The following is a 72089-nucleotide window of genomic DNA, read 5'->3' as shown; positions in this document are numbered from 1 at the left end:
CTATTTTGTCAGCAGCTCTCTTAATGGCTCCCCCTATTCCATCAGCAGCACCCTTGCCGTGACCAGCCTCAAAAAAAGACCATGATCCATACTTATAACCATTATTTGCTATATGCTCATTCAAAAGGAAGAAACTTTTCTTCTGTCGATATTGTGTGGTAGGGCCATCAAAAAAAAAGTGGATAATTTCAACTTCGGGGAAAATTCTCTTAAGCTCATTGAATATTGGCTGAAGGTGAGCCCAAATTGCTGCAGGACCATGGTCGCAACATTCGGAAATTGTGCAGAACGAAATTGGTTCATGCTGGTTTCTTAGATATAAAGCGCCAGTATGCAGAGTTGCCTGCTTTCTCGATCCTCCGAAATGAAATGCCTGCACTTCTGTAGCATGTTTGCACACGTAATTTTCAGAAATAAAGTTTAATAAAGCAAATGATTTGATAACATTGCAAACATTTATCAATTCAGTAAATACAATGTGATAATAAAAAACAAAGAAGATAAGAGAAAAAATGAAAACTGTAACAAATATGCACTTTCAAAAAGTAAGAACTTACATTTATTCCCTTTCCCCCCCCCCCCCCCACCCTTAAAAAATTCTTCCTAAAACATCAACTAAAATTTAAACAAAACAAACCCAAAAAATGAACCATATTTCAAATCTTGAAACATGTCAAGTCTGTTACCAAGATTGTCATGTCTGTTACTCTATATAGTAACAGACATGACCAGTAACAGACATGACATTTCAAAGTACAAAAATTAAGGAAACTAAATAATTCCATAAAAACATGAAAATAAATTTTAATTAAAATTAAAAGCCTAAAAACCTAAATTAATCAGTTGAATAAATTTATAAATAAATATATTTTATACAAAATATTAAGGTAACAGACATGACATGCAATAAAAATACTTAACACAAAAAGGCTTCAGCTTCTTCAATCAAACATCAAACATTCAAGATGGCTGCTTGCATTTCTTTCTTAGAACATGTTTCAATGGTATACAAGTGTTGTCATTTTAAAATTTCAATCTTGTTGCTTAAAATGTTGAAAATATTGTATGGTAACAGACATGACTTAATGTCTGGACAGCTGTATTTAATTGGTAAAAATCATCTATTCTTCTTAAAAGGTTATTAAAACCTTCTTTATAACATAATTAAAAGTATATTTCACAATAAAAAAATATGTCAGAATAAAAATTTTAATTTTTGGAAAGTAATGCAGCAAAAAACATTTTGAGTTTTATGATTTGGACAGCTGAATTTTTGTTTCCTCTCAACTTCTTTATTAGAAAAAAAAAATAAAAAATCAGATGAATTATTTTAATTTTATTGTTTCTCCACTGGAAATTGCCTGCTAAAAAGCATGGTAAAAAGAAAAATCATTTAAACTTTATAACATCTTGTAAAAAAAAATGTGTTTCACATGGACAACAAATGGCACCGAATTTTGAAAATGACCCATATATTTGATTTATCATGTGCAGTTGAAATGCTGATATTTCAGAAGAACTGTGCTGTAGTAGTAAAAAAAAAAAAAAAAAAAAAAAAAAAAATACTACTTAGAATATTTATGTTAAACTTATATCTGCCATAACTTTTTAATCTTAAACAAAATTGATTAGGTTATTTAAAATTCAAGACTTATTCTTGTATTGGGAAATCTTGAACAGGGCACCTAGCTTAAACTGTAGGATAATCTGTTGGAAAATGGGACAAAAATTAGTATAATATGGATCTGGAAATTTCCTTTTTGCTTATAGGTCACAACAGTAGTATTAGTGTGCTTTTAAAAGATTCAAGAACAAAACAATACATAAAATGGGATTCATAAGTGACTTATAATTGAAATCTCACCTTATAATAAATCCATCAAAGAAAAGTGCAGAATATTTAAAATAAAATGTTAAAAAAAAAAAAATTGGGCAAACGGTTTATAATTTACCTACCAGATAACAGAATGTTGTGCAATTTTTTATGAACAACAAATACAATAGGATATCCACAACTTTCCTGCTCTTGGAGAGAGGAGATTTACTGCCTGGGATTTCAAGGTGCATATATTTGAAATGAATGAAACTTATCCTGACTAAACAGTTGTACCATACTATTTACTTGCAATGCAGCAGAAGTCTTATTTACTTATATAGAGTAATTTTGAATGTTGTATGATTGCTTTCATTCTGTATTTTCTTTTAATTATTGTATTTTCACACTAATTAAGTGGCTCATTACAAATTAGTATAATATATATTATACTGTTGGAATTCTTAAATTTGAAAAGCCATATGCACATCATGTGCATGAAAATATTGTAATAGCTAGAGGTTTATTCTATCCTGCATAAAAGTGTTGTAATGTCATTTAATAGCTGCTATGGTGATTATTGATAATTCTCATCATCATTTTTGCCCTTTGATGTTGATGCAACTAAATATATTTCTATTTCAGGTGGTGCTTTTGTACTTGAAGAATTGCTGATATACTTTGAATATTGTGCACTGGCTTGTAATAATTTGCATCAGAAGATTTTTACCACACGCTGCTGGATATAACATTCTTTATTGACAATTAATAGATACTTTTGGGTAATATTTAAAAACAATGATTCTGATTAAAATTTATTGTGCAAATCATTATAATGCAAAATAAGTATTTAAATCAATATTTCATGGCTAAAAGTTTTTCAAAAAGTAGATTTTTTAGTTGAGAATGCTAAATGCCTTTCTCCAGAGGAAGGTAAATTTTATAGGCAGAGAGTAAAAAATATGAAAAAGTGTTTTGTACCATGTTTAGAAAGATATATTTTCTGCATTTTTCTTTCATTATGATGTAAAATCATATCTGCCTATGATGAAAGTCTTATTCTCCTATTCATCGATTTATTATATAATATTTGTTGAATTAGTTCAGAATTTTTAAAATACTTTTGGAATGATTTTTTCAAATTTTTTTTTTACAATAAATATCAATGCACTAGAAACATGCAACAACATCTTTCAATAAATTTCTAATAATTCTTTTGATTGATTTGAAGATCTTTGACCTTTTTAATCACATATTTTTAATCGCATATTATTGTTTAGGTAATATAAAGTTTATTTTTCTTTTTAATGATTCTTGCAAGTAAATTGTATTAAGTATATTTTACCTTAATTTTCTAAATTCTTTTTTCTTGATCTTGCCATGTTTTATACATTACACATAATTTGTATTACTTACACTTAGTCAAATGATATTGATTTTTATTCTAAGGTATATTGAAATAGTTATCTTCAGATATTTTCTTATTCCGCATGCATATAGTATTTATTTTTTTACTTTAATAACAATAATTCTTTTTATACATTCTTTATCTGAGAAAATATCTCATCAGGTTAGATGAGTCAAATAAATAGTTTGAGGAAGTACTGAAGTGTGTCATTGTAACAAATAATTTCAGTCCAAATGGTGCCTATGAACTAGAGGTTTATTGTGATTGTAATCTGTTGATTTTGCTGTTCATGTAATAGGAAGTTTTCCTGTCTGGAGTTGCAAAATATATTTTTGTGCTGTTTGTATTATATTTTACCTGAATTAAACTTGCATTGAATGGCTATTCAATTGTTGTTTCAATTCATAATACATCATTGAAAATCCTAATCTTGCATTCTATATGTATGTTAAGTTCACAATGTGCATTGAATTGTAATAACTAAAATTTTATTCTACTTGTCTAAAAGTATCATAATGTAGTTTATTCAGTAGCTGTTAAGGTGGCTCTTGATATTTCTCGTAATAATTTTGTCCTTTGTTGTTGATGGCACTGTATATATTATGATACTTTTCTATTTCAAATACTACTTTTGGATTTGACTTGAGAAAATTCAGGCATGTTTAGAACATTGAAGAGTGGTCAGTAATAAATTAAATTTTACATGGAAATATTAAATAAGTTACTTATATTAAATGTAATGTGCCTCCCTATTCTTGCTTTAAAAGACAATTAATTGACTGTACAATCTTACTAGACATATCTTTTTGTTATATTATGAAATATTTTTGTACACAATTAAAATATTTTGTGAATGCAATTGTATTTCTAATTTTCACATTTAAATATAGTTTTTTTAAGAAGTTTCCATCAGTATTCATTCTCAAATTCAGCTTTGAAACTATTAATGTTAATTTAAATGTTATGTCATTCTTGAAATGAATTCCAAAATTTAAGATAATACTGAGGTTTTATTTCTTTTTTTACTGTTGTTGCATTTGCTAATTTTATTTCGAGCATTTCTTTTGAATTGACAGGAAGTTTACTCTTACTGAAAATGCACAGTATAATGTATGATATGTGTGTATTTAAACTGACTAGCCAGTCTCATCATATTATTTGCCTACTTTGTGGAAATTGTTTTAATTAGATTTGGAAAGAGATTTCAGAAATTTCCAAAATTTTAAATGTGAAACAAAATTCAAATTCAAAAAAAAAAGTGTGTGTTTATTCTAATTTATCTTTTTATCATTACATCATAATACTCATTCCATGACGCTTTACTAACTTTTTGAATTCATGTTACATCACTTAAAATCTTTTTAACTTGAAAACTATATGCACATCAAGTATATTGTGTGCATGAAAGTTTTATATCAGCTAGAATTCATTTTCACTCTGCATAGAATGCTGTATATTTATAGCTGTTGTGGAGGCCTTTTGATATTTCTCATTATTATTCAGTTTCTTGATGCTAATGGAATTAAATATATTATTTTCATAGCAGGTGATGCTTTTGGACATAATTCAAAGACTTTTCGGTGAAAATTAAGCAGTGGTAAGAAATAAATTAAATTTTGCTTTATTATGAAAGATGATAGCTTGCATTAAGTGTGCTATGGCTCCATGTACTTTAAAAGCCTAATATTGTTTTGAAATTCTTATTAGGCGTAAAAGTTTTGTTGCAAAACTATGAAATGATTGTGATCACATTTAAAACGCGATTCCCTTAAGAAGGCTTGCATCATTGATCATTGTAACATTCAGCTTCTTGCGTATTTTAGGATTAATACTCATGAACATCTCTATTATGTTTGAGAATGATGGCAAAATTACAATACATACAAATTAAATTTACTATGTCAGGAGATTTTAGAACTAGTAGATGGTGCTGCATACAATTTTTTGTATTATTTAGTAAATGTTAATTCTCCATAATATTCAAAGCAGCTGTTCCAATATGTGCAGAAATGTGTTGTGTAAATATTCATGATGTAAAGTACTGAAATAAAAAAATAAAAATAAGAATTATGTCTAAAAATATTTGAAAGAGTTATTTTCTAATAGGGAATGGTAAATATCTTTCTCTAGATAATTAAAATTAAGTTTTTTTAAGCATGGAGTTAAAAATAAGAAAATGCAAGATCTATAAGAAATGCAACAAATCAACAATCTGTACAAAGATACATCAGTAATTGAGTATTTTCTTTTATGAATATATAAAATCATTTCTGCTGATTATGAAAATTATATTTTGTTATTCTTTGAATAGTTCTGTGATAATTATTGGAAAGAATTTTAGTTTTTTTGGGATGTTACTAAATTTTACTCGTAACTGTTTTTGTGTTTTTATTGAAATATTTAATAAATTTGTTATTTCAAATATTTCTTTTTAATGGTTTGATACATCTCTTCTCTTTGACTGCATATTTTTAGTGTTAGTTAAGCAGTATAAAATTTACTTTTGTTATGCATCATTTTTTGATGTAAATTGCTTTAAATACTTCTGTCTCCAATAATTTTTATATTTCATTTTCCTTATAATAATTTGTTCTTTGATATTGATGGTTATGTTTCTATTTCAGATAGTTACTTTTTGATTTCACTTGAGAATATTCTGATATATTGTGTATATTGACGAGTGGTAAGTTTTAAATTATGTTTTGTCTGAAATATTAAAAATGGTAGCTTGTGTTTTATTTACTGTGTATCCATATTCTTTTAAAGCCCAAATATTATACGTAAATTCTTTCTAGTCATATGCTTCTTGGTTGCAAAATTATAAAAAAAATTTTAAACACAATTAAATCTAAACTTTTCATATTTAAATACAATTTTGTGCAATTTAAATAAGTGATCTTTGTCACATTCTGCTCTGAATATATTAATACTATAATGTATATAAATATTAATTTGTCATTATTGTTTATTAGAGAATGAATGTCAGATTTAAAATATGGGTTAGGTAAATATAATGTTCTGAATGTTTTAGAAATGCCACACATGGATGGATGCAATTTCTTTCCTAGTGGTTTATATGTGATTCTCCATTTAACTCGTAAACACCTTATCCAGGATGGATCGATATTTAATTTGCAAATTATTATAATATAAAAGAAAGTAATGAAATTCAAACTTTGTATTTAACAGTATTATAGAATATGCTATGCAGTGGAAAATTTTGCATGTCTTAATTTAATAGACAATGTTTTAAAAACTGATAATGAATGTTGGTGGGATTTGAGTACAGACTTATCTGAAACTATTCTTTCAAATAATTGTTGCTATATACAGCTGGTAGTATGTGTTGAAATTTATTGTGAAGATGCTAATAAGTTGAGTATTCAAATTAATGTTTTATATCTAACAGTTCATTGAAAAGTGTTTTTGAAAATGTTAACTGCCTTTCTCTAGTTAAATTAAAAGTAAATTTTAGAGGCAAAATGTAGAAATTAGGAAAACGCTTCCTCTCTACCATTTTCACAAGAATTGGGCAATATTTGAATACTTTGATTAATGTGTAAAATAATTTCTGCTGAAATTAAAATTTTGCTCTTGTGCTTAGTCTTGAAAATTGCATAAATTTAAAAATTATTTTTAAGCTCCTTAAACATGCTTAAGTTTGAAAAAGAGTCCTTGTGAAGTGCTTAATTTTCTTAAAATGTAGGAAATTTCTGGCTTCTGTTTCCCCCATACATTGGATACAATAAATTGAAAGCATCATTGTAAGGCTTTGTTCATTAGATGTATCAAGGAGGGGGTAAAAATTTTGAGAATGAAACCACAGAATTTTTCTCCAGTTTTCCCTCTTTCTTCAGCATTGTTTATTGAAACATTAGAATGATTATCTCAAAGAGGCAATATGAAATATGCACCTTTGTTCTTGCAATTCAAAAAATACAAAATTCAATTTTTAGTGTTTTAGATAGCAAAGAATTTATTTCTGCTCGATAAATTTATGTTTAACCTTTTATGTGTTGTTAAAGAATAGGCAGATTGGTTCAATGAATGGGAAGTGGAATATAGATTAGCAAAATTAATTTTATTCATTGCAAATATGTGGTGAAAGCTACTCTAAAAATACTTGGAATGGAGCCTCTTTAATACATTCACATTCAATCATCGTTCTGGTTAAAAAATTGTTTTAAAGTAATCCATTAAAGCTGTTTCATTGTGGACATTTATACATTAGTGGATTGCCTAATATCCAGTATGCTGAAATTTTAACTTGGAAGTCATAAGTTTTCAGTGATTGTGATTTCTTGTGCAGTCTTTTTTTATGTGCCATCCTTTTGTTAGTTATAATTTGTTGGATCCCTCTTGCCAAATTTTAATTTTTAAAACATTTCTAGATTAGATCTTAAATTAAAATTGAAAACTGTTTTTCAAAGCTTTTACTTCTCAGAATTCAGATTCCATCACTTTTTTTAACGATTTTTGCTTATTCTCTTTTTGTAACTCTTACAGACTTTTCGGTTTTTCCATTCGCAGTGAAATCTGTATATCGATTTTGGTAAAAGTTAGGAACATGAAATTTTTCATTAAGTTGCTTCTTGGACAATACAGATCCTCTAAGAATGATTTCTGAAAATTTTTATTAGAAGTATGGTTATAAATAAAAACAGAAATTTAAACATTTTCCCACCATAATATCAAAGCATATTTTTGCAATGCAGCATCCTAGGGATGAAAAAGAAGGTGACTTTTCAATGATATCAATTTTATTTCAATGTATTTTGTATTTAATTATAGTAATTTTTTGGAAAATTAAGTTTGTACCCTGTTTGTAACAATTGTTTTAAATGTAATGAAATTCAAAAGATTGCTAATATTGATTAAAATATTGCTAAATCAGATCATTCAGCCTTGTGATTTTACTGCTGTCAGCGTCGTGATAAACACACCTTTTGTTAATTTTAAAATAATTTAATCTAACTTAATTAAGAAATTCATTGAATAAGATTCTTTACTTGATGAGTTATTAAATTTTCAGGTCAGTGTGATATATTAACAGGTATTGCCTTTAACAGTTGATACATTTTAAAAATATATCAACTGTTTTTTCTTTTTTATTTTCATTTAATTACTAACTGCAAAAATGTCATTTTTTTTTACTTTGTGGATTTGTTTGTGTTATTTATAAAAACATGGAATTGTTAATTCATTTTCATTTTGAAAAATATGTGATCATGTTATTGGTAACTTTTTAAAAACATACGAAAAAAAATTATTTTTAATTTTGCATATCGATTGAAAAGCATTTTTTATTAAGTTTATGAAATGTGATTTTCAAAAAAGCTGTGTACTGAACTTCAGAAATAAACATTAAGATAATTTTTTTATGTCCTGTCCCTTTCTCAATGCTGCTCTTCTTTTCTGTTAAAAAAAAAAAAAAAAACCTTGATCTAGGAAAAGTCAATTAGAACATGGTATTGTTCTATCAATTTTCTGGCAGTTTTGCAATTCTTTTTATAATAGCCATCCTGAAATGCATTAGCTCATTGCTTCCTAAGGCTGCTAATAAAATGTTCTAGACTGCGAAATATGGCCAGTTGGGGCAGGAGCAAATTTGCATTTTCTGTCTGAGCCATGTTGCATTTTACTTGTTGCTGCATTTCTTAAAAAAATCAATATTTATTTCTGAAATAATGTATCCATCCTAATTATTTGATAATTTATTAATTTTAATTATTGTTGGAAAAGATGACAATTTTTAATGGAAGTGTTCTGAAAGCTAAATATTTTGGTAGTGATAGTTTTTATAAAAACAAAAAAATAAAAATAAAAAACATCATTTGTTTTGCATTACAAGATGCTGTGCAAATACAGAAATAAATGTTAAATTTTTTAAAAACTCATTTAAAGTTAATTAAAAAAAAATTTCAATAAAAAGTATGTGTTATTATAAAATGAGACGAACTTTTCTTAGAATATACACTCACTGATTTACATATGCATGCATATAAAAAGGTGTGTAATTTTTGCAGCAATTTGTCACTGCAGGATCGGATTATTCTATTCATTGAAATGTTGTCATAACTGTTGGAATGAATTCTACACTTTCATATAGTACTGAATTTTATTAATGTTTATGCTGTCACATTTTATTCTTTTGGATTATTTGGAAAATTTCTTTTCTTTTAATGACATAAATTGAATATTGATTATGTATTATAAAGTTTTATTTTCCTTTTGAAACATTCTTAGAAACATAATGCTTTAAAGATATTTAACCTCTATGTTTTAATACTTTTTAAATATTATGCTCCTTTTCATCTTATTTTACACTTTTCTTTGTAGTTTAATTTTTGTAGATAAAAATTGGTAGTGTCTACTAATTATTTTTATGATCTTGAAGTTAAAATTCTTCATCTTGAATGCATTCCCTTCCCTTTTGATGCCAGAAAATTCTTAATATTTATTTCATGATGAGAGGATGAATAAAAATTTAACCTTTTCATCTTGTGTTGACTTTAAAATAAAAAAATTACTCTATGCTATTATCTTTATAAGGATGTTTTGGCGCACTACAAGTCTTCTTTTTCCCCACATCCTTCAGTGATTTAGTTTCTGATTTTTTATGATGGTTGAGAATAGTATCTGTATGCAAACTCTTCCTCTCAGAAAAAAACTCATTCAATTACATAGGGGAAATATATTGTTTCAGGAAGTAATGAAATATACAGATAATTTGATTCCTGTAGGTGTCTAGTAAAGTATTTTTATGATAGAATACACACAACTGTGCTGTTCATGGGACAGAGAGTATATGTCAGGAATTACAAGAAATATGCATGAATTTTGTATATTTGAACAGAATATAACATGCTGATACTGGCAAAAAAAATATATTGCTCTATATTATTCGCTCTAATTGCTCTAATTATAGTCATGTTAATTACATTTGGAAAGCAATTTTTAAGTTTCAGAACATTTTAAGTGTAGTAGAATTGATTTTATTCTTACTTTCTTATTTCATTATTGCGTTTTATCCCTCATTTAAGGGCTCATTACTAATTATTATAATTCATATTAAATGTTTGAAAGTCTTTTTAATCTGAATTACCATATGCACATCTAGTATGCCGTGCCAATAGAAATTATTTCAGCTCTTCTAAGGTGTCACTTAATATTTCTCAGTGTTATTTTGTCCTTTGATATTAATGCACTAAATATATTGTGTTATGTTTTTATTTTAGATTATGCTTTTGCTTTTCAATGGAGAAATTTCTGACATGCTTGAGTATTGACCATTTAAAACAGAACATTAAACAGTAAAAAAAAAAAAAAAAAAAAACTGAATTTTACTTGAATAATTAAAATATTCACTTGCATTAAATGTTTTGCCTTCAAGGTCTTTTAAAGCTCATTTATTATATATAAATTCTTATTCGGGGATTAATATCTTGATTATAAAATTATAACATATTTTTGAACACAGTTAAAATATTTTTTTCACAATTCGCATTTTTTTTTTTAACATAATTGGATTTCTACCTTTCACACTAAAGCACAATTGCATATATAAAAAAAAAAGTTGGTATTAATGATCAGTATCAGATTTTACTTTGGAAATATGAATGGATTTATATTTATGAAAATCTTTTAAATGTGAGAATGAATTTTGTGACAGTTAAAATACTGATTCTATAATTTTCTTTTTTCCCTTAGAATATTCATAAATACATACTGCTGGATATAATATAGTTAATTTAAAAATATAGATATTTTTAAAAAATGTTCAAGAATATCAATTCTAGTTTGAGTTGAAATTTGTTGTGCAAATACCCATGATATAAAATGTGAATTTAAATTATTTTATGCCAGAAAGTTCATTAAAAATTCTTTTATTTTAATGGAGAATGCTAAATTTCCTTTTCTACTTAAATTAAAAGTAATAGGTTGAGTTATAAAAATAGGAAATAGCTTACTCTTTCTGTACCATGTTCATATAAATATATTTGTACACCTTTCTTTTGGTCGAATGAAAAATCATTTCTGGGGATGATGAAGATCGTAATGTGCTATTCTTTGGAATGTTGTGTCTTAATTGGTAGAATGTATTTTAAACTTTAGAGTTGATACTGAATCTCACTCATTAATTTATTTTGACTTCAATATTTAATAAATTTTTTTAAATAGTTTTGCTTGGCGATTTAAATTTTTCTTGAATCAATCTTAATAGTAGATTGTATTAAATTTGCTTTAACTACATATATGTTATGATAATTAATACATTTTGTTCTTTATTCCTTCATATGTTGAATACTGCATTAATTATTTCACTTACTCTCACTTCAAATGAAAATGTTGGATTTTATTATAAAATATCTGAAAATAGTAATTTTCTAAATTTTATGTTTTATTTCTTTTTTTTATTTAACATCCACTTAATATTAATTGACTAGTTGTTCGAATGACTTTCTTTTCTTTAGTTTTTGGAATGTAACAGGATTAGTTTCATTCCACTTTTTATTAATCACTCATTACCAATTATTCTAATTCATATTACATCTTTGAATGTCTTATTAACCTAGAAAACCATATTCACATCTTTGTGCATGTTATGTTTATGTCATCAGAAGACTAGAAATTTTAAACACTGCTGGATATAATATTTATCAGTTTTAGTTAATTCTCTATAAAGTTCTTAAACAACTATTTCAATATGTGTTGGCATTCATTTTGCAAATATTCGTAATGAAAAAGTAATTATTAAATTGATAATAATGTATGTGTCTAAAAATTTTTAAAAAGTGTTATTTCTTAGTGGAAGATGTTTTATGTCTTTCTCTAGTTAAATTATTAGTAATTTTTTGAGGCAGATAATTGATAATAAGAAAGAGCAACCTCTCTAACATCTTCACAAGGATAGAGCTTATCATAATTGTTGGAATCAATTCTAAACCTTTAAGATGTTCTTAAATTTTGGGTCCCCCCCCCCCTTTATATTACAATATTATAAATTTATTTCAAAAGGTTTTGAGGAATGATTAGAAAATTTTTCTTCTTAATGACTAATTTTATATATTGATTATATATAATGTAAAGTTTAGTTTTTCTTGCATCTTTCTTATAAGTAAATTGCATTAAATGTATTCACCTGTGTCTTTTAATAATTGTTCTTCTAATATTGTATAATATGCATATTATTTCACTTACCTTCATTTCAAATGAGATTGTGAAATTTTATTCTAACATATATTAAAATAGTTATCTTAAGAAATTTTTAATAATTTCTATTCTTTTTATTAAACATGTGCTTAGTATTTTTTTTTTTAAATTAAATAATAATATTATCTGTTCAATGTATTTTAATGAAATGCAAGCTATGCATTGTATTTGAACATTATTAGTAGTAAATTATTTTGGTATTTTTAATGCAAGTAATTTTTATATGAAAGTTTGTAAACTTCTTATTTTTCCAGTTGTATTATAAAAGAACTTAATTTATTGTGGACTACAAAAGTGAATACTGTGTATAGTTAAAGGGTTCAAAAATAAAAGTAATGCAATAAACATTACTAAAAAATGTCAATATTTTCCCATTCCAAATATCGTTTTTTTTGGGGGGGGGGGAGAGGACTAAATAAATTACTGATAGTGACAGAAATCAGAGAATCAATCTGGTTTCTGGGTATGTAGCATTGAAATCTCAATGCAACTGTAGCAGTTATTAAATCTATACAATAAATCAGTTTAATCCTAATAAGTGATTATTATGTAAATTGGAAGGTAAATCAAACCAGAAATCGCATTACATTTGTGTCAAATGTATATTAAAATTTGAAAATATTAATGAATGAAAAGAAAGAAATGTCAGGAAATCAAAGTGATCATTAGTAGAGATGCACTAAAATAGTAATCGTAAGTTATAACTGATCATGATGTAACATTTAATTTAGTAAAATGAAGATAAATCATTCATTTCATTAAATGAAATTTAATTGTTTTTAATCTCAAAATTAATTTTCAAAAATCACTTATATAGTGTTGTGTAGCATCAGTAAAACTCATTTAGAACTATATTTTTTCTAGATGTTCTTTTTTTTTTTTTTTTCCCTGTTGATAATAATAATCATAAAAAATGCAGAATTTTCTTTGGTCTAGAAACCTAGAATTATGTGACTGAAATTTCTTTGTGGTTGTGTGATGTTTCATCTCTTGAAGAGTGCTTATGTGTTGAGTACTGAGACCATTGTAAAATATTTTCATTCAGTTTAGAGAACTACTGGTAGTGTGAGGAAGATAATCTTTTCATTGACTTGACTCTTCTTATTTCACCTTTTACTTATCAGGGCAAGAAAAAAAAGTTTTTAAAAATCGTCTCTACAAAGATAAATTTGTATTTCCAGAAATGGCATAAATTTGTTTTCAAATGGCTTCAGCTTATTGTTGCTTTTTTTACTTGTGTTACTTTTTTATAGAGAATTTATTTATTGTATTTTAACATTATAATTAGTAAATTATTTTGGTATTTTTAATGCAAATACTTTTTATATAAATGTTTTAAAACTTTCTTACAGTATGCCAGGGAAAATATGAATTTAGTATTATGGACTACTAAAGTGAATATTTTTACAATAGTTAAGGAATTCAAAAATAAAAGTAATGCAATAAAGATTACTACAAAATGTCCTTAGCATTTCTTCATTCCAAATATTGCTTGCTTTTGGAGGAAGAGTGGAATAAATAAATTACTGATAGTAACATAAATAAGAGAAAATTAGAATCTGGTTTATTTGTGTCTTTACTTTAAAAGAAAATTTCTTTGAAAAGGAAATATTTGAACTCGATTGTAGAACTTATCCTTTCTGTGAGCAAAGTAAGTGAACCAATTTTACTTTGTTGACAAAATTTAATGTGTTGCTGAGTGTTATTGATGAAAAAACTAAACATTTGTAAGAATTTAATATTAAATGGAACATAAATCTTTGGTTGTTTTATTAATAAAACATGCAGGTTTGTATGTTTCAGATGTGTTAACTTAGATCCTTAACTTTCATTTTTCTTTCAAGGAATTGATGTCTTAGTAAAATGGTAGTATTTTTTTTTTCTTAGTACATATAAATAAATATAAGAACTGTAGCATGACAAAATATTTTTATGAATACATTGAAAGTGTTTTTTCATAAGAAACTTGCAAATTAAAAAATATTGCTTCTATATTTGTGAAAAATATTCAACAATTATTGGCAATATACTGTATTTATATTGTATAAATCTTGCTGAACTTGTGAATTTCATTGTTGCATATAATTCTAAAATCAAAATTCTTATATTAGTAATTGTTCTTACACACCTTTTAAGACTTCTGAGTAGATATATTTTTAAAAATTTGATTATTAACTCTCAAAAGTTATAGGAATAATTGTCTTCCTTAATTGTAGGAATACTGAAATCATGATTTACACATGATTATTAATTTATCTATGTCATGTTAATAGTATTCTTGGATTCTACACTAGGATAAAATACTCTAATAATGTTGTCTTTTATATTAAGGTTAGTGTGGGTGAGGCCGACATGCAAGAGATGATCGATCTAGGGAATGAGATGGTTCCAACTAACGATGCGAGGTTGTTGCCTGTTTATAAAAGTTTCTTCAGTGAGGAATGGAAATCCTTCACAAGGAAACAAGATGGACTGCTATGGTGTTTGTGGAAGATGGATGGAATCCCCTATCTGATTGAATTTGCTATGAAAATTTATTTCATATACGATCGATATATGTGCCAGATGGACGCATGGACCAGATTAGGGGAACTCACCATAGAGTCCATCTACTCTTCCCCAGGGCCAGAAAGTTGTTTGGGAGATTGCCCGATATGTACTGAGCCTCTGCATAGGAAAATAACGACTTCATGCGGGCACAACTTTCATGGGGAATGTCTAGAAATGTGGATGAAAGAAAACATTTCTTGTCCACTGTGCCGAAAGAACCTCTGCGGTTATGCTTGGAATTGTTTATGAATGTCCTCTGAAAGTCCTCCATGGAGAAAAAGAATCAAAAGAGTGAAGATGAACCTTTTATGTGATTTGTGGGAGGGAGGATACAGAAATCAGTTGTTTGTTAATTGCTTGTTTTTCTTCTAATGTGCCACTCAGCTGAGCTCAATTCAGGAATTTTTATGCTTTCAAAAACTATTCATTGTAGAGCCATATTGCTGCCTATCCTACGTTTTGATTTCAAAAAAAATTAAATTAAAATTTGTTTTCATCTACATGGCTGGCAGTTTTCATTAATTAGATGTTTTAATACTTTAATTTAAAGTAAATTTAGCAATGTGTGTTAATATGAATGCATTTACATGTATAAATAGCAAATTTGATTTGTTTTTGTTTGCTACTATAGATTAAATAAGTTGAGCATAAACCAGAAAATACCCATGCCTAAAATAATTTCTGGAAAAAAGTTATCAATGGTAAATTTTTTAGTCTTGCATAATATGGATTATTTGCATTTCCATTCAGTTATCAGGTTGACCTGTAAAAGAAAAACTCCGAATCTTTAGGATCTATATTAAAGAGAGGATGGGTGATTTTTAAAATTTGATGTTAAAATAACTGCTTTACAGAACCAGGGGGTGAAAATTCTTCAGGCAAACACCTTGTATATTGTAATAATAATTACTAGCTTCTCTTTCTTATGGAAATAAGATATGATTTTGATTTGAGGCCTATTATAAACAATACAAGCAGATGATTAAAATGTATGTTGCCACACAATGTCTATCAGTTATTTTCGCTTTCAAATTCTCATTCTGGAAAAGAATATCAAAAGGTCTTGAAGAAACTCTGCTTTTAGGAACGTCAGAGGTCTATTCATGTAGATCTAAATATTGCCTCCTTCCAACAGTTATGGGAGATACTCCTGTTTTATTTGATTGCAACATAGTAAAGAATGCACTAATCAAAACAAATGAAATGGCATTTAAAAGAAAACCTAGCTATAAGTGCAGTAGATATTATCAGGGATCCTTAGAATGATAGAAATCATAATTCTTCCAATTTAAAGAAATAATTGATTTGGACACAAAATAATAATGATGGTTTCTTTCAATATGTTTACAGCATTTTCTGGACTGAATAATAAAAATCTACAAGCAGATATTTTTTACTTTCCAGAAATTCCTTAAAGAGTCAATATCAGACATAGATATGGAAAGTTTTTTTTTTTTTTTTTGCACGGTTATGTTTCACATTAGTTATTTAGAATCTTTCAGGTTATAACAAAGCAGAAAACAATAAAGAAATGGTGCAAAGTATGCTGAAAAATTGTATTTCAATATAAGCATAAAGGTTCATTTTCTACAAAGTAATTTGAATACATCTTCTTAAAATCTGGGACATATCAGTAATATACAAAAAGGGAAGTTCCATTAGGATACCATAGTAATGAACCTAAAGCATCAAAGTAAATTTACTGCTTTATTTTATTTGTTCATTCATTCATTTTGTTAAAAAAAAAAATTTCTAACTTATATATAATATTAATTTGTATACTGATTGAATTTTTGATTTATATATTGATTATTTTTCACAATAAAGACTGTTTGTGGCAATGATTTAATTATATAATTTTTTTCCCCAACTAAAACAGTTTCGATGTGATTTGAGTGCCACATATATAGAGAAAATGAATTAACAAGAAATTTCATTTGCACTTTAGCATAAAAATTGCAGCTAATTTTGTAAAAACAATTCTAGTATCAGAATCACTCTTAATAGAAAAATACAATAATCAACAGAAAAACACAAAAATGTTTTTATCAAGTTTAAATCATTTAATATATAAAAATCTATCAGCAAATTATATATGATCATGTGCATAATAAATTTTACTGATACTAAACATAAATAATATTTGAACAAAAGGGGAAAAAAAAGTAAAATATGAAGAAAGTATTGACAAAAAAAATGTATTTCATTAAAAAATTAAAGCAGGAAATCAGTGGCACATATACAAAATTTCACAGTTTCAATAACAGAACAATATTTAGAATGCTTCTTTGACACCAGTTTAACATGAATGAACTAACAAACTAAAATCAATCATGCTCTTAAATAAATCAAGTTATTTTTTTAATAAATAGTAAAATGTGCAAAGAAACATCAAAAGTCACAACAATAAAATTTACAATAATTTCTAACTGGCAACAAACGCATACAAAAAATAATCTCTAAGTGAGCAAACCGAGCAACCTCTGCATTTCATTTTCTATTAACTTCAGAAATCTTAGTCAATAAGGAAGAAATAAGCAAATGAGAGAAAGAATTTAGATATTATTATTGTATATTAAAGTAAGCACCTTGCTTTAAAAATTGTGCATCTTATAAAACTTAAACATATATTGTTAATAATTACTATTTAATAAATGAACTAACAGATAATTCCTATAAAAGGCAATGATGAGAAATAAGAACTATTTTTATATCAGATTAAAAAAGAAATCACTATAAAAATATGAATACATTTTAGTTATGAGGTGAAGATTTTATCTAATTTACTTTACTTTGCTATGATTGATTCTAGAAATTTATATAACCTAGAAAATACTAAATAGATAACAGAATTTGAAAGTTTGTATGAAAAAAATTATGTGAAATAAATAATTATAATTTACTAATAACAAATATAAAAATAGTTTTGAAAATTTTATACTATTTAATATCAAAAAATCAAACCAACTAATTAAAGATACATCATAAAATACTTCATGAATTTTTCCTTTATACAAAATACACAAATACAGATCATATAAATATATCTTTTTGCATATACATAAATAATTAAAATGAATTTTAATTTAAAATCCAAAACCTATCATCTGTATTAATAAATATGCTAAAATTAAATTTAAAAGGCTTACCTTCTAAAAGAATGTTTTTTCAATGATGTACAAACATTCTTCCTTTCACAAAGAGAAACCTATAAAGAATGCAATCTGTTAAAAATTATTGATATATTATGCGTGTAATAATATATATTTCCATTACGGTTTAAATAATTTATTCTGCGTTTATTAAGCTTTAAATCTGGACAAAAAAAAATTTTTAACTTAACTAGGAACGAAAGTTAGCTTAAAGAAATGGAAGGAAAAAAAACTCCTTTATTTTTATTTACTATTATTTAATTTATATAATCAAGAACAGAATTTAAATTACAGAGACTGAAGGTAGTTCTGAAGAAAATGAAATATTTTATGATCTGATTGAAGAGGTAGGACATTAAAAATCATTCATTTCTAATTGTAATTTTGTATGGTCTCGATCATAACATACTGACATAGAATTCAAAATGGCCTTTAACAAAATTAGAAAACAAAACTAAAACAATAAATACCCAACCAGAAATATGCTATCTAAATTTTCATAATGAACTTACAGACACAAAGAACTGGATATTGTTTGTACAGCGTTGAATTTTGACAATTTGAGGCCACAGGCGCTATATTATTCTGAGACCTCCTAGGTAAATTGCCTGATGATTAGAAAGTAACATGACTAAACTTATTTGCACTTTTAAATTCATATTTATTCTTCTTTTAGTTAAGTAATATATACATATATATAATTAATAAAGTTGCTACCATTTATCTTCATTATCTGTTTTGATAATATAAAATGATAATGTGACAATGATTTATTTCTGTCTTTGTACATTTACATTACATTAGTTTAAACATTACAGTTTCCAAACATTCAAATTTTGAAACTGAAAATTTATTCTTGACAAATATATCAGCGTTATTATTATTATTTTTTTTAATATTTTGAGGACTTGTATTCCTAATTTTTTTTCATTAACTATAAGGAGTATTATTATAAATCAAGAAATGTCGAGGGAAAATATTCCTATTTATATTCTATTCAAACTGGAATAAACAGTGCCTATGTTCTTTGTCTCATGAACTGAATTGTATTTTTCCATTCAATTGCATATCTGTATTTTAATTTTTTTTTTTTTGTAAAAAGGTTTATTAAAATAATTAGATTATTATTATCTTACTATAATGAATTAATACTGAAGTTTAAAATTAAGCTAATAAACTTATCAAAATAATGATTTAAAATTACTTAAAGAACTAACTCAATTATTTAAAAATTGATGACCTAAAAATTTTCCATTAAGCATTTTTAAGTAAAAAAACATTAGAATAAATCGCAATCACAAATATTTTATTGGCACCAAAATAATAAAAAGATGCCAAAACTTTTTAACACCATCTAAATACTGTTTAATTATATGATCGGATAAATTAAAAATAAAATGTAATAGAATTATAAACAAATTATATTTTATATTTATACCATGCACAATCTCATGTTGTAACGTACCTCAATTTGTTTTATACATATTCTTTTAAACTATTTTGGAAATCAAATTTTTTCATTCATTGGCCATGATAGCCAGAAAATTCAGGCATTCTTGCATTTTCGCCAAATTATAAAAGATTTTAAGCAGCTTTAGTTTCGTGAAACTGCTTGCATTACTGACCTTTAAGCAGCTTTAGTTTCGTGAAACTGCTTGCATTACTGACCTTTAAGCATCTGTAAATTTCAACACAGCCATTGCATTCGGGAAAGTTCATTGCACTATATCATCATTTCCTGAAAGTAAGTTAAATCGCATTATTGTATTCCCAACAATAGTTCTTAGCGTATCCCTTTTACAGAGCGACACCTTTGCGAAGCACGTCGTTCAATGCTATCGCATTCGTAATAACATTTAACGAGAAAAACAAAATTACAAACATTCGATTCGTAACAATAAGAACTTAACATACGGGCTCACTTCAATCTGGAAAGTCAAATGACGTGTAAAGTGCATCTGCATAAATCATTTGCTTCTTGCTGCCGTAAGCAAATAACAAGACACTGCGATTTTACATAGCCCCACAAACAGTTTCTTTCAGAAACATTTTAAACCGATGCCTTTATCTTATTTTAACAATATTGCATACAGCGCCATTTCTTTCCCTGATGGTCGTTTTTGAATATTATTATTATTATTTTTGGTGGAAATTTCCCATGTCATTCTTTAAACTATTACAAAGTTTGATAACATCTGGTCCAGTAGTTTTCCTTTTATGAACATTTCAAAGATGAACTTTAATTATAATCATCCTGTACTTTTGTTCAATTCTGAAATATTAAAAGTTATTCATATAAACAAAATAGGCAAATTTTAAACTACCACTTTTAAATAAAAGAAGCATTGTATATAAAATTTATCACTGCAAATTGTTGGTATACGCTCCATTGCGTTGTAGACGGAAATTAAAATATTCAATACAACGGCTGAAATAGCCGTTTATTTAAATAATGAAATATCTGGAACGCTCTGGTTTCCAATATCGTTTACATACTTATCAGGGGTGAGTGAATTTATCCTTCTCCATCGCAAACCGTACATTTCGGAGGTTTGAGCGTTTTTGAGGGAGAAGTGTCATCATTTATATGTTGAGCATAGTGTGCCGGATATATATATATAAACACACACGCGCATTTATATTTTACTTGTACCTTAATTTCCTCTCAAGTATTATCCTTCGGGACACTATTAATAACAACATTAGTTGGCTTTTCTGCTTGGAAGGAGATCCCATGGTTTCTTTATCTAAATATTTGGTCAATTTGCGGAGATCTTCTGTTGTCTGGAAGAAGTGGAAACATTTGCTTAATGGTTTGGCCTAGCATTTTATATGAGGGTTTTCGTTAAGTAGTTGGAGTATAGTTTTGTATTTATTGGTTCGCTTAAGAACGACTGGGGGATTTTTTTAAACCATTAATTTCTTCTATTTTTTTTTTTCCCCTGGTTCATTTTTTTTTTTTTTTTCATTAAAGATGCTTTCTTATGAGGGTTTTTTTTTTGTTGTTGTTGTTTGTTTCTTTTAATGTTCTTCGTTAACTGAGAGTGATCGTAACATTTTGTTTTTGAAATCTCTTTCGTTGTCAGGTTCAGTAACTGAATTTTTCCCTAAGAAGATAGCTAAGTCATATTCTAAATTGAGCATCTGTTTATAGGTTTATTTTTCCATTTTTCATCTGATACTGGATGGAGCTCTAGTTTATATATTCAGTGACACTGATTGTTACCCTACAAAATTAAAACTGTTCCTTCCTTTGATGCTTTCATTACAGTGCTTTGTGGAAATCTAAAATTTTATCAGGATATCCGACATTTTATTTCTATTTACATTTAAAATCGCTATAAATTATTGAAATCTTCAAAATAATATATATATATATATATATTTTAAATTCTCCAAACTAAAATATTTTGTCGAAAAAAGATTTTTTTCGGCGTAACTCTAGATAGAGGGCGCTACAAGCATATATTACAATACGCCGACATTGGTATGATTTATTGATAAGAGAATAACGAAACATAATTTCTTTATTTATCGAATAATGGAATAGAAATAAAGAATTCTAGTTCCAATTTCTCAGTAAGACATCATCATCTCTTGATTTGAGAGATGCAGTATTAGAACTATACCACGATCTCACTAGTCAGCAACAAACCATTGTGTATACAAACAGCTATAAATTCCAAATCTGCGCCAGTCCTCGTAAAGTACAGTTTTTATTTAATATTCTTTTTTGCAATTTAATTTGTTTATTAGTTAGCAATTTAATTTCAGTGGGGAGAATCTTAATTTTATCACTGTGCTGATCAGTATGGAAGCTGACAACTGCAAACGAGATCGAAGCGCCACATTTACAATTAGAAAAAATAAGCAGCAATGATTTGTTCCTATTCAAAACAGTTAAGTGCGTTTTGAAAGAAAGAATCCATAGAAAAAGTTTTAAATTTATTTTATGTTTATTCATATTTTATATGTGATGCAAAGTAAACAAGCATATTATCAGTGACGGATTTTGATAATTTGAGGTCACAGGCGCTAAATTATTCAGAGGCCTCCTTCTAGGTAAATTGCATGGTGATTAGAAAATAACGTGAACTAAACTTATTTGCGCTTTTAAATTAATCTTTAAGCTTATTTTAATTATGTATATATATGTGTGTGTGTGGCGGATAGTTATGAGCGAGGATAGAACCGGGAACCTTGTGGTTCGCAGCCGAGTAACAAGACCACATTACAAAAGGAATTGCCCGTGTTTCGTAGCTGTTAACTGGCTTATAAGCTTTTCACCACAGTACTCTCCCTCCAGTGAGTCGAACGATTTGGCTGTTGAGTGGTGATGTATTAGCTATTGATTCTAATGCGCCTGTATCCATTTGAGGATTTGTGTAGCGCGAAGCGTTATGGCGAGCGTCTGTGGTGGTTGCTGTTGCGCCAAATGAGTCTGACGGTTTTGTGTTGCCGCGTCAAGTGAGTCTGACGACTTTGGGTTGCTGTGGGTAGATGACGCCACAGCTCCACACACATCTAAAATAATATGAATATTAAATTGACAATTTTTATTTCTGTCTTTGAGTATTTACATTACATTAGGATGAACATTACAGTTTTCAGACATTCAATTTTTGGAACTGAAAAATTATTCTTGATAAATATATCAGTTTTTTTAAAAATGTTTTGAGGACTTATATCCCCAATTTTTTTCATTAATTATAACGTGTTTCATTATAAACCGAGAACTGCCGAGGGAAAATATTTCTATTTATATTCTATTCAAACTGGAATAAACAGTATCGATGTTCTTTGTCTCATGAACTGAATGGCATTTTTCATTCATGAATGGTCTTCTTTACTGTACTGTGAAACACAAAACACTGAAGTGCAAGACTCTGAAAATAAAAATCTTAGTACTCTCGGGATTCATAACATTGGCCAAAGTCCATAATTGTTGGGAAAAGGGGGGGGGGACTATTATCAGAGAATATGCAAGGAGGTTGTGAGAAGACCACTCTTACTGGTTTGAAAGTTGGAGATCACTACCAATACATGGATCATATAACTGTACTAAATATATTTTATCAAACCTTCTGAGAACGGCAGATGCAATTTGAGAACATATAAAAGCATAAAGACAGATGGAGATAGTTCTTGACTTTTACTGAACAGCTTGCATGTCAGCATAATTCCAGTAGGTCAGCTTTGTCATCTGTGGCTAATGTCGTATTTTTTAACAAATAAGGTAGTTTAATTTGCTACCAAGTTCCTAAATCAATTAATAGAGGTGACAATGATTTCATCACATACAGAAACATTTAAAAAGAGCTTTTCTGCCGGTTTTAACATTTATAAGTTATTTGCAAGTTTTATCAACACTTTTGCTTTCAGCTATTTAAACAAATATTTTTGGTAGTCAATATAAGTGATTTAAACAGTCCATACCATCAAAAATAAATAAAAAACACTTAATTTGCTTAAATCAGCATATAATTCCAATTCAAAATTATATTTATATTTCAATTTTGTTAAATTTTGGTTTAAAAACATAACGTGTCAAAGGTATACCAAAAATCTAGATAAGAATGGAGCAACTTTGCCAATTTAGAATTTTTTTTTTTACTTAAATACTTTATAACTTTTCCCATATGTCCCCCCCCCTTACCTTTTCTGATTTTTTTTATCTGAAATATTTCTGATACCATGTTGCATTAGGACCAAATTGAGGAGCTACAGGCATCAAAATTATGATAATATTATGTTGTAATTAGCTGTCTGTAAACTTTGTTACTTTTATAAATGATAAACATTTCTGCACCATACTTTTTTCATTTTATTAATGGCAAATTTCAATTCAACTCCCGATTGATAAAAACCAAATTACTTACATGCTTAAATTCAATATGAAAGAGATTAAAATTGGGTGTTTTTAAAAGTAAATCAGAAAAAAAGTCAAAATTTTGCACCCTAGTGAAAACAAAAGATTAATAAAGAAGTACATATTTGGGTTTTTCTCAACAGAGTAGATTATTGAATTTAGAGCTATGATATCCAAAAATATATTTTGGATCATGGGAAATGTGTACCAATAACAAAAATACATTACCATACACAATTAATAGTTTCAAATTCTTTCAGCAAAATTTCCTACATGAAACAGTACCTTTTCAAACAGCATGAGTTAATTTGTTTCAAGGGGGGAAAATGAAGTTCTTGCATAAGTCTTAAGTTATCCAAAACTAAGCTGCCGAAGAAAAAAAAAGCAACTTTATATAATGTTCTGTTTTCAAGTTTTACTAAAGTTCCAGGATATATAATGATAGTGTGAGCAACGCAGTTTTGTTTTTCGTTTTTTAATTCCAAATCATTAAGCATACCACATTATATATTGTTCCGGCAGGAAACCTTCACATTATCATTATAAATATAGCAACAACATCAAGCACAACGAAGAGATTCATAATATTATAGCAAAACCTTGATATTAAGGTTGTTTGAAACATTACAATTTTTACTTGGTTATTGAAAAGTGTAAGAAAGCATAGTTACTAACATAAATTTGATCACTGTAACTAACTGTAGCCTTATGGTCATATAATGAAAATGTTTAAAATAAATGTTAGCTAGAGAAGGTATATCTAGATGAAACGTACAGACATTTGTCATAAAAATGATTCTGGAACAGTCATAAGATGATATTTTGATAACAGCAACTGAATAATTTTAATTCCCAAAATTTTTAATACCAAATTATTAGGAGTTTCAAATATAATAAATAGTCTCAGTATTATAATTTTAAATACAACTAACCAATATTGTATACTTCAGTATTAATAGACTTTAGTGAAGAAAGCTTTAGAAACATGGATTGCACCTCATTTTAAAACGAAACAGAAAATGACCAGGAGCATCGGGAACATGTCAAACATTTCAGCAAAATTTTTGAGAATTTCTAAAATGAAAGGTAAGAGATTAATCAATACTGTACAATATAGAAAATCAATGGCCACTGTTGAAAGATGAAAAAAAAAAAAAAAAAAAAAAAAAAAACATATTTTAGCAGAAACAATAAAAAAGGTTGCACTTCAGGCAGAAGAGAACAAAACTTACAACAAACAAGCAGTGTTTTATGGCACAAAACTGAGGAACTCCCCGTTCCAGATCATACAATATATTCTTTATATTATCAGTAAAAGCTTCAACTAGTGCAGAGGTTATTTCCACATGATTTCGATTCTTCACAATGGCTTTCATTTCAGTGTTTTGCTCGCTTTGAAGCTCATACAGAATGGAGTGGAATATCCTCTGAAGAGATGAAGAGGACTTTCATTTGGGCGATTCGATGAATACTCACAACCGTCGAATTTGGTAAATCCGAGTTCAATTTTACAGATTCCACTTTGCAGTACCAAAAGTAAATGTATGGTGTAGGCTTATTGCGCCATTTATTCTTGGCTCAAATTTCTTTTAGGAGTGAATTGCTAGGGGTCGAGTAACACGCTTGATCACCAGGCAGCTATATGCATTGTTGTTACAGAATAAAATTGTTCCAACATGCAAGTCAAAGCTTTTCACTGACAATTTTTATGCAAAATGGTGTTTTTCCACACATTAACATTTGCTTTAAGGACGTTCTCAAAAATCGCTTCACAGAACCTATCATCGGGCTCATGTTTCTTGATCTGTGGATTTTTCTATCCATAGTCCATGTAACTTTTTGCTTTGAAATCATTTGAAAAGTCATGATAAACGAGGAACTTTACCTGATCTTAAACACAGCAGTTCAGAATATGTCCATAATATTTATCAAAGCCTACTGCGGTTTATTTATCAAAGCCTACTGCAGTTATCTGTGAAACATGCTGTCTTACTATTCCAGATGGAGCTGAAAATGATGGCCGTAATATTGTAACTTTGTTGTAATAAATTTGAAATCTATAGTAAATGCATGCTAAATGCGCAATTCATTAAAAAGCGGTCTCTGGCTACGAAATTATGAACTAATTTTTCTATTCGCTTAAATAAATTTAAATTAATCCATTATGTTCTATACAAAATTTCATGACTTTCTGAACAATAATTTTTTCTATAGACAACTTTAAAATAGGGTCACTTAAGTATCGACACCCTGTATTTAGTTTCGCACATTCCTTCTCGTGAAATAAACTCTCAAAACATATGAATTTTAAGTAATTGAAAAGAAAATTAATTATTTTGAGAAATTAAATGTATTGCGCTATCACTTTTAGAATTTTTTACTTGAATAATAAATTAATATTAATTCACCTTTATTTAACTTAAATCTTTTAAATAATTTTACTTTTGTTTCATTTACATACAAAAGAAATCATTTGTGAAGTTAATTAATTATTATTCTTATTTAATATTATTTATAATCACTATTATTCTTAAATCTAAAATACTACTTCATTGGTTTATAGAAACATTCTGAAAAATATTCTCACCGGGATTCAAACTAGTTATTGAAACCTGAGAAAATCAGTATCGATTTTGTCAATGTGTAAAGTTACAGTAAAGAAGTTCTAATCATTTTGACAAAGTTTTAATTATTGAATGTTTAGAATGCCTTCCTGTTCTGATTATTAAAATGGACATGAATAGTTCAATAAAATATCTTGAGAATCTCCATCAAAGGGCTATTAGGCTATTATTTCATTTGCGAAGAGGTCATTAATTTCCATTCATGTCGTTGGATGTCACCGCAATCGTTCTCATGAAACCTATGCATTTTTTTCCCACATATTTTTTTCGTGTTTTGACTCATGGAGTGTCAGTATTAGATTTTGATCTGTTTGTATTAATCTCATATATTTATGAAACACTTTTTTTTAAAATTTTTATTTGAAAAACTTCTTGTAATTATTAATTAATCTAAACGTCATTTGATAAAATGTATGATAGATAAATTAATTTTGCTTGTTTGCATTTGTTTTTGATGAATTTCGTAATATTAATATTGTATTGAATTATATCTAATTAAATATAGTGATTTCTAATTTCAATATTTTCCATCAACTACCTGTATTTTAATATGAAGATTATAATTAAAAAGTAAATATATTCACCTCTATTCATTTGACCGAATGTGGTTTGAAGTCCTTACTTTTAAACTGATTAATTTCAAATTCCCATTCTACCTCACTGCACCTATTTCCAACTTCCTCTCTAATCAGAAATTTCAAATTTACAACAAACATTCTTCATAGTTGGTGAAATTCAAGCCGGCACCGCAGGTAAGCGCCCTTAGCCCGCTTCTCTACTGTATCTTCAACGCTGACTTTCCTAAGCTTGACCATAATATGAATTGTCTGCTTACTGATGATACAGCAATTCTCATTCAAGGCATAAACCCAAAATATGTCGTTCACGAATTACAAGGTGAATTGCACAAAATTGAATACTGGTACACACGTTGGCGAGTCTCCATCAATACTGAAAAGACTCACACTATCCTGTTCCGAAAAGGTAAATCCAAGAAAATTATCGAGCAACTCTCCTTCTTCGATGGTGATCTAAAATGGAATACTTAAATCAAGCACCTCGACCTCCTTCATGACTCCAAATTAACCTTCAAAAATTATGTTAATTTCAATTCTGAAAAATTCTGGGCTAAAGTTCACGAAATAATTTCTCTAATTGGTCGACATGCCCCGTTTTCTCTCAATAACAAAATCAGATTATACAAGCAAGTAATACGACCTATTCTAACTTATGCAACTGAATTTGGGGATTTACAGCTGAAGCGCACAGAAACCGAATTCAAAATTCTATGTTCGTAATGATGTCATTCATAATGATCACAAGATTGAGGATTTTGAGACTTACATTTCCAAAATATCTAGAAACTTCTTTTTGAAAATCACAGATCAAGCCAATCCTACAATTGCATTGCAAAATTACTACGCGCACTGTAATAGTAAATAGAAATTTCCTTGTGCTATTACTAAATGGGCACTGTCACTCAAACCACCTTAACATCCTTGTCTTTCAACTAGCATTTTTCATTAACCTTCCTACTTAATCATTTCACCCCATCACAACTACATATTTATGCATATTCCCATATACTCATTCGATCTCATGACCAAAGCTGAATCGTTTTAAGCACATTTTCCCAGGTTTCTCAAATCAGGTTTCACAATTACGCTCGTACTGAGAAGTGCACTTGCCCTGACACTCAATAAAACAAACTGATTTCAGTCAGTCAGTCTGGTTATTCAATACTGGCGTGGATGGTTCGTCATCGTCCTAACATTTTCCCTGAGGTTTAATCCTAGCCTTAGTTTTGCTTTCGCAAGTGCCCAAAAGCCTCTATAAATCAATTTTTAGCAATTCTTCCTAACGTTTATCAATCAATTTATCATTTTTATAGTAAATCTTTTCATGCTCATATTTTATTTAAAAAATTGTCTATTTTAATTTCTTATTTTCATTTTAGTCATTCGACTGTAAATTATTTTCTGCTTTCCATATTGTACATGTTTTTCTGCACTCAACGGAATTTCACTCATCTCATGTCAAAACTTTTCCGCGAATGCAGGTGAAGGCTCCGGTCGGTGGCCAATGAACTGCAATAAACCTCTATAACGTTGGTTGGTAGTTTTTCAAAACAGATTTCTTCATTACTACAACCAGTAAGAGTTTGGATTACTGTATCCAGCTTCGAGAAGCAGCGGGACTAATAAACAGATGGCGATTATTCTCTAATATTAATGTATGTGTGATGATTACTCTGTGGAAGCATGAAGTTGTTCGTATGATTGCAGTTGCGTGACCATACACACAAGAGATGTTAAAAAGGGGCATGTTCGAAGTACTTAACCTTTTTAACTCATTCTCTTCTTTCTCGAAAAATATGAGAGGATTTTGTTAGAGTATCGTTTTGAGAGCAAGGTGTTTGATTTTATCTATGTTAATTGCAATTTTCCGCAAGGTACATCATTTTTTTATACTGGGGAGTTGATTTTAGAGGATCTTGGTGAAGAATTCAATAATATCTAGTATGGGTGTAGCAAGGACTTCCAAGACAAAATAAGAAAATTTAGTCGAATTGAAGATTTAGTTAGTTTAATTGAAAATTGTATTTCAGTTTTCATGAAAAGGTGAAAAATTTCGAGTATGTTACAATTTGAAAAATATTGCTAAGAAAAAAGAAATAAATCTATAAATACTCACGTAAATGTGAAAAATAATACTGTATTTAAAATACTAGTACAAAAAATAATTTTATTGGTTTTGATAAATACTATTGATTCTTAATGAAAGGAGTTATCCTAATATTTCATAAAATTAACACAGTTGTTTTAAATTAGAAAATGTATCTTCAGAATTCTCTATCATATTTAATAAAGCACTATAATGATGTTATATGCATGTTGCTGTACACACTTCACTCATTTAGTTTATAACGCAAGAGGTTATTAGAGAAAATTCATCATTTTTGCAGTTAAGACTTCAATACATTAAAAATTATCGATTAAAGAATACTTGCTTAAATTACAATTTAAAACAAGTATTAAGTGATTAAAATATATTTTATGTTATATCAGCTCGTATTTATAAAATGATTTAGAATTTTATTATATCGCAGTAAGATAATCATTTCATTTTTTCACACGGTATATTTTTCACCCCCGGAAAGGTTGATTCCTTATATTAACAGAAAATCGTGGTTATTTTAATAAGAAAAAGCTTGTAATTTCGGTTCCAAATAAATAAATAACCTAAGAAAATACATTTCAGAAATATTTTGTTCATTTGAACATATAACAAAGTTAAGCACTTAAAAAGATATATATTATTGAATAATTAAAGCAAAGATTACAGATAATATTAATCTGATTCTATTGAAGGCAGTAAGGCAATTGCATCAGACAACGATGATTTTGTGAAGCCAATTACAATATTTCTGTTAAATAGAATCAAACAGAAAGGAATTTGCAATAACAGATTGAAACAACATTCAAAATAATACTTTGTTGTAGTTTTTTTTTTTCTTTTTTTTTAATTTGAAAGATTTTTGTTTGGATTTTTCAGATTAGGGAATATTAATCCAGCTCTCGGAATATGGTATTAAAAGTGTACATTTTTATAACTTTAATATAAAAGATTTAATAACCATATATTTTTTCTTTCCTAGATAAATCCTTAATAAATTAAAATTTAATTTGCGATGTAGTGATAGTATAAAATTCTTACCTCATCCTAAAAGTTAATATTTGAAATAACAAGTTGAGTGGCAAAGGGACCTTTATTTGATATTAATAAACAGAAGCTGATATATATAAATAAAGATACTGTATATCGATAAAAGTACTTCAATCTTAGAAGAGACAAAAGGAGAGAAAAAATAAATTTGAGTTGCAACAAGTAAAATTCTAACCACGCATAGTGGTGCTATTTTCTAGAATTAAATTATTTCCTAGAATTAATTTTTATTTTATAATTAGGACAGATTACTACACGAATTTTTTTCCAGATGTACGGAAATACTGAAATTTCATGAAATTGCTGAAAAATTTTGTGAGATGAGTTACTGTATTGTTAGTGCCTTATTCTAAATTCATCCATGCCTTTTTTCTTTTTTTTTAAGGATTGAAAATAGCTTAGAGGAAGAATTTTATTTAGCTTCAAGAAATAGTTGCTTATATTTCTGTTAACTTTGTGTGCTTGGTGATTTTGGTAAAGCTCTAGACTGGATTTGGAAGGTTTTGGAAAAAGCATTCTATATTGTGCGTAAATGCATTAGTCTTTTTGATCAGAGCGTATTTATTGCCGTTTGTGTCCAGGAAAGGTGGATTGGGGAAAGTTTTTTATTTATTTCGTCGAAACATTTAACATTTGGGTAATATCTTTGACTTTGTCCTTCTAGAGCAGGTATTACCGCTTCTTCGATGTCTTTAAGGTTTCGAAAAAGAAATTTATGACGCAACTAAATTCATGTATGGCTTCATCTATGTCCTCGATTGCACTTATTTTGGAGCTTCAGAGATGCTGTTGTATATAAGTTTCCAGTAATCCTTCGCGTTTATGAGTTTTGCTGTTTTAGTGATGGGGTGGGCAAAATTAGTGTTGAGATTGATTTCAAATACCTCTAAATTCTGGTTTTCTGAAAAATCATTCCATGAAGTAGCACCGCCCGAAAATAAAATTTTCATTTTTCTAAGCCCGAATACGTTGCAAAAAGGTTGGATGATGCAAGAAGAACTAGTTTATTATTCACGATATAGTTATGAATAAGCGTGTGATTAGCATTGACATGGCCAGAGTTCCAAGCTGGATGTTTAGCATTGAAATCCACCGTAACAAAGATTCCAAGAGTGATGTTAAATATTCTGTCATATACTTGCAGATTGATTTTTCCTCGTGGAGAGGAGGAGCAATAAACATTTGACTATAATAAATGAGAAGTTATCTGGTAGATCTATTGCAACAGTGTTCCCGAAAGTGAAACTGTCTGCAGAAGAGAGATGATTAAAGCAGTTATTACGAATTACTGTGTCTAAGAAGTAGGTGGCGCTGTGTGTATTAACTTCTGTTTGTACATATTACATACTCTTTCTCGTACCTTGCTGACTTCTGTAAATATTTCCTGCAATAAATATGTGTGTTTGAGAGCTCTGTAGTTTATCGTTTGAATAACAATGATTACTCATTGTTTCTCTTAAAAATGAGTAACATGATATGCAGGTCACAGGGAGTGAACCCCCTACAGCAGTTCTTGATTAATGCTTCTGTACCTCTACCTGTGTAAAATACACTGAACAGTTGGACATTTTAACTCTATCCTCCAGATTAAGATGAGTTTCTTGAATCACTGGCTATGAGATCTGATACTCCACAGAGTACATGAAGTTCTTTTTGTAGTTGAAAGCATGCAGGTTGTTGCTATTTTTTGAATGAGCTTTGTGGGTAGTATTTGGACGTAACATTGAAGATAAATGAATAAACAAGAAAATCATCATTTAAGAAATTTCGTTTGAATATTCGAACGTTTGGAAGTACTTGCATTGAAATCCTGTTATTCGTTATTTTGCTGGAACGGTGGTCGAGTTTTTATCAGAGGTGCATATATTTGCAGAGGAGGTCTGCATTTAGTGGTTTCTAATTCCTGATAGGACGGGCGGTTTCTAAACTGAAAAAATATTGCAAACTGTCATTTTGAATGAAATAAACTTCATTTTTATAAGTAATGAATTAGTGATTTTTAATGTTATGTAAAACTATCGATCATTTACTTTCATTCCAAATCCTAATCAAATTTGTTGTCGCCGTTATCGATAATATATTAGGAACCAGCGAGAAGCGCAAGTTAGCAAGTGACTTCTTGTACTTCTTAAAAAGAGCCCGCTACAGTCAGAAGCGGGCTCCTGTAGAGGCGGTAATTTGATGTAATGTAGCCTTAGGCTTGATGAATGCCAGGGACTTTATAAGATAGTAAGTTTTGAAAATGAGAACTAATAAAAATATAATTTTAAATAAAATAGAGGTAATAACATTAACTTGATTTTAACTTAACATTATAAAATTATCAGTTATAATACTTGGTCATAAATATGAATCATTTATATTCATTTGATCATATTTGTTATTGTCATTTTCTAATTCGATCATATTTCTATGAGCATATGATCTTTCAATGGATTTCGTAGTTTCTACATTTCCATTACAAATTAGGGTAGTTTATGCAGAACTTTCTTCTCCAGTGGAAGCTTGAATTGTAACTTTTGAAGTCGAAGTCTATTACCAGAATTTCTTCGTAGAAAAGAAAACATATCTACTTGTGACTTTCCGAAATTTAGTTTTTCATTTTCGCTTTGTTTTCTTCTTCTTTTTTCGCGCCCAGAAGGATATTTCATTGCTATGGACATGATCTAGCAATATTGAGCATTTTACAGAGTGAATTTTCATAATACTGTGTGCAATCTACCTTAGTAAGTGATGTAAATGACAGTAAATATACATACCTTAGGTTTATAATATATTACACATTTGCACTAGACTGTAATATATCTGTAAACTTCATTACCTCCAAACCGTCGATTTTTCCGGTTTAAGTTCTTCCTCTCTTCTGCCATTTCGTTCTTATTGTCCAGAATATTATTTTAGTTCTTGGACATGTTGGTGCCCCTCAAACTCGGGCCCCTGGTGCATAGCATTCGCCACATGCCCCTGATGGCCGGCCCTGCTTGTTACACACACAGCAGAATTTTCCGCCACAGAAAATTTACCATGGTCGCCGTATTTACAAGCAGTGCATTGAAATAAATTAGAACTCGCATATTAGACGAAAAAATCATCGCACGTTGAATTTGTCGTTGGTGGACATTGTGTAGACGTCGACTGCCACTGGAGCCAACGGTAGTTTAATTACAAGTTTACATGACCAAATGTAAGCTTAAACACATCGCAACTTTTTTTCACAGCGAATTTTACCTTTTCGTGTAAACAATTTTTTTTTTTTTTTTTTTTTTATCAACAGGTTTTTGTCTATCATGAATATGGGTGAACTAAATATCGGTAATGAAATTTTTTCCATACTTTTTCATATAAACTTACCAGAAGAAAAAAGGGAGTAAAAAAAATATAATTTTGAGAGTCTAGAAATGACAATAGTAATACTCTTTACTGCCAAAGAATTTTTTATTTAATTTTCAGTTCTTTTTATTTCTGAGCTGGCTATTATTAACAAACGGGTTTTTTGTAAAAATATAACATTATCGAAAAATTAGTAACAATATTACGTGTTTTTTTTTCAAAAGGTTTCATTATGTTTTTAATTTAATTCTAATAAAACAAAAATATTTTACAAGTAAATAAGAATCATGGAAAGAAAAACGTTTTTTCTCTGAATACTTTTTTTCAAATAAGGAAGTGTCATATTTTACAGTTATTTGTCGCTGATATCATGGCGATCAGAATGTTTTTATATTTTAAACATATGTCTTGAAACCATGTCTGTCACACGATTGTCAAATGTGTTCCAGCATACGGCCTTAGCAAATTTTTATGTAATCCAAATACTGCATTACTAACAAAAAAGTATGGAACTTTTGGACTTTCTATGCTTGACAAGCACTTCTCATCGTTTTCATTTTTTGAACGACATTCTATTGATTGAGTTTACCTAAAACTCGACGAGTCAGTCTTTTCCATAGCTGCCAATATGCACAAAAATAGGACGGTATTTATTGTCGGCCTTATCCATTAGCACAATTGAATGGTAATATTAATTATATAATTAATATAATATTAATTTTAAATTGTATATTTATGTGTATAAAACGTATCTAAGATTCTATTCATATTTGCATGTTTTTATGGAAATGCGTCGGTAATTACAGTTACCTTCAAAACTTTATAATATTAACGTACGAAAATAATTGTAAATAAAACATTCATTTTGCTACTCTTAATTTATTACTCCAACTTATAGATTTCTAAAGTTATTTTCTTATCTTAGTGGTCTTGCCAGCATTTCTTCAGGCTGAATGCAATTCCTCATTTCGGTAATTACATAGTTCTGGCAATGTAATCATGAAGAAACATGGATACATAAGAATCTGATACTTCAATCTCATAAAGGAAAAATAAATTTATATATTAAAATACATATATCTCAGTTGCATAGTTCAAATGAATTTTTTTATTTTTTTTCCCACCCTTTTGTATCGGTAGAAGTAATCTGGGAGATTTTTGCACCCTTTAAATGTGACTGTATGCGGTTTCAATACAGTTAGCTCATTTATGAACGAAATTTCCTTCTCCTTTATTTGACATTTTCTAGAATCATGCTTTTCAGCGCAGTATAAAAAACGAACTTAAGTTGACCTCCTGAACTGTGGTGGATACAGGAAATACTACCCACATAATTTTTGAGTAGTAAAATACAACAATTTTTTTTGGCGAGTAAAGAATTTAAGAATTAGAAAGTATTTCCCATGCTGTTAAGTTGCAAAGACACTTTTTAAAAAGTTTTCCTTCGTATTGCATAATTCTATTAACTCCACAGGCAATTAATTTTAATGTATAAGATTAATTTTATTCTGTATCTTTCAGAATACTTTGAAGATGAAAGAATTAATTAATTCTTTAGGCTTAAAATGCTATTAATAATTATTCGATACAAGTAATAATTAATTGGCATGTGCTCTTATTCAAGACACAAAAAATAAAAATATTTGGAAGAATGCGAATTTGATGTATCAAAATATTTAAGAAATTTTTTTCTGAGTTTTCAACATTTACAATAATTTAAAGACCTATATTTGGACGTGCTAAGTTCAAATAAATTTACTCAAAAAAATATTGCATGATTGTATTGAAAAAAAGAATATCCTTTTACAAAATTATAGAATTACATAGATACTCACATTGTAAAAATTTATATAAAATAAAATATATATTATATATCATGGAAATATATGATAACGCGTATTGAAAATGCGCTATTAAATATGATAATGGATATTGAAAACTTGCGTCTTGTAAAAATTCATTGAAAACATTACTTCAAAACATATTACATGTAGGATGCGAACGATTTATCAAACTGTGATTTCATTCATTACAACATTGTTAAAAAAATCAATTCAGACTATCTTCAGCAGGATCGTAAAAGTTAAACAGAAATGTCAGGTACATAGAGTACTAAATTATAGACATATTTATGCCAAATTGCTTTTCGAGCATTTCTTTTAGGTTATTTAGAAATTTTCTTTTCTGTTAATGATATATTTTCAAATCTGTTTATGTAATATAAAGTTTTAGTATGCTTTTGAATCATTCTTTTCTTTTAAGTACATTATTTTAAATATATTTTTCCTCTTTTCTAATACTTATTAATTATTGTGCATAATTTCTCCACATTTTGTATGCTACACTTAATATATTTTCCTGACATTTTCTAATAAATCTTAAGTATTATTCTTCATTCCTTCATTTTATGTATACAACATGTAAATTATTTTAGTTGCACTCACTTGAAATGATATTGTTGAATTTTATTCTATATTAAAATATTTAAATTGTAAAAGTTCTGATGGTTTTGTTTTTTATGTTTAAAATGTGTGGAAAAATATTAGAAACTGATGCTGTTAACTGATCATTTGATTCCATGTAAGGTCTGTGAACTACAGTCTTATCATGATAAAACTTTCAGGACTTTGCTACTCATTTTAACTTGGAAGTCGTAAGTTTTCAGTGATTATGATTTCTTGTGCAGTCTTTTTTTATATGCCATCCTTTTGATAGTTATAATTTGTTGGATATCTCTTGCCAAATTGTAAATTTAATTAAATTTTTTTTTCTAGATTAGATCTTAAATTAAAATAAAAACTGTTTTCTAAGGCTTTTATTCTTCAGAGTTCAGATTCTATCATTTTTAAAACTATTTTTGATATTTCTCTTTTTGTAACTCATACAGATTTTTAGTTCAATTGTTTAGCAGTTAAATCTGTAACAATTTTGGTAAAAGTTAAGAATATGAAATTTGGTATTAAGTTGCTACTTGGACAATAGAGGTTCACTAAGAATGATTTCTGAAATTTTTTATTAAAAATATGGTTAAAAATTAAAGACATAAATTTAAACATTTTCCCAACATAATATCAAAGCATGTTATTGCAATGCAGCATCCCAGGGAAGAAAAACAAAAGTAACTTTTCAATGATATCAATTTTATTTCAAAGTATTTTGTATTTAATTATAGTAGTTTTTGGAAAAATAAGTTTGGACCCTGTTTGTAACAATTATTTTAAATGTAATGAAATTCAAAACACTCCTAAATTTTGCTACATCAGATCATTCAGTCTTGTGATTTTACTGTGGTCAGCATCGTGATAAAAACTCCTTGTATTAATTTTAAATTAATTTAATTTAACTTAAAAGAAATTCATTGAATAAGAATCTTTACTTGATGAGTCATTAAATTTTCATGTCAGTGTCATATATTGACTGGTACAATGTTTTTCTTTTCATTTTACTGCTAACTACAAAAATGGCATTTTTTTTTTTTTTTTAACTTTGTGGATTCATTTGTATTATTTATGAAAACTTGGAATGGTTAATTAATTTTCGTTTTGAAAATATGTGATCATGTTTTTGGTATCTTTTTAAAAACATACCAAAGAAAATTTTATTTAATTTTGTATAATGATTGAAAATCATTTTTTATCAAATTTCTGAAATGTGACTTTTAAAAAAGCTGTGTACTGAAGTTCAGAAATAAACATTAAGATAATTTTTTATAGCCTATCCGTTTCTAAATGCTGCTTTTCTTTTCTGTTAAAATAAAAAGAAAAAAAAAAGAAAAAAAAGAAAAAGAAAAACTTGATCTAGGAAAAGTCAATTAGAACATGGTATTGTTCTATCAATTTTCTGGCAGTTTTGCCATTCTTTTTATAGTAGCCATCCTGAAATGCTTTTGCTCATTGCTTCCTAAGGCTTGAAATAAAATGTTCTAGATTGTGAAATATGGCGAGTTAGTGCAAGAACAAATTTACAAATTACATTTCTGTCTGAGCCTTGTTAAATTTCACTTGTTTCTGCATTAAAGAAAAAATGGTTATGGTATGCTCTTGCATCAATATTTATTTCAAAAAAGATGCATCCATCCTAATTATTTGATATTTTATTAATTTTAAGAATTGTTGGAAAAGATCACAATTTTCAATGGAAATGTTCTGAAAGCTAAATTAATTTTTTTGGTAATGATAATTTTTATAAAAACCATAAAATGAAACAACCATTTGTTTTGCATTAGAAGATGCTATGCAAATACAGAAATAAATATTAATTTTTTAAAAACTCCTTGAAAATTAATTTTTTTTCAAATTTTCAATAAAAAATATTTATTTTTATAAAACGAAACAAACTTTTCTTACAATATACACTGATTTACATATGTCAATTATTTTATGTGTTTTAATACTTGTTAAATATTGTGCTTCATTTCATCATATTTTATATTCTTCTTTTTATACTTTACTTTCTTCCAAAATTTTTGAAAGTTTGAATTTTTTTCTTATTTTACACTTTTCTTTGCAGTTTAATTTTTGGTAAAAAAAATTAGTAGTGTCTACTAATTATTTTTATGATCTTGAAGATAAAATTCTTTATCTATAATGCACTCCCTTCCCTTCCCTTACGATACCCGAAAACTCTTGATATTTATTTATGATGAGATAAAGAATGAATATTTAACATCTTCATCTTGTGTTTACTTCAGAATAAAAAATACACTGTGCTATTATCTTTATAAAAATGTTTTAGAGCACTACAAGTCTTCTTTTCCCCATATCCTTCATTGATTTAGTTTCTGATTTTCTATGATGGTTGAGAATTGTTTCTATTTGTAAACTCTTCCTCTCCGAAAAAAAAAAAAAAAAAAAAAAAAAAAAAAACTCATTCAACTATGTAGGGGAAATAAATTGATTCAGGAAGTAATGAAAAAGACAGATAATTTGATTCCTGAAGGTGTCTAGTAAAGTATTTTTATGATAGAATACACACAACTTTGCTGTTCATGTGACACAAAGTCTTCCTATGAAATTGCAAGAAATGTGCATGAATTTTGTATATTTGAATAGAATATAACCTGCCCATATTAGCCAGGTGCACTATATTATTCACTTGCTTTGCAGAAGTCATGTTAATTTCATTTGGAAAGCAATTTTTAAGTTCCAGAACATTTTGAATGTAGTAGGATTGCTTTTATCTTACTTTCTTATTTCATTTTATCCCTCATTTAATGGCTCATTACTAATTGCTATAATCCATATTAAATGCTTGAAAGTCTTTTTAATCTGAATAACAATATGCTCATCAAGTACACTGTGCTCATGGGAATTATTTCATTTATTTAATAGTTGCTAAGGTGTCGAATATTTTTCAATTTTATTTTGCCCTTTGATATTAATGCATTAAATATATTGTATTACATTTCTATTTGAGATGATGCATTTGCTTTTCAGTGGAGAAATTTCAGACATGTTTGAGTTTTCAACATTTTTAAGTTAAAAACCTGAATTTTACTTAAATAGTTCAAATTTTTGCTTGCATTAAATACGTTTTACCTTCATATTCTTTTAAAGCTCTTTTATTGTATATAAATTCTTATATGGGATAAATATCTTGATTACAAAATTATAACATATTTTTGAACTCAGTTAAAATATTTTTTGCACAATTTTCATATTTTTTTAACACAATTAGATTTCTACTTTTCACATTAAATCACAATTATGTTTTAAAAAGAAGTTGGCATTAACTATCAACATCAGATTCAACTTGGGAAATATTAATGAATTTATAATTATGAAAATCTCTTTTTAATTTGATAATGAATTTTGCATAGTAAAATGAAGGCTCTATACATTTTTTTGCCTTAGAATATTCATAATTGCATACTGCGGGATATAATATACTTTATTGATAAATAATAGATACTTTTATATAATGTTCAAGAATGGCAAATCTAGTTTGTGTTGAAATTTATTGTGCAGATACCCATGATATATAATACAGAATTAAACAATTTTATGCTTAAAAGTTCATTAAAAATTCTTTATCTTAGTGGAGAATGCTCACTTTCCTTTTCTACTTAAATTAAAAGTAAATTTAATATGCTGAGTTTTAAAAATAAGAAAAAGCTTGCTCATTCTTTTCCGTGTTCGTAAAAAAATATTCGTGTACTTTTATTCTTTTGGAATGTAAAATCATTTCTGGGGAGGAAGAAGATCGTAATCTGTTATTCTTTGGAATGTTATGTCTTAATTGGTAGAATGTATTTAACCTTTTAGAGGTGATGTTGAATCTCTTATTATTTTTTCTTCAATATTTAATAAATTTTTCCAAATAGTTTTGCTTTGCGATTTTAAATTTTTCTTGGAATTATTCTTGATAGTAGATTGTATTAAATTTGCTTTAACTGTATGTTTTAATAATTATTAAATATTGTTCTTCATTTGTTGAATACTGCATAAATTATTTCACTTACTCTCACTTCAGATGAAATTGTTCAATTTTATTATAAAATATCTGAAAATAGTTATTTTCTAAAAATTCTGTTTTATTCTTTTTGACATCCACTTAATATTTTTTTATAGTTTTGAATAATTTATTTATTTTTTATAGTTTTTGAAATATAATAGGATGAATTTCATTCTACTTTTTATTATTCCACTCTAATAACTCATTACCAATTATTCTAAATCTTATTACATCTTTGAATGTCTTATTAACCTGGAAAACCATATTCACATCTTTGTGCATGTTTATACCATCAGAAGACTTTCAAAATGTTAAACACTGCTAGATATAATATTTATCATTTTTAGTTAATTCTCTATAAAGTTCTTAAACAACTATTTCAACATGTGTGGGCATTCATTTTGTAAATATTAGTAATGAAAAAGTAATTATTAAAATGATAATAATGCATCTAAAAATTTTAAAAAAATGTTATTTCTTACTGGAAGATGTTTAATGTCTTTCTCTAGTTAAATATTAGTTATTTTTTTAGGCAGATAATTGATAATAAGAAAAAGCAACCTCTCTAACATCTTCACAAGGATAGAGCTTATCATAATTGTTGGAATCAATTCTAAACCTTTGAGATGATCTTAAATTTTGCCCCCCCCCCTACTTTTTTTATTACAATATTATAAATTTATTTCAAAAGGTCTTGAGGAATGATTTGAAAATTTTTCTTCTTAATGACTAATTTTATATATTGATTATATAAAATGTTAAGTTTAGTTTTTCTTGCATCTTTCTTATAAGTAAACTGCATTAAATATATTCACCTGTGTCTTCTAATAATTGTTCTTCTAATTTTGTATAATAGACATATTATTTCACTTACCCTCACTTCAAATGATATCTTAAATTAGTTATCTTAAGAAATTTGTGATAATTTCTATTCTTTTTATTAAACATGTGGTTAGTATTTTTTTTAAAATTAAATAATTGGTTTTCCAGGTTAATATCTATGTGCATTAAATGTTTATGTCAAGCAGAGCTTTTAGTTCATATTTTAAAATATAATAGCTGCTTAGGTGATATGTCATTTATTTTTCTGTATAATTCTGTCTTTTTGTTGTTTATGGTACTAAACATATTCTATTTCAGATGGTACTTATGGACTTAAGAAATTTTTGACATATTTTGAAAATTGAGCAGTGTCAAGTAATAAATTAAATTTTACCTGTTGTATTTAATGACGGATCTTGCTTTAAATGTTCTATACTTCCAAGTTCTTTTCAAACTGAAGTATTTCTTATAAATTCTAATCATAACATTATAAAATATTTATTGAACACACATTTTTAACATAAAGGCACTATTCTTTTAAGAAAACTTGCATAAATGATTAATATCGCATTTAGCCTTGAGACAATTATTGGATTTATCCTTATGAACATCTCTTTTATGTTTGAAAATGAATGATGTGAGTTACAAATAACGTAAATCTGCTGCATCAGAAGACTTCAGAAATTTTAGACATAATATTTATCATTTTTAGTTGATTCTCTATAAATTTCTTAAACAACTATTTCAATATGTGTTGGCATTCATTTTGCAAATATTCGTAATGAAAAAGTAATTATTAAATTGATAATAATGTATGTGTCTAAAAATTTTTAAAAAGTGTTATTTCTTAGTGGAAGATGTTTTATGTCTTTCTCTAGTTAAATTATTAGTTAATTTTTTAATTAAGATAGTTGATAATAAGAAAGAGCAACCTCTCTACCATCTTCACAAGGATATATCTTATCATAATTGTTGGAATCAATTCTAAACCTTTGAGATGTTCTTAAATTTTGGGCCCCCCCCCTTTATATTACAATATTTAATAAATTTATTTCAAACGATTTTGAGGAATGATTTGAAAATTTTTGTTTTTAATGACTAATTTTCAATATTGATTATATAACAAATATAAAGTATAGTTTTTCTTGGATATTTCTTAGAAGTAAACTGCATTAAATATATTCACTTGTGTCTTCTAATAATTGTTCTTCTAATTTTGTATAATGCACATATTATTTCACTTACCCTCACTTCAAATGAAATTGTAAATTTTATTCTAAGATATCTTAAGAAATTTTTGATAATTTCTATTCTTTTTATTTAACATGTGCTTAGTATTTTTTAAAAAAATTAAATAATATTATCTGTTAAATGTATTTTAATGAAATGGAAGCTATTTATGTATTTGAAGATTATTAGTAGTAAATTATTTTGGTATTTTTAATGGAAGTAATTTTTGTATGAAAGTTTGCAAAATTCTTTTACAATATGCCTGGAAAAATAAGAATATTGTGGACAACAAAAGCGAATACTGTGTATAGTTAAAGGATTGAAAAATAAAAGTAATGCAATAAACATTACTAAAAAATGTCCTCAACATTTCCCCATTCAAAATATTTCTTGTTTTTGGAGGAAGAGAAGACTAAATTAATTACTGATAGTAACATAAAGCAGAGAAAATTAGAATCTGGTTTCTTGGTGTCTTTACATAAAAAGGAAATTTTCTTAGAAAAGGAAATATTTGAACCTGAATGTAGAATCCTTTCTGTCAGCAAAGTGAGTGAACAAAATATTTTACTTTGCTGACAAAATTTAATGTGTTGCTGAATGTTACTGATGAAAAAACTAAACATTTGTAAGAATTTAATATTAAATGAAACAGAAATCTTTTTAGTATTATTAATAAAATATGTGGGTTTTTATGTTTCAGATTTGTTAACTTAGATCCTTGACTTTCTTTTTTCTTTCAAGGAATTGAAATGTTAGTGAATTGGTACTTAGTACATATAAATAAATATAAGAACTGTATTATGACAAAATTATTTTTATGAATACATTGAAAGTGCTTTTTCATAAGGAATTGGCAAATTAAAAAGTGTTGCTTCTATGTTTGCGAAACATATTCAACAACTGGCAATATGCTGTATTTATATTGTATAAATCTTGCTCAATTTAGTGAATTTCATGGTTACATATAGTTCAATAATCAAAACTCTTATATTAGTGTTTGTTTTTATATCTATTCAGAAGTCTTGAAATGTGCATATTTTTAAAAATTTGATTATTCACCCTCAAAAGTTATAGGAATAATTGTCTTCCTTAATTGTAGGAAAACTCAAAACCTGATTTACACATAATTATTATTTTATCTATATCATGTGAACAGTACGATTTGTTCGACACTAGGATAAAATACTCTCATAATATTGTTTTTTATATTCTGTTTTTAAGTATTATGTCATAATTGCATTCATTATTTCTTATTTTATGGTGATTAATATGTGATCTCCCTAAGATTTATTTCACGTATCTTGTAAACAAGACATTAATATATAGCAAATCTGTTAATGTTCTTCTATATTTTTAGTTTTGCCATTAAATATTGTTTTGTCCATTTTTAGTGCTTTGTAAATTTTACTAGTAATGTTTCTTTGTATGATGGGATTTGAGTTTTTGTTGTAAAACTGCCTTTCATAATAGTTTCTATTTCAGGATTATTCTTCTCATCTCCTTTTGCTGATTTTAATGTTTGTCATTTGCATCTTTATATATTTGATGCAAAAAATGGCTATCAACTCAGCTTTTCTCCTAATGGATACTGAATCTGAAGAATAAATATTTTTAGAACCCAAAGAATCCCGGCTTAAATTCTATCAGCAAGATGATCCACTTATTTGTAGAGACAATTATTTATTTGCTCCACATCTGTAGTAGATTTTCTTGAATGCCTTTAAATTAAGTAAAAAAAATTAATATACAGAAGCCTTTTAATTTATTTAAAAAGGTTTGCATTTTGAAATTTGGTTTCATGTATTATACAGCACTTAAAAACTTGACTTATTAAAATATATGTTTTCATATAAATATGTAATCTCTAGAATTTGTATTATGGCTGTTTAATTTAGGAGTGTTGTAAATTATATAATAAATAAATACATTTTGATGTTGGGACTTTGTAAACTATTATGTTTTCAATAATTTAAAGGTTTTATAAATTTTTCCCTTGTTTTATTCTGTTTCTGTGTTTTATAAATTGTGAAAATATTGAAGTAATCAATCATCATTTTTTTAAAAACAATATTATGTGAAATTATTTTATCACTTTAGATGGTTGTCTTTAATTCATTCTGAATTCAAATACAATTATTTCACAAGAATTATTCTTTTCACTTTTAGTATGTTTTTTTTTATTTACTTATAAAATTGAGATAATGAAATAAAATTTGTATTCTTAAGGGCATTTTAAAGTTTAATCCTTTTATAAAATATTTCTATATATTAGATTTATAATGAAGAAAAAAGAATTCTCAATTTCTTTCTCTATTCTTCTTTCTTTCAAAACTAAGTTTATTAAAAACGCTATCCAGAGCATTCTACTACTGACTCTTCATTGACTCAAAAATGAACATTACTAAAAAGATATGTCTGAGACAAGCACAGTTAAAAAAAATCAGCTTGATGTCTATATTATTCAAAATTGAGTGTAATTATCTATTTTGTCTATTAATGGTTTACCAATGTATCATTTTTGATGAGCTACTCCTAACAAAAATAGAGTCGAATGAGAAATCAAAAGAGTGAATGTCAACCTTTTATTTGATTTGCGGGAGGGAGGATACAAAAATTAATTGGTTAATTGCTTGTTTTTCTTCTCCTGATATGTCACTCAGCTGAGCTCAATTCAGAAATTTTTATACTTTCAAAAACTATTCCCTATAGAGCCATATTGTCTATCTCTCCTACTTTTTTGATTTTTTTTCTTCTGTCTTGAGTTTCTTTACCTATACTCAGATTTAACTCAAGAAAACTAGTAGCATACATCCTGCTGCTTCAGTTCAGCAGAACTTTTAAAATAAATGGCAGTAAAATTTTTGTGTCTTAGTTACTGTATTAAGAATATAAGTTAAGGGAATATGATTACATTTTCTTTATTTTTGTGTGAAACAAAAAGACCTTAATTTTTTTTATTTAAATGTCTTATTTGAAAAAAAAAAAAAATGTTAGTTATTAGTTTTAAAATACTCTAAATGCAACCATAAACAAAGAAATTTGCCCTCTATATAGAAGTTTCCTTACAAAAAAATACTTGAAATATTTTTAAAAATTTGCAACATTTTGATAAATTATGTTTGGTTATGGTATATTTTCATGAATTATGCGAGTTTGTATCCAGGAAAATATAAACCAGCATTTTTAAAGTTGCTTTTTTTATTATGTATATCTTCTGTTGTTATGTACTTTAGTTATGAATTTTTAATTTAAGGATGAGCCAGTGAAAAACTACAAAATCTGGATCTTATTTTTTGTGACAATTTGAAGAGTAAATCTGAAAAAATATTAAAATAAAGGCTCCATCTATTGTTTTTCTGTTGTTCACATTACATTTCTCCTAGTAGTTCACGGCCTTTTAAAATTCTTTTCACAAATACCACAGTAATATTTAATATTTGGATCGTCATTGTCTTCACATTATCTTCCCTTGACGAATTAATAATAAATCAAATTTATAAACGTATCTTGAACGATCAGCACGTTTTCGAAGAGAAATATGCGCATATTATAAATGCCATAAAAACAGGTATCGCATTTTACACAATAAATAATGAAAACTTACTTCCCTGTCTAATATTTTCCCCTGCGTGTGCGCAGAATGTTATCGATTAGAACTGACTGGTGAGTACTTCTCTCTAAAAATATATCTGAGTCCGTTATGATCGCTCCTTCGCTACCCTCTTCTATCAACGATGAGATTTCGAATTAATTCTGCGATTCTCTCCATTTTCGCTCTCTTCAGATCACGTGACATCAAGAGAAGCGGATAGCGAGAACAATTTTTTTGGGTTCTCCTATTGTAGGTGGAATACCAGCGCCATCTATTGTCCATCAGATAAAACTCGCCGATGAATCGGACAGAACCGGGGCTTCCAAGAAGAGTGCTATTTCCAGTAAGTTGGAGGGGGTGGAGGAGGGGCACACACGGAGACCAATCATGTTTCCTTTCCCGATCTGAGAGGAACTGATTAATTTCTCTTGTTCGGAGCATGTGGAAAAGAGCATGTCGCAACTGAATACGGTTGTATTTTAGGCAACACGACAGGGGATCGGTGGAGACAGAATATAAACTGATTAGGATAGACTCAGTTCGAGTAAGCAAACTGCAGATTTTTCACGAAAACGTTTAAATGAACTCATAAAACAAGCGTTTTATATTAATACATTGGCTGATGGTTAAATTTCAGTGGGAAGGGAAATTAATTTTTTCATTAATTTTCCCAATATATTCATATGACTTACTGTATACAGCTTAGTGACAAAAGAATAGAATATTTAAATAGTTTAAGTCCTATGAAAGTCATTTACCAAGTCTCAATGGAAAAAAAAAGAAAAAAGAATGCTTATAAGAGGTTTAAAAATAAGCTGGAAAAAAAATTTACCAATCTGCATTCCGATAGTAAAAACCTTGAAAGATATTTTAAAAGTCATAATGTTACACAAAATTAATAAAAGAATTCACGCTGTTTATGCATGGCTACTAACTGAGAAATGCCAAACACATCAATAATACAAAATAAAAGTTTTAAATAATAAGTCAGGTATTATGAAATTATCATTCATTTATAAATGTGAAATGTATAATTTTTTTTTTTTTTAACATTATGTAATACAAAGCTCCATCAGTAATGGGCTTATTTGCTCATCATATTCAATGAATAAATACTTATGTGAGCAACAAACTTAAAATCTATAAGTAGTTTTGGTGAAATGAAAGTATTAATGGCTATAAATGAACAAGAAAAAAACTGGAAAATAAAATTTAAAAAAAAGTAAAGTGTAAGAAATATATCAGAATCATCTACTATAGTTCTTCTAACCAGCACAGCAATTCAGGAAGCCTGGTGTTGTAATTCCATGTTTTATTTCAACCAATAAGAAAAGTAACAACTATTCTATGATAAGTAAATATTTAGTCAGCATCATCCTGATTGTTATATCTTTACTGCAATGTTGATGGTCAATGTAAAGATGTGAATTTTATCTTTGAAACATGACTTTAATAAAAGTGAAATGCAGTGGACACTCAAAAGTATTTCAATACTACATTTTATTGGAAAGCTCACTGCAGTACTTTGGAACAAATAACATGTTATTCCTCAAGATATCCATAGAAAAAACAGTGTTCACAGGAAAAGTAGAATTCTGTTATAAAACACATAAATTGATCCACTTTATTACATGCAGACACATTATATATATATATATATTTCCTAAATAATATTGTTTAGAAAAGAAGGTAATAAATTCTTCAGATTGCCAAAAGTGACAAAACTGCAGATAATAATAATTGTGATATTTAGTTATTAATGAAGTTGTTAAATATATATTTTCTCCTGATTTATCTTTTTAAAGTGTTTAGTTTAATATCCGTCCTTAGCAGCAAAGAACATAGTATTGTGCTGGGTTACACTTCCAAAGATACAAATAAAAAAAAAAACTATCTTATGCTCCTGAATAATACAATAATTTTTAAAATGATTAAATTGATTTAATTTGGAAGGCAAAATTTTAATGCATAGCAAAGTTAAAAAATAAATAAATTATCCCAATGTGCAACATCTTTCTTTATTTGGTCTAAATTCTGATGCCTTAAAAAAATGACATGCACTTACTCTGATAATGAAAACAAATTAAATATTTAAATAACTACAATGCAAGTTAACTAACATTCATCAAATAATGGACCCCTCAATTTAAATCTGATCACAATGATTAAGAATGCATCACAAATAGCATCTGATTAACACTTAAAAATAAAAATACAGATAAAACATTAATATCAATCTTTACTAGTATGCGGCTAGCTTCTCAATGTGAAATTAAAATTTTGATACACTGAATGTTGTCAGAATCAATTCTTTGCACACGAAAAATTAATGAGGTGCATAATTATGCACATGAATGTAAGAATTACTTTTAGTGCTTTGGACATTGAAAAATATAGGTTTGTTATGATTCCAAAAAAGTAATGTGTTTGTTTTTGCTATTAAAAATCTTCTATATTATTCATTACCTAACAAGAAATGAAAATGGTGTATTTTTCAGAATATGGAAAGTTACACTTGATATAGGAGTGCAAAGGGTTAAATTAAAAAACATAAGCTATATATACATGAAAAGTTTCTTTCCGATTCATGTTTCAGAAATGTTTTACATGTTAACAATGATATTTTGCTTTTCTAATTTTAAAAGCTGGTAACAAATTTATTAAGCCTATATGTAAAAAATATTAAATTATTCATATTTATTATTCATCATTCATGTCAAATGAATTTTCTATGTAATTATCGAAAGTGCCATCAAATTTATCATGTAGACTTTTAAAAATAATACAAATTCTCCATGCCAGGAAAATTTTTTCAATGAAAACTAATTTTTACTCAACCAAAGAATGAGTAGTGCAATGATACTATATATAAAAAAGGCAATGTAGATAATTTTTTAAGCTCAACATGTTTTATGAAGGAAACTAATCATCAATACATTATTTTCATCTTAAGCTTTGTAAGGCTAAAAAAAGAAAATAGACTAGTGAACTATAATACCAATCACACTGGAACTGCAATTTATCTATGCACTTTCTAAAACTATTTAATTTTCGATCATTTTTCCGCAATGCCATTAGATCAAAAATATAAAGCTGCTCTACAGTTAATACTGTCTTATATTTTTTTACATCTTGGATCAGCAATTGGAGATGAACAATTTCATAAAGTATCTTCATTTCTAAATAAGTAATTATTCTTGTAATAACAATGTCTTAATATGCATAAACATTTTGAAATTAAAAAAAAAATACTTCTATATATTTTTTTTATTCTGTCTGATATATAATTCATCAAAATAATCACACATTAATAATCAGAGGCATGCCTACAAAATTTCATATTTTAAGAAGGGAAAAATGAAACGATGTAAACGATTCTTCATACATACTTGTGATCAAACATTACATGTTTAGCCCACCAAATTCGAATGACTGAAAAAGTAAATAATATGAATACTGAAAACAAGAAACTCTGCAAAATATCAAGAAGCCAAACCTCATTTACAAATATTCAAGCATGCATGAGTTTCTTACTAAAGAAAAATAATACTGAAACAAATAGAGCAATAAATTATGAAACCAATTTTCTCAATGATTATCTACTTTTTATGAAAGATAATTAAGGTTTAATCAATGACATTTCTCTTCAACTTAAAAATGACAATAATATCTGCAAAGTCTGAATATGAGATAAATATGAAACATTTAAAATACAGTATTTTTAAAATCAACCTGGATTCAATAAGATAGTTACTTGAAATCAATACTATGAACAAGAATCACAAAAATTCTACATTATTAAATATTTAGATTAGTTGCTTAGTGTTCCAAGCATGCTGTTTAGAAATATTAAATCACACTCTTGAAGAATTGATTAATGTAAAAATATTTATCGTATAAGGAATATTATATATATATATGAGAGAGAGAGAAAGAGAAATAATTTCAATTCTAACAATCCTTTAATAAATGCATATGACAGATAATTAACAAAAATGCACTGATTTCAACAAATTCAAATCTGACTTTTCCTTTCTTAATTTTTTGATCTTGAATGCTTAATGCAAATACACACAAAATTATAAAATACCATACACAGCATTCCAAAACTTATTGCCTTCTATTTATAAGCCATATTTAGGCTTTAAAAGAACATGGAAGAAGAATATAATTAATGAAAGCTACATTGAAAGATTCTATGTAGGCTTGTAATCCTCATTTGCATCTCTATAATGGTGATTACAACAAGGTATTTATTTATTTTGAAAGAATATCAACAAAAAAAAAAGTTTAATTTGCACACAATCTCTCATCATAAAATGAATACCAGAACTTTTTTATCATCATAAAGGGAATCCATTAAAGGTGCTATATTTTAATTTGAACTTCATAAAAATATATTTAATAGATACTATTATTATTAAACTACAAAAAATAAATAAATAAATAAGTGTGTGCTAAATAAGAAACAAAAGATATTAGTAATTTCTGAAGATAACTATTTTGATAGATTTTAAAATATAATTCACTATTTTCATTCAAAGTGAGTATAAAATAAATAATTTATCTGTAGCCTATGAAATATGACAGAATGAAGAAAGATATTTAAAATTTAATACAGCAAGAATGTGTATACTCTTTTGGTTTAACAAAATATAGAGAAATAGCACATTTAATGCAAGATACCATCTAATCTTTCAGGCAAAATTTCATTTATTACTTACCTCTGTTCCAATATTAAGAATATATTAAAAATTCCCTGACTCATATTCAAAAGCACAATATGAAATAGAAACATTTTATAATATATTTAGCTTCATAAACGTAAAGGTCAAAATTATACTGAGAAATATCAAAAGCCACCTCAGCATCTATTAAATAAAGGACACTAACACTTCTTGGCACAATGAAATGAAACTCTGATTGATACTATATTTTTTTCATATTAAGGAGACTTTCAATAATGTAATATGAATTTCAAAAATTAGTAATGAGTTATATAATGCATGCTTAAATGCAAGAATAAAAACAAGAAGCATAATGAAAATCGCATTTCTACATTCAAACAGTTCTAGAATATTAAAATTGCTTTCCAGATGTATTTAAAATATATCTGACAGAGAAAGCAAATAGTATGATGAACTGCCTACTCAAAGTAGGTCTCATTAAGTTCAAATATACATAGCTTATGCATATACCTTGCAATTCCTGTAGCAGAAGCAACAAAGTCATGAATGCTTCATAATAATAACACTCTAGTTTACAGCCCCTTTGCATTTTTAAATATATATCTCATGGTTCATTTATACCTATTAATTATACAAATAGCTACAGTCTGGCATATAGTGAATTTGCTGAAATCATATTAACTATTATGTAACAAGAAATGTTATCTTATAAATTATTAATAATATACTTATTATATTAATTATTTATTTTCCTACGTTTATTTTCAGAAAATCACAGCATAAAATAATTTGAATAAAGACAATAACAATTAACTTTATATAACCAATAGAATAAAAGTTAATAATATTCATATACCAAATTCAATAAATAAAGTTGAGTCTTATAATAATATACTTAAATTTTACTGACATTGAATATGAACATTACTTGAACAGACAAAGTTAATCACAAGTTGACTAAATGAGAAGAGAATGTTTTTGCAGAATATAAAATATACTGCATTTAAATAATCAGTAGTATGCATTTAAAATTTCAGAAAATTCTAAATTTAACTATTGAATGAGATTTAGCATGCCTCCCAGGGATTCAAATTAGTATAAATAAGGTAACAACCTAAAATCAATGTCTTCTAATGAGTGAATTCAATTACATTTTTAATGGATAACTGAATACAAAAATATTCAAGAAACGTAAAAAAGTTTTTTAGAAAATTCACATTTGAACAACTATCATTTTGAAAAAAAAATTTCCAAGTAGTCTAACAAAGCAACTTTAGTAGCACATTTTCTACTAAAGTCAGGAAACTTATTTTTTAAAAAATGAAGAAATAAGAGCATAAAGGAAACACTTTAAATATTATTACTGTATAATACATTAATCCTTTTGCTTCATACTTCCTAAAATTTAAATGGTAACTATAGATAGCTTTCATTTTCAAAAATTAGAAAGCCATTCATTTAATTACATTATAAGAAAACAGGAAAATAGAGTTTCCTGTTATAACATTTTAAGTCAAGGTCAATGATAAAATTACAACAATAATAAGATTAGAAACAATAGCTATTTTTGCAAACAACAAAGAAAGAACAAAATAATGGCAAAACATGAAAATATTTCAGAAAGCAAGTAATAGAATTAATTTATTTTACTGTTACTATTACCAGAAGGTAAATGGAGACCAAAAACTACAACATGCATAACATTATTTCAAAAATCTTACTACTGGAAGATTTTTCACTCTCGAATCACCTTTAGATTTTCTATTACAGTGAAAATGGAAGAAAATGAAATTTTCTTACTGTGTACTCATGGAAATGAAATTAATGTGAGCAATTTTTTTGTGTAACAGAAATATAGAATTATGAAAATGGAACATAAAAATGGATTTAAAAATTTTACATTATTCAATACAGAAAATTCTATCAACAAATTTCAGATACATAATAATATGTTTAGCAAAGTTTTTAAACTGTTGAATACAAGCATTGTATGAATGTGAGAAACAAATAGATTAAATAAGAAGAGAAAGTTATACATTCAAAGTTAAAGCCTGTATTTTGAAGTGCTCAAACAGTATCTTTTGTTTTAAAATGCAGAGACAAAAACGAAATTCACAGATTAGAAAGGGAAGATCATAAGATAAGTTGAGATCTCGGCATGGCAATGGTGGTAATATCTGTAGTAAAGCAATTTGGTTGTATACGATTATGTGAGAATTATTCAGTAACTTTATGTTGCAATTTAATTGATTCACAACACACTATGTCAAGAGATAAGAGGAAATTCTTCTTAGTTAAAGAGGAAGGAAACAGATCTCAAAATCAGATTTTCACCATACAGGCTTCCAAAAGAAATTTCAGCTGTCAGATATTTTTGATAATAAATATGCATAATGGATTAAATATTTGTAAGAGATTAATATATGGTTTGAAAAGAGTGCCTGCAATTTATCAGCATTATACAGATGAATTATTTAATAGTATGGAAGAAGTTAATGTGTTTAAAAGGTGACGCTAGAAGAAACAGAAGTAGCAAGACGCCTTATTTTAAAACTCCAGAAAAAAAATTATTTTAGATAAATATAAAGAACAAGGAATAAAACAAAATCCAACACTAGAAAGGCAGTTTATTCTGTACACCTCGAAAAATCAGCAGTAATCATTTTGACAGCTCCTGTTAAATTATCCAAAACAGCACACTTTTCAAGATTAGTTTGCTAAAATATATTTTTAAATTATATTTAGCTATTAATTTTTTTAATATTTTCATTGCATTTTCTTTTCATTGTTATGCTGTTAGAGCTATGTTATCATGTTTGAGAATATTGATTGAGTGCAGTTTTCCTTTTTTAAGCAAGAATAATCTCAGTACTTCTTACTTACTAAGCTTCATAGTAAAAACAAAGCTAAGTCCTCTAATTTGTAATGTTTTGGTTAATAAAAAAAATGTCAGTTACAATGTTTTGTTAAATAATATGAAACAGCTTTGCGAAATCGCAACCTCACTAATATATCATGAAAGGGTCTGTTTGAATTTTTCTGATTGTAGAAAGCCAATCCACAAATATTGTGACAAGACATCAGCTACCATCCAAAATTTAAATTGAGAATTCACCAAGGTTTCCCTACATGATTCCCTACCAATGCTTGAAATGTTTGCTCATCTACCACTGATTTGAATAGCTTTTTAAAAAACAAATAATTTTGAATAAGCATGTTCAAAAACACTAATATATTAATACAAATTGATTTGTCTGAAGTACTTTTGATTTAGTAAACTTCAGATCCAACAGTAAATATCTTAACATTACTCTCACTCTACTGTGAATAACTATTTCGTGAAAAAAAGGTTTAAGTCATGCAACATAATTTTTTTTTATTGAAATATTTTCAGAAAAAAAAAAAACAGCTTTTAATTTATCTATAACACAAAGCTGCATATCAGCAAGAGTTGACAAACTTTTCTGTATGCATAATATTACATGAAGTGTAGAATATTTTCATTTATACAGAGTATTCATGTACTAGCAAAATTCCAAAAAATTACATGCCTAAAGGCAGATGAATGCAGTCCAGGCATTTCTTTCAACATATTGTATTGTTGTTGTCGTTCTAAAGAATATCAAAAGGAAACTGCAGCTTACACTTTTCTATTTTTTACAGCTTTCTCACTTCACTCATTTTTGGGAGATAGATATGCATGCCTGCAGTTAATGAGGTTCTACTATTCTTTACTAATGCTTCATTGTTATGTTCCAATGCATATATAATATTCAATTAAATGTGTATTAAGTTAACTGTATTAATTCAAAACCCCAAATGTAGCAGAAAAGACAAATGATAGATCTGGGCAAATAATTCTGCTTAAAAATGTATAATTATTTAAAAGGCATCACAATAAAATAAATACATACAAATCAATTCAATGGAACGTAAAATATACAGATGAAGATATATTAAAATATAATAAAAGATATGATATTCACTACAATATGAAAAATCGATACAGTGAAAAAGAGAAGACCATATACAAAATATTGAACCTTAATTTCAAATAATGCAAACACACAGCATTCAACACAATTTAGAATCCTTCTTTAAAATACAATACTCAAAAAATAAATGTTTAAAATTTCTTTTCTGAAAAAAATTTTAATTTATATATGTAGTAGTCTCAAAACTATGTGACATTAAAAAAAAAAATTGAATTATAAAATTATTTTATTTGGCTTGGTTTTAAAGGCTTACTCAAGCAGTTATGGAATTTTCAATATTTGGAAGAAAGAATTTTAATAAATTTTTCACTAAAATGCTTAATATCATCAAACAAGAATGTAATTTTCAAAAGTACATAAGAGATGCTTAAATTTCATATTTTTGATGCCAAGGTTAGAAGGAATTAATTGTTTAATTTAAAAATAATTTTCTTATCGTTTAAATAGCTCAATAACTATTAGGAGCAACTATTATTTTTTTTTCTTCTTTTGTTTCCCTGTCCAAGCATGAGATATAAGTGGGAAAAAATTCTCAACTACATATAATTTTGTTGTGTAACTAAGCAATAGATATACTTTCTGGTAAATATAAAAAATATAACATGTCTAAAAAAATTTCTAAAATACTTACCATTTTTGTATTTTTTAGCCTCAAAGCATACAGAGAATGTGCAATTTTAATATCATTAGGCCTGGAAGAAAAGACAGATAAAGCATTTTATTCTGAGGGAAAATATAAATAAATTAAAATGTACCATTTTTTTCTGTATAGAAAAAATATAACTAAGAAAATATTGAATTTTTCAACAAGCTAATTAAACAACTAAACTGTTCAGTTCTATTCAGTTCTGTTCTTCTATTCAGTTCATCATTATCATTTAAACAGTGGAAACAACTAAATTCAGATTTAATTTTTAAAAATAAATCAATCATTTACAATGCTAAATAACTGTTTCTAAATATGATGCATATTTATGTGTATCTTCTATAATATAGTGAAGTATTTTTGAAGAATGTAAAAATAAAAGCCTTCATAACTTTTCAGCCATCTAAATATAAGGGTTCATGACACAATTAACATGACAGTTAATTCAACAAATATTAAAAAATAATAATAATAATAAATAAACCAACAACCAAAAAAATATTCATAAAGATTGTCACTATACATATATTTTAAATTGTAGTATTATTAACATTTTTAAAATGGAAACTTTTAATTTTAGTTTTTAAAAAATAATCAGTTGTAATATATATAACATTATATTAAAAAATTTTTCACAAAAAGCCCATTGATAAATTTGAGATATCTGGGAATATGCTGCATAAATTTTACTGCAAAAGTATAAGAATGTCATCAGAAGTAGAGAAAGTAATGCAAAACTGGATTAAATAGGGAAAGAAAATTTTTCATGAATATAAAATGTATCACATGAAAAAAAAAAATTGACAGAAATCAGTGACATGCACAAAAAATTTAAGTTCAATAGTTTCAATCACAGAAAAATATTTTTAATGTCTTACTTTTGACAATTTCAGCATGAGAAAAACTGAAAAATTCAAACAAATTACCGCTTGTCTATACGCCAATCATAGATTTTAATCAATTGTTGAGTAGCAAAAAAAATCATAATTTATAACAAGGATTAAGAAGAATTCATTAGCAAAACAAGAATTAAAATATATATATACAGGCTAGGATTGTAACTTCGACATTTAATTTTCTATTAATTTCATATCTCTTATTCTACATATAATGACAAAAGAAAAAAAAAAGTCTTCCCAACCATTCAGTAGGCAAAATATGGGGTTTCATAGCATAACATGACAGTTGATACATCAAATCTTAAAAATAACACACAAACAAAAAATATTCAAAAAGATTTTCAATATACATATTTTTTTAAATTGTAGCATTATTAAAGTTTTAAAAATAGAAACTTTTCATTTTAGTTAAAAAAGAAAATCAATTACAATATCTATAACACTATATTTAAAAAATTCAAAAAATTTAATTATTACAATTAGAACATCAGGTGAAAACTTAAAATATTAACAAATGTACAGTCGACAAAGCATTTTTGTTTGCTACCCACCATATCTAAATTTTAAATGGTAATTTACGGATTACTAACTTAAGTATCATTAAGTTTTTAATCCTCCCAACTCAAAATAAGAATAATAATAACAATTCATAACATTTATTTTAATTTTTAAAGGCAATTATAACAAAAGAGAGGGAAAGTGAAATTCTTTAACTGTCACAATTAAAATCAGGGATAACAAAAACACTAAAGAATACATAACTGATTTTACAAGCATCAAAATGAAAATACTTTAAATCATAAATAATTTAGAAAATATGAGCATTGGAATTATTTTGCTGCCATAGATTCCAGAATTTCAGAATAAACTAAAAATTAGGATCTCTGAAAAGTTTACCACAGGTAGAGTTTTCAGTTTCCATGAGGATAGCTTCAAAATGCATCCAATTAAATCTAGAAAAAAAAAAATGAAATTTTGTTACATTGAATGCTCCAAGAAATAAATCTAATGTTGATAATACTGTTTAAAGCAAATTTTGTTGTGAAGGAAGAATTAATTTAGGGTATATTGAGGCTCTTGATTCTAAAACCAATGTTAATTTTGCCAAATAAGCACTAATTTTAACACACTAATAGACTAAATATTCATTGGCATCTGCAGCCATTAATGTATGCTGCTAATTTTTATAGATTTTCCACTAATATTCCTCTGATCCATATATTTAAGAATAGGCAGAAACTATTCAAGTCAAATATTAGCAAACTCATTGGCAAAAATAGAAACAAGAACAAAAGAAAGTTTGCAGTGTGGAATGGAATGTTGGTTAATCATTACAGTGACACACATTTGTATTGTGTGTGTAAAAGGCTTTGATCATTAGAAAAGTGCAAGTAGGAATATCTATCAACTAATTTCATATACACTGTAATATGTTTAATAAATTCTACAGAATATACACAATATTTAAAAATACAGAAAAATTCAGGTCAGATAAGAATAAAAAGTGTTTTTTTTTTTTTTTTTGAATACAGAACATATTTTACCAAATATCAGGTGGGAAATTAGTGGCATGCATCAAAAATTTAAGATAATTTAACAGTTTCCTTTACAATAGAAGATTTAGAATAATGTATATATTTCAATGTAAATAGGCTCAGCAAAACTGAAATGATTGAGAGATTATTACGATATTTTTTTAAAAACAGTTAAATACTAAAAAAAAAAAAAAAAAAAAAAAAAAAATCTTAGTCAGGTTTATGAATGTTAAACTTTAAGAATACCTTGCTAAAAAATTTCAAATTTAAATAGTGAACTCCCAGATTACAAACTAAATAAATTTTCATTTCTAAAAATAAGGTAATTCATAGCATCACTTTTAAATTTAATTAAATTTCTTGGTAAGTGAAAAGAAAAATACTGCTACTTAATAAAAAAAATTCATATCAGAAGCAAGTGAAATCATAACAATGATATGAATGAATAAATTAACATATGAATAAATTAACATATATAAGTAGCAAATATGATTTGTTTTTGTTTTCTACTATAGATTAAAGAAGTTGAGTATAAACCAGAAAATACCCATGCTTAAAATAATTTCTGAAAAAAAGTTATCAATGGTAAATTTTTTATTCTTGCATTATACGGTAAATTTGCATTTCCATTCAGTTATCTGGATGACCAGTAAAAGAAAAACTCAGAATCTTTAGAATCTAAATTAGAGAGAGGAGGGGTGAATTTTGACATTAACATATCTGCTTTACAGAGCATGGGTGAAAATTCTTCTCACAAATACCTTGTATATTGCAATAATAATCACCAGCTTCTTTTTCGAATGGAAAAATGATATGATTTTGATTCAAGACCTATTACAGACAATAAAGGCAGATGTTTAAAATGTATGTTGCTACACAATGTCTATCAGTCACTTTCACTTTCAAATTCTCAACCTGGAAAAGGAGAATATCAAAAGTTCCTAAGGATACTCTGCTTTCAGGAACATCAGAGGTCTATTCATGAAGATCTAAAAATTGCCTTCTTCCAACAGTTACAGGAGATACTCCTGTTTTATTTGATTAGAAGATAGTAAGGAATGCACTAATTAAAAGCAAATGAAATGGCATTTAAAAGAAAACCTAGCTATAAGTGCAGTAGACTTTATCAGGGATCCTTAAGATGATAGACATCATATAATTATTCCAATCTAAAGAAACAATTGATTTGGACACAAAATAATAATGATGGTTGCTTCCAATATGTTTAAACAATTTCTCGACTGAGTAATGAATATTTAATCAAGCAGAGATTTTTTTTTACTTTCCAGTAATTCATAAGTTCAGTAAAGAGTAAATATCTCCCACATCTATATCTGATATTGAGTTTTTTTTTTTTTTTCCCTTTTTCTTTAGCATGGCCATATTGTTTTAGATTAGTTATTGAGAATCTTTTGGGCGATAACAATGCAGAAAACAACAGAGAAAGTTGCATATATGCCAAAAAATTCTGAAAAATTGGATTCCAATATAAGCATAAAGGTTCATTTTTTACAAAGTAATTTGGACAAATCTTCTTAAAATCTGGGACATATCGGTAATATACAAAAAGAGATGTTCCATCACGATGCCATAGTAATGAACCAAAAATATCAAAGCAGGTGGGGTACATAACCTTTGAAAATTTACTGCATTATTTCATTCATTCATTTTATTTAAAATGTTTTCCTTTAACTTACATATAATATCAATTTGTATAATGATTTAATTTTTGATTTATATGTTGATTACTTTTCACAATAAAGATTGTTTAATGCAATGATTTAATTATACACTAGTTTTTTCAACTGAAACAGTTTCCATGTGATTTGAGCGCCACACACATATAAGAATAAGAACTAATAAGAAATTTTGTTTTCACTTTAGCATAAAAATTGGAGGCAATTTTGTAAAAACAATTCCAAATTCATAATTACTCATATAATCACTGCAGTATAATTAGCACTAAAATCAGTGTTGTACTGATAAGTATCTTTGTTCTAATAGAAAAATACAATAATCAAGAATAATAAAACACAAAAATGTTTTTATTAAAGTTTAAACCTTTTAATATATAAAAATCTATCAACATATAGTATATAGATTATCATACGCATAATAAATTTAACTCATACTAAATATAAATAATATTTGAACAAATAGGGGTCAAATATGAAGAGAATGCATGATGAAAAAATGCATTGCATTAAAAAAATAGGCAAAAAGTCAGTGGCACACATACAAAATTTTGGAGTTTCAGTAACAGAAGACTATTTAGAATGCTTCCCTGAAATTAATTCAACGTGGATACAATAACAAACTTAAATCAATGCATGCTCATAAATAAATCAAGCTTTATTTTTAATGAAACAGCCAAGTAGCAAAATGTGCAAAGAATCATCCCAACAACAAAATTTACAACAATTTCTGACTGGCAACTACTGTATTAAAAAAATAATCTCTAAGTGAGCAAACAGACCAACCTCTGCAGTTCATTTTCTATAAATTTCATAAATCTTATTCAATAAGAAAAAATTAAGCAAATGAGAGGAAAACATAAGATATTATTATTGTATATTAAAATAAGCACCTTGCATTAAAAAATGTCCATCTTATAAATCTTAAATAGTAATTATTAACAATATATATTTAAAAAATGAACTAAGAGATAATTCCTATCAAAGGCATGCCGAATAATAAGAACTATTTTTGCATCAGATTAAAAAAGAATTTACTATTAAACAGGAATAAATTTTAATAATGAGGTGAAGATTTCATCTAATTTACTTTAGTAGTAAATTAGATGAAATCTATACTACTATTTATTCTAGTAATTTATACAAACTAACAAATAATACACATATAAAAGAATTTGGGAAACGCTAACCTTAGGAAGATTTTTCAGTCTTATATCATGCAGAGATCTCTGATTTCAGTCTTACAAATTCTGAAAGGAAAGAGGTTGAAATTTTTTTAAATAAAACAGTTTGTATGAAAAGAAAATTATGGGGAATAAATAGTTATAGTTAACCAATAACAAATATAAAAATAGTTTTTAAAATTTTATACAATTCAATATCAATAATAAATAAAATTCTTTTTTATACAATGTGCAGAACTTCAGATTATATAAATATATCTCTTTGTATAGAGATAAATGATTTAAATGAATTTTAAATTAAGAGCAAAAACGTATATTGTCTGTATTAATAAATATGCTAAAATTAAATTTTAAAAGCTTACCTTTTAAAAGAATGTTCTTTAAATGCTGAACATACATTCTTACTTTCACAAAGAGATACTTATTAATAATGAAATCCATTAAAACTATAAAAATATTATACATGTAATAAAATATAATATGCAATATATATATTGCTATTGTGGTTTAAATCGTTTACAATTTATTCTGTGTTTACTAAGCTTCAACACTAAAATGTTTTTAATATTAACTAGAAATGGAAGTTAGCTTAATATATACAAGATGGAAGGTGGGGGGTCTTTTTTCTTTTTATTTACTAATATATAATTTATATAATCAAGAATAGAATTTAAATTACACAGAAGCAATTTTGAAGAAAATTAAATATTTTATTATTTGATTGAAGAGGAGGGCATTAAAAATCCTTGATTTCTTATTGTAATTTTGTATGATCTCACTTATCACGTAACGACAGACAATTTAAAAAGGCCTTGAGCAAAATTAGAAAACAAATAACTAAAACAATACAGGCCCAAACAGAATAAATTCACTGTTACAAGACAATGGATATTGTTTATATATATATATATATATATATATATATATATATATAAATTGCGAGGTAGGTAATATCACAAAAAAGAAAATATGAATTTGCTTTATAGGACAAAAATACAAATAATCAATTAGAAATAAATGCCCTCCTATCCACAATAGACATTTTCCTGCAAAAATGTTCTTAAAATTCTACAAGAAACAAACAAATTCTACATTTAAACAATTATCATACAATATTTCATGTCATTCAGTTTTAAATGATAATTGGCTAAACTGTACAGAAATTTGCTTGATTTGGAAACTTTTATGTTAAAAAAAGAAACAATTTAGAAAATCTCCGAATGTAATAGAATTGATGTACACTCTTTCCGATTTACATATACAAAACTGTAAAAATTCTTAAGCATTATTATTTAATTATTTGTAAATGAATAGTATAATGCTCTTTTGGTTACAAATTTATTAAATGTTGAGTCGATATTTGGATATTCATTTGTTTCTTTTTCTTTGAAGTTATATGAGAATGTGTTTAAAGACTGAAGTTAAATTTACAAATGATATTAAAAAGAGCATTCATAAAACTAAAAAAACTAATTCATAAAACAAATAAAAACCAAGAAATATGCAAAATTCCTAATAAAATAATAATTTATTTTTTTATTTTTGTGAACTTTACCAGATCCAAATAATTAGTAATTTTCAATGTACTAAAAATAATTAATGTTATAATAATATTAATTTACCATTGTAATAATTATTATTTACTATATTTAATAATTTCAATAAATTCAATTTTTTTTATTTTAATAATAATAAACTTTTCACTACGTTTGATACAATTAATATTGATTACTTTAGCTGAATACTATTTTTTCAATTATATCAAATCATTTTAGCTTGCATTGTTTTCAAATTATTTATTTTCCCATTACTACTTCATATATATATAAATTGTAATTAATTATCCATGTTTGAGACATACAATGATGAACAAAAAAACTGCATCTGAGAAAAAAAAATAGAAAAATGTGACACTAATGTTTTTCATGCAATGATGAAATGTTTACGATAAAATACAGTTGTAGGATTAATCAATCAAATTTTATTAGGATGAATAAATTACCGAGACTTAATTATTAGAAAAAATGAATAAAATATAAAATTGCAATATTTAAGAAAATGTGGAACAAAGCAATAAATACACAAATTCTGTGGTGAATGTAAATTCCACATAACCGCAATCATATTACATGTACTTAGATGCGTATACATGCATGAGTATCACTTCAATATTTAATAGATCTATGCCTCACCGCTTGGTAAATCTGGTATTAAATTTTACAGTCCGATACATGCAGTCTGGGAGATAAACTTTACTTTTACAATTCGGAACTTAAAGCTTATTGTCCAATGAAGCATTAAATGTAGAAGTTCTCTTCTACACTTAAAAAAATAATAATAAAACCTTATTCAACAAAAACATGGAAATGAAACCATTAATTATCAACTTATTTATGAACTGTAATGATTTTTTCACCTACGGTCAGAAAAATAAGGTGCACATTAATATTCCATCTGAACTTCAAGCAGAAACAAATAGTGCAAAATGCTTTTGTCCCAGAGAACTGAATTATATACTCTATTAACAATACAGAAAACAAAGAGGGTCATCATAAAATTGTCTTTCCCAGAATGTTTTTAAAAAAGTATTTTGACACAATTTAAGATAAACCTTAAAAAAATATTTTCTAGTCCAATCCAAAATAATTATCAATAATGTTTACATTGCCTTCTAAAAGGTTATGTTTTTAAAAAATGATAATATAAATTGTAAATTAAAACAATGATGTAGAATTTCAAATCTAACATAACTAAACAAGTGTGTACCACAAAATATACTAGTGTCCTAAATTTAGTTTATTCACATATTTTCTGATAAAGAAAGCAAACTTAAGCGAGCATCTTCGAATGATAATAAAAGAAATTATATTGATAAATGATTTAAAAAAATTTAAGTTTAGAGGGGGTTAAGAAAATAAATATAAAGTAGCATTTATATGATATTTTTGAAATGATAATGAAAGGATAACGGCAATAAACGATAACAAAAGAAATAGGAATAAAATAGTTGTTATTGAAAGACGACAAAATACTAAAATATCATTTTTTTTTTACTTTTAATTCTTAAGAACTTGCTTTTTTTTTTTTTGTACTTTTATATGTATATAAATTCACTACTACCTTTTCCAATATTTAGTAGAGTTCATTTGGTATAGTTGGCTCCTATTAAAGCCTTTCGTTGAGAGTTTTCCGTTTACGCTCACAAACAACTGATAAAGCAAGATTTTCATCGTCAGCTCTATTCAACCTGCTTGCAAGTGTTGACGATAGTGAAGGAAAAAAAAAAATCGATTGCAAACGAAATTCAACCAATCGTGTATGGCTTGGGTAGTGACGTAGTGGTCAAGAATGGCGCTATTGACGTAAACGTATTTCCGTATCTCTCCTCTGTGAAAAGAAGACAAAAATAGTTGTATGGTCGTGTGATAAAATAGTCGGTTTTGATTGGCTTTATTCATAAAAAAACCGGCATTTTGGAATCCACTGAATATTCATTATTAAAAAAATTGTTTTACGAAGAAATTCGTACAAAAATTATCCGAAGACCATACTAACACCAATCAATAGTCATCAAAACCACGAAAAATTATTTTTAGAATTAAAAATTTATTAATGTTTATGTGAACTGTCTTCTTTTTGTGAAATATATATATATATATATATATATATATATATATATATATATATATATTGTGATCAGATTGAATCTTTAATTTTTTTTAAATAATGGTAGAATTTTTGATTATATACTTTGAATTTCTAAAATATGTAATTAACATCTTCCATATAATTAAAAAATTATTTTACTACTATGCTGATTAATAAGGATCAATTCATTTTCTAACCATTGAATTGAAACAGAATTCAGCAAATTATATAATCACATTTGAGGGAATTGTAAAATATGAATGATTCTGCTGGTGTTTAATATTTTGATAAGAAAATAATAGTGAAGTTTGTATTTTTAAAGATAATTGCACACCCACCCGCACAATCTCTTTTTTTTAGAGTATTTCTATGTTCAATTTGATATTCACAATTTAATCTATCAAATAACAATACAAACGCATTATGCAATTATTAGATTTTTTTATGTAAACATGTCATTATCACAGAAAGATTAACAAAATTGATGGGACAGCAATATATCACATGATTAATAACAAAAACAAAACTGTTACTATAAGTAAGTACAGAAAAGTATTAAAAAAAAACTGAATATAGCTATTAAAAGCCATTATAAACAGTAAGTTCCCTGAGTAACATTTGTACGACGAAATGAATATTTATATTTTAGGAAAGACTTGTTTGCAGTGAAGGATAAAAGTTAACAGATGTATTGCATTATATTTTTCAAATAATAGTTTGGGTTTAAACACCAGAGTAAAACAGAATAATAATAATTAAAAAAAAACATAATTTCAGTTTCAAAAAGATTATCATTATCCGGAACTTAATTTCTCAAGAAGATTAATGTTAAGAAGTTTAATTAAAATTAAAAAAAATTGTATTAATATTTTAAAATTAATAAAAAAGGGAACAAATTGATTTATTTTAACAGAAATATTATTTAGTCCTTCTACATGACATTATGATTATTAATAATAAAATTATTCATTTAACCCTCAATTGTAGAATCTTAATATTAAAAATTTATTCTAAAAAAATTTAGGGCTGTAATTCAGAATCTGTACCACTTCCGAAAATGCAAATTTTCAATACAGCGCTTTTACAGTGGACGTCGATGTGACCTACATTATTAGATTATGAGCTTTTGTTTCAAAAGTTTTAATGTTTATTGAAGGATTCTAATGAAGAATTGATAAACACTGAAGGTGTATTTATTTATAAAACATAACTTTTATTAAAAAAGTGGTACTCTACACAAGCATATATTCATATATAACTATAAGAAGTATTTTAAATCTTGTTTAAAAATAACATTCTGAACACAACAAAAATTTTAACTTTTATTTAATTCGTATATAAACACCTTGTTCCAACCCACCTATTTTGCCTTTTATTATTTTGAGCATTAGGCGATCAAAATAATAAAAGTCAGCAAACATCAGTTCTACTCAATACAAAGTTGAACCGATTCTCCTTCGGAGTTTCATCAACGATCGTAGCGACCTCTTACTGAGATGCTGGAATTTAGCATTGTGTATCTTGTCTTTTCAAAGAAAAACAATCTGGAAAAAGCCCTTTTTTAATATTCCGAATAAATAAAATGAAGTTTTATTTTTATTACTGGTATGTTCCTGATAAACTTCGAAATCCAACATTATGTAGAATGTATAAGTAAAAGCCGAAAACCTGGCGCTAACATATAAAACTAGTGATAATATATCGCACATTTCCTACCTATTCTATAGAATCCCAAATGATAAACTAGAAAAGTTTGAAATACAACTCGGATTCGTTTCGAATATCATGCGGGAACCCACGACTTTTAGTCATCGGCTGAGGGTAAGAATTTGCCATTTGAATTTTACACTTAGCTCATACATGTTTTAAAAAATTTAGCTTAATTTTTTTTTAAAATACAAATTTAAAATGTGTCAGATGATAGAAGAAGATAAAGATATAGTTTTGAAAAGGGAGTCACAGCCAGTAGACGTGCAGCGAAGAATCAATTATCTTTGAAATCATTGAGTTAATGTGAAAAACAGTTTGTTTTTAACCAGAGTTACTTACCAGAATTTCATAAATGATTTCATAAAACCCTGAAGTTAACTATTAACTATCCTTGAAGTAACGGGATAATTGGTTGCCGAATCGCTGCGCTATGATTTGAGGTTTGTGGAAGTCAAAAATAAACCGATTCGTATTTTTAAAGAAAACGCCATTCCTTCGCAGAATTGTCACATTGCGTCACGACCTTTGCGTTATTTCACATAGACTCATTGGGCTGTTGAATATGAAAATAGAATGGAATATCGATTAAACTTTCACCGAAACATTATTTTTCATGATAGTGAACTGTACATCCACTTTTGTTAATCACTGGGGAAAAAAAGCATTAAAAGGGCACGACTGCATTTTACAGAATTTATTTCCGCTGTCAGCTAGAATATATTTATTTTTGTATCTCCGCCAAATAAAGAATGAAGATTAATTAGGATATATAAATATCATCTCATAAAATACAAGATGCTTAAGGGTTTTGTATAAAAAAAAATGAAGTAGTCTGCCATTTAGTGCACCTATTGTCGGTGCTTAGGGCGCCACCTATATTGCAATCTGATAATGGCAGGGAATTCGTTCTCAATATTGTGAATAGTTTGAAGTTCTTGCCAGCCGTGACGCCTCGCTGTCCATATTGCTAGGGCAGTTTCGAAAAGAGCTAATCAAGATAATATTAAATCTGATTAACGGAACGAAGGACTGGTTATCGTTCAGTTTATGAAAAACAGAGCTTATCATTCTGGTATCAAATGAACATGTGTATGTTCGAAGAAGTCAGTTATGCACACGCAGGTACATTGAATCCTAAAAAAATTCCAAATTTGTATAGCCATGACAATAAAGATGACGACGAATATTTTGAGCACTTTTGGTTCGAAATCTGGGAATGTTGTGGAAGGTAAAACCAATTTAAAAATCAGTCCCTAAATAGACGCAAAGAAGAAACATTAAATGAATACAAAAAAAAAAAAAAAAAAAATCATCGTGACATCTTCGGTAACTACAATGAAAGTTCCCATTCCTGGCGTCGATAAGAGCCGATATAATTCACCGAATACTTTGGTGGCTGTGATGCGCATACTATAGAACGGTTTCTATCGGTTTAGAAATTGTGTTCTTAGATTCTCGTCGTGTTTCTGTCATTTCTGTAAACTGTGATCAAGCTTTTGATATTAAATCTTAAAGTTGGTGCGAAAATAGAGAAACCTTAATCAAACTTCATAGCAAAGACAGGACAAAAACGGAGGCATAGTAAAAATAAATTAAACTTAGATCAAAAGAAGTTATCTTCCATGCCTCGAAGATCTGGAATCGCATTATATGCATATATTAGATTGCCTCGGGTACCTAAAATTGCACTTGGATTTTTAATTGTCAATTCAACAACCATGCATATTTGATTGAATATCTCTTCAAAAGAAGTAGCATATTTTCCGATGGAAAGGTTTAAAGAACGTAATATTGACAAAAATCTCCATGATTTTATTCTAGACAGAGGACTTCTGCTGTGTGATGCTTTTCCTTTTTTCATTTTTCAATAATGAAATATTCACATAAAATAATAAAAATGGTCCATGTGGTGATAGTCTAGAATGCTATCAGGGAAATGTTGTCAATAACGATGGAGAAGCAAAGGTAGTTGGTTCTGAAAATTATCCTGAATATCCTACGACCAGGAACGAAGAACTGAGCCTCCTAAGCAAAGATGAACATTATATTTGAGGGAAATGCCTTTTTGTTATATTCGTAGAAGACTTCTTAGATGAGTACCCCCCCCCCCCAATAAAAAATGTCGCTATCTCTGCAATCAGAAATATGAAATTTTCGACTCAGGTTGACAAGAGCATTTAGATGTGGGCTCTTTAATAACAGCCATAAACCGAATTGACACTAGTTTTAACGTCGTAGCTTCGGAGTGAGATAAAAATTCAATGAATTGTTAATCGTTCTTCTTTCTAAAAATGTAAGTTATTTCTGAAAAAGAGGGAGATGTGATGCTGTTTTTTCAACAACCACAAAAAATTAAAAATTAAAAATACAGATTGAAAAGTAGGACAGTTTCCAACATCTTTTACAATTTTTTCAGGAATTGGTTTGCTATGATGCTACTACCAATTTTTATATATTAGGAAAATCGAAACCTATAGAAATGCTGAAACTGCCCATAAGTTTTAGATCGATCAAATTCTTTCTGGAAACTACTGTTCCGACACAAGGATTGTTGAGTAACGTTTTTGCATGCTTTCTAGAAAACTACCCGTTTTCTTAAGCTTCAAACTATAGCTTGCAGAGCATCTTGAATTTTTAAAACTAAAATAATACTCCAAGTATTTTAGAATCCATCGGCTTGTTTATTCTTTCAACTTAACAGCATATCTTCCAAATATTGCCAGATTCCAGAAGGTTTACAATTGATCATCAGCTATTATACAAAAAATAAACGAAATAATATTAACAAAATATGTTTATCAAAGAAAAAATCGTTTGCTTTTACTTTTTGATAATATTTTAACAAAATAAAAATAGTAGCAGTTATAAAATGTCTGAAAAAGAATTGTTTGCTATATGTCTATTAACAGATTTAGATTATGATATTTACCGAACATTCCCACCTATGATTATTCGTTAATAATCAAACGATTATTCGTTAATAATCAAACGATTATTCGTTAATAATCAAACAGCAAATATGGTAAATAAGAATTGGATACAAAGTAATTTGCATTGTTCAGTCCACAAAAATCTTGAATTCAATTTTACAGCTCTACCTCTTCTTGTTGTAAAAGGTTTTTCACTAACAGGGCTTTCATCTTCTTTACACTTTACTCAAGAGGATAAATCCGTAGTACAGGACGTACAATCTCACCGCTTGGTGTTTTCAATCGCAATGCTCTAACGCTTTTATCCTTATCCGGATAAACCTCAAGAAATTTAGCCATTGGCCACATTAATCTTTTCTTTGAATCATCTTCAATTAAGACAATTTCTCCAGGTTTTACTCATAATAATTGTTTTTCTTCCGTGGTTATAATAATATGCCTAAATATTCAAGGCGAAATCTGTTTCTTAAGTGTTGTCTAAGATTTAGTTGATATTTCAGACGCCTTTTAGCATCGATAGTGTCTTTATCTAAATCGGGCACTCCCACCGTCGGAATATCTTATATAAACATCGATGGAGTGAGAGGAATGAGGTCATTGGGATCTTCGCATAAATACGCAAGAGATCTAGAGTTAATGGCCGCCTCACAATCACATAAGATAGTAACTAACTCTTCATAGTACAAGCAGGCATTCCCTAAAACACGTGAAAGAAGTTTTTTCACCATTTGTACAATCCTTTCCTAAAACCCACCCCACCAGGGTGCAGAGGGTAGTATGAAATTCCATGTTATTCTTTGGATAGAAGTTTATCTTTCGATCACATCCCAATCCAGTTTTTGTAGCAAATTTTCAGCGCCTACAAAGTTGGTGCCATTATCACTGTAAATATCCTTTGGTCCGCCTCGTCTGGCTATGAACCGCCGAAGGCAGAGGAGGAAGGATCTAGTATCAAGTGACAGTGTCAGTTCAAGGTGTATTGCTCGCTACACTGCACACGTGAAAAGAACTATCCAACATTTTTCATCTCCCTTAAGCTTAAGTGGTCCAGCTAAATCTACACTCTCACTTCGAATGCAGCTGATTCTTCTACTCTGCACTGAGGCAAACCGATAGGTTGAGTCTGTATGTTCTTGGAATTGTATCTCTTGCATCTTAAGCATTTGTTAATTTCTCTACGAACGGTTCTTCTTCCATTTATAATCCAGCAATTTTCTCGCAATTTTGATAATAGAATCTGTACTCCAGCATGAGAGTTTTCCATATGAGCTTCTCTGACAAGAAGCTCTACTAACCCATGTTTTCCAGGAAGAAGAATGGGGTATCTAAAATTTCGAAAGTCGTCCTTCTCAGTTAATTTTGTTTTAATCCTTGAAATATTCTCCTCATCTCTAAAGACACTGAGGGTCTTCAAACCTCTAACTGATTCTTTGGTGAAAGACTCTTCTTGAATCATCCTAATAATCCTTTTTTCTGCTTCATTTATTTCAGATGTAGTAAAACATCCCTCCTTTCTGCATTCCTTTTCGGTCTTAGAATTATGCTGGAATCTTGAAATCCAACCCAAAATTTTAATGATTTTGGTGTAGCTGGAAAACCGAGAGAAAAGACTTGCAGTAACAGGAGAGTTGTTTACAAGACTAATTGATTTGTCACATTTTTCTACAGAGACAATCTCTTCATTAACACGGTGATTAGATTCTGGCCACAAATCCTCACGTAAGAGTAACCATTTAGGTCCTTCTCACCATTTAGAACTCAGAAGCTTCAAAACGGAGCATCCACGAGAGGACAAATCAGCGGGGTTTAATGGTCCCGGAACATGTCTCCAGTCATCTATATTTGACAGCTTCCGAATTTCATTCACTCGATTGCGGACAAAAACGCTCCAAGGTTCGTCTCGTCTGATCCATTGAAGACCTGTGGTAAAGTCGGTCCCGAACTGTGTATTCACATTTACAATATTTAAACTCTCTTTTACAAATTTTAAGAGTCTTGCACCAATGCAACAGGCAAGCAATTCCAGTCCCGGTATAGTAATGGATTTTAATGGAGCTATTCTAGATTTAGCAGCTAGTAATTGTACAGAGGTTCCATGGACTGATTGGCATCGAATGAACACAACTGCTGCATATGAAATGCCGCTAGCATCGCAAAATACGTGGAAGCTAAAGGAAGAAACATTGCTGCTAAAAATATTTCTTGGAATTTTCACAAGATGTAACATCTTAATATCTAAAATCCATTGAAGAAACTTTTCCTTCATATCCGTTGATACTTCCGAATCCCAGCTTTGTTTCGATCGCCAACTCTCTTGCTATAATATTTTAGGTTTCAAAGTGACTGGACAAGTAAAACCAATCGGATCAAAAACTTTATTGGCATAAGATAAAATAACAAGTCAAGTAATTATATCGGGAGGCATTTCCAGTAAGGAATTGTCACAAAAAAGCACATCTGATTTTTCCCACAAAAGTCCTAAAACAGGAGTTGGTTTGGGATCTTTTAATGCAATTGCATCTCCTGTGTATTCCCAACCTCTAAGGTCAAACTTGGCTCGTGCCATCAATTTTGTGGAATCTTCAATAAAGTGTTGCAGTTCCTGCTCTGAATTTACAGATGTCACACAATTGTCGACATAAAATGAGTTCTTTAACTTAACATCAGTATCATGGTAAGGAGAAGATAAATACTGGCCCAAATGATGGTGGATGCCTTTTAAATGTCTGAAACAACACCAAAAGTTTTCTCCCTATATTTAATAAGTACTTAAGATATCGTCTCTATTAAATTTGGACCTTTAGTCAAACAATCATTCAATGTGAGATTACCTCTTGACTTGCATGAAGCGTCAAAAGCTGACCGCACTTTGGTGGTGGTATCATTTTTAAATACTCCTCGATGAGGTAGGTAGTGACCAGGACCTTCATCAGAATCTTCTATAATGCCTTCTTTTTTCCATTCTTCGAAGACAGCATCATAACACTCGAATTGATTGCTCTTTAACAACTTCATGCTAGTAGAAACGAGCTTTTTCCCACCAATGTCTTTATTTGTAGGTAGTTCATCTTGACTGCGCATCCAGTAAAGCTTGACCTCATATCTTCCATCCCCGTCAATTTTTACATTTCTGGAAAAATAAACAATGGCTTTACTTTCTAAGTCTTGAATTATCAGTCTCACATGAGTCCATTATACCAAGAGTTTCTAGTCTCCACAGGTCTGAAATGTCATTACTTTGAATAAAAAGAGATATAGAGGAGTTTTTGTTGAAAACAGCTTTTGGTTTTCCCATTACACTTAAACCCAAATAGGTTTCGACAGCAATCAAACCAGATGACAAGGGAGATATATTTCCTGTGAAGATATTTCCAGCAT

General features: G+C 27.6%; 2 protein-coding genes and 2 long non-coding RNA genes across 6 annotated transcripts in view; 1 reads left to right on the top strand and 3 right to left on the bottom strand.

The window, feature by feature from the left end:
- Positions 1 to 16825, top strand: part of LOC129958235 (uncharacterized) — a 22278-nt gene extending 5453 nt beyond the window's left edge. For 2 of the 3 annotated variants that reach the window (XR_008783182.1, XR_008783183.1), the window contains exons 2-3: positions 2459 to 5904; positions 14766 to 16825. This is a non-coding gene — a long non-coding RNA (uncharacterized LOC129958235). The remainder of the gene's footprint in view (positions 1 to 2458; positions 5905 to 14765) is intronic. The other variant, XR_008783184.1, reaches the window with a different exon arrangement.
- A 30440-nt stretch (positions 16826 to 47265) lies between these two features.
- Positions 47266 to 63681, bottom strand: LOC129958352 (uncharacterized). Its single transcript, XR_008783214.1, has 5 exons — positions 63544 to 63681; positions 60430 to 60489; positions 56908 to 56963; positions 55097 to 55157; positions 47266 to 49214 (listed from the first exon to the last, which is right to left on the bottom strand). It is a non-coding gene; the product is annotated as an uncharacterized LOC129958352 (long non-coding RNA).
- Positions 63682 to 69520: 5839 nt separating this feature from the next.
- Positions 69521 to 70167, bottom strand: LOC129959313 (uncharacterized). The gene is made up of 2 exons (XM_056072131.1): positions 69781 to 70167; positions 69521 to 69697 (listed from the first exon to the last, which is right to left on the bottom strand). Exons 1-2 carry the CDS (start codon positions 70165 to 70167, stop codon positions 69521 to 69523), a joined length of 564 nt encoding a protein of 187 aa, XP_055928106.1.
- A 288-nt stretch (positions 70168 to 70455) lies between these two features.
- Positions 70456 to 70938, bottom strand: LOC129959312 (uncharacterized). Its single transcript, XM_056072129.1, has one exon. It carries the CDS (start codon positions 70936 to 70938, stop codon positions 70456 to 70458), a length of 483 nt encoding a protein of 160 aa, XP_055928104.1.
- Positions 70939 to 72089: the final 1151 nt, after the last annotated feature.

This window comes from Argiope bruennichi, chromosome X1, assembly GCF_947563725.1.
Source record: "Argiope bruennichi chromosome X1, qqArgBrue1.1, whole genome shotgun sequence".
NCBI classification, from domain to species: Eukaryota; Metazoa; Arthropoda; class Arachnida; order Araneae; family Araneidae; genus Argiope; species Argiope bruennichi.
This window is presented reverse-complemented; position numbering and strand designations above follow the sequence as displayed.

Excerpts from the sequence above, each read along its gene's own strand:
- LOC129959312 (XM_056072129.1), bottom strand. The coding sequence starts at position 70,938 with ATGTTACATCTTGTGAAAATTCCAAGAAATATTTTTAGCAGCAATGTT.
- LOC129959313 (XM_056072131.1), bottom strand. The coding sequence starts at position 70,167 with ATGATTCAAGAAGAGTCTTTCACCAAAGAATCAGTTAGAGGTTTGAAG. Across the intron at positions 69,698-69,780 it reads AAGAATCAGCTGCATTCGAA|CGAGCAATACACCTTGAACT; the intron begins GTGAGAGTGTAG and ends TGTGCAGTGTAG.